The 72,089-nt window shown below is 45.9% G+C and overlaps 2 protein-coding genes across 2 annotated transcripts; both read left to right on the forward strand.

Annotated features, from left to right (window-relative positions):
* Positions 1 to 4,338: 4,338 nt before the first annotated feature.
* On the forward strand, positions 4,339 to 15,314 carry LOC140126117 (E3 ubiquitin-protein ligase TRIM39-like). The gene is made up of 3 exons (XM_072145231.1): positions 4,339 to 4,797; position 5,240; positions 13,479 to 15,314. The coding sequence occupies exons 1-3, from the start codon at positions 4,355 to 4,357 to the stop codon at positions 14,640 to 14,642; spliced, it is 1,608 nt and encodes a 535-aa protein (XP_072001332.1). The 5' UTR covers positions 4,339 to 4,354; the 3' UTR covers positions 14,643 to 15,314.
* Positions 15,315 to 30,201: 14,887 nt separating this feature from the next.
* Positions 30,202 to 31,892, forward strand: LOC140126118 (E3 ubiquitin/ISG15 ligase TRIM25-like). The gene has a single exon (XM_072145232.1). It carries the CDS (start codon positions 30,204 to 30,206, stop codon positions 31,815 to 31,817), a length of 1,614 nt encoding a protein of 537 aa, XP_072001333.1. The 5' UTR covers positions 30,202 to 30,203; the 3' UTR covers positions 31,818 to 31,892.
* The last annotated feature ends 40,197 nt before the right edge of the window (positions 31,893 to 72,089 follow it).

A 72,089-nucleotide genomic window follows, 5' to 3' on the forward strand; every position in this document is an offset into this window, starting at 1 on the left:
TCAAACCCCTAATAAATTTTCCCACTTTGGTGTTTGAGGTGGATATGTGTGTCACTAAGCGCTAAACACAACGGTAGCAAGTCCCCCTGCAAATTCCTCACAATATGGTACTAGCTGCACTATTAGTGCCAGCAAGCCCAGCCACAAGCAAACAAAAAAAAAAAAGTATAACGTTATTGTAGCCCTAAGAAGGGCTGTTGGGTTCTTGTTGAATCACTCCTGCCTAACAGTAATCTACTAGCACCCTAACGCTGTCCCTGACCAGCAGCAGCTCTCTCCCTAGCGGCATCCAGACACAGAATGATCCGAGCAGCGCGGGCAGCGGCTAGTCTATCCCAGGGTCACCTGATCTGGCCAGCCAACCACTGCTATCGACGTGTAAGGGTACCACGTCATGCTGGGTGGAGTGCAGAGTCTCCTGGCTTGTGATTGGCTCTGTTTCTGGCCGCCAAAAAGCAAAACGGCGGGAGCTGCCATTTTCTCGAGCGGGCGAAGTATTCGTCCGAGCAACGAGCAGTTTCGAGTACGCTAATGCTCGAATGAGCATCAAGCTCGGACGAGTATGTTCGCTCATCTCTACCTAACACACAATACTGAGTCGCTGCGTAGTGCTCGGCTTTCATGCCTTCTGAGCTTTTCCCCTAGCAGCGACTTCGATTCCCCTCTCTGATTCCTTCTAACAGTGCCGCATGCCGCAGTTTGTCTGGAAGCGAGGCACTTGAACAGGGTAGTACTAGTATAAAAATTATCCAGGTAGAGGTGGTAGACCTGGTCCAATAATGGGTGCACCAAATCCCAAATTATCTTTCCAGCTATTCCCAGGAAGGGGGGGGGGCATTCAGGGGGCACTATTTTGGAATCCTTCCCTTCATATATCCTGAACTTATAAGTGTACCCTGAGGCACTCTCACACAGATTATACATCTTCACGCCATACCTTGCCCTCTTATTGGGCAGGTACTGGTGGAACTGAAGTCTCCCATTGAAATGTACCAGGGAATCATCCACTGATATGTGCCTCTCTGGAGTATACACTTCCATAAATTGGGCACTCAGATAATCTAATATGGGCTGGATCTTCTACAACCTATCCTAACTGGGGTCATCTCTGGTTGGGCACTGTGCATTGTCGGCAAAATGCAGAAACTTATGGATGGCTTCAAAGCGCATCCTACTTATTGCCATGCGGAACATCGGGGTGTGGTACAGTATGTCTGTGCTCCAATAATCCCGGATTGATGGCTTCTTTACTAGTCCCATAAGAAGCGCTATGCCCCAAAACATCTCCACCTCTGCTGCACTAACAGGGGTCCACCTGTGGGGTTATGCATAAAAAGAAGTGTGGTTTTGGGCCATATATTGTGCAGCATAGAGATTGGTCTGGGACACCCCCGCCGTGTCTCTGCATATCCCAGGACTGGCCAGAAAATCAGGGACCTGACGGGCATAACTACTCGGGGTCATCCATGTGGGGTCCGAAGTCCCAGGCAGTTACTACGTAAGCGCCTTCTCAGCGGTTCCTCAGAGTCGCTTTGTGAGGACGAGGTAGACAAATAAAACGGACACTTGTCCCAACTAGCTGACTCCGTATCGGAGGCCATATAATTATAGACCTCTAAATCAGTATATGATTTTTGTGACATGATGGGGGGGATAGTATAGAACCTACACTACACTACACCTACTCCACTACATCACTACACTACTCCACACCACTATACCACTACACTACACAGCGCCTTCTCCTCCTCACAACGCCTTCTCCTACTCGCTACTCTTCACAGATCGCACTGAAAAGTGCAGTTGTGGGTGATAGGGAAAATGTACGGGGGGGGGGGTAATTGAGTGTTTTGGTGTACAGTACAGGGACAGTTCTCTAGCACAATTCTCTCTAACAACTCCAACACCAAAATGGCGCTGTTAGAGAGGGCTGTGCTAGCTAGATCAGCCCCCCCAGCATGAGAGATAGCTGTCATTGACCAATCTGAATCGGATGGCCAATGGCGGCGATCAACGTCAAAGGACCAATCACATTGGTCCTGTGATGTCATTGGTGGGGTGTCGGCAAGCGATGCCGACACCTCCCACCGACGTGTCACCCGGCCAGCGCCACGGATCGCTGTCATTGGCCAATCGCGATCGAATGGCCAATGGCGGCGATCGACGTCAAAGGACCAATCAAATAAGTCTTGTGATTTCATTGGTTGGGTGTCGGCAAGCAATGCCGACACCTTCCATCGACGCGTCGCGAGACAGGGTGAAATGGAGTAGCGCTCGCGTCCGATATATCGGACACTGAGCGTCAACAGGTTAAAAAGTTTTCTGCTGTGTGTGACTCTTACTCCCCTTTAATGTACTTTTTTTGGAAAGTCTTTTTTGATAGAATCTAAATCTTCTCGAACTTTCATACATTTATAGTTTTAATGGGAACCTGTCATCAGCTTTTACCTATGAAGCCAGAGATTACACTGAAATAAATCAATTTTGGCCAATCAACAGTTGTTGGGTTTTGTAGAAAGATAAATTTGAAAATCTATTTCTCCGTATGTAAATCCCGATGCTGGAGTGACTCATCTAATCCAGGATCCGAGTGCGGTCATCCTACCTTACCTTCTATTCATCTTTACAAAGTCATCACCTGCTTGTCTCAGATTCTGCGCATGTACACGATGTTACACTGCTTCTGTCTACTGGTATTTACTGTGGTCTGTGGAATTTACACCTCGGCTCCCCTGACTGTGCGCATGTGCCGTATCACAATGTGCATGCGCACAGATAAGCCAAGGTGTATACTACAATAGTCACTGTGCGTGTCAGAAGATGGAAGCAGAGATGTATCCTGGGCACAAGATCAAGATGGGGAGGGGGAGTTTATTTTTTACACAACCCAGTAGCTGCCTATAAAAAGATAATCACAGGTTTTTTTGTGAGCAGGTCCCTCCCCCTATTGTTCCATATGACTGTTTGTACTGTGTAATGTAATATTATATTTGCATATGTCCCCTATGGTTTGTAAAGCTACGGCATATGATGGTGCCATATAAATAAAGATTATTATTGTATTCAATTTGCATCATGAAAAGTCAAGAACTTTTGTCACTTCTAGTCTTCAGACTCATCCCAAAAACATCACAATTAGTTAAACATTAGGGCGGGGCAGGTCCTGAGAATAAGTAGAAAAACACGACCTATGGCCTCCTGAGAGTCTCTCCCAATGGACCGACAAATCTCTGTGCTACATGTTCAAGAAATAAACATCTAAGGGTAAATCACCGAGGACATTTCTGTCAAATCAAAAACTTGTTTGCCAAAAATATCATAAAGTCTGTTTATCCCACACCAGCTGCTAAATTGGCAGTTTCTAAATTGGCAGTGAAAAAGACATTGGGACTTATTTACTAAGGGTCCGCGGACGCACTTTCGTCGGACTTCCCAACGTTTTCGGGTTTTGTGCTGCTGTGACAGGTATTAAACAGGGGATTGTGTCACAAGAGATCAGTTTGTGGCGCAGCGCCGCTGGCTTTCTTGCGACAGAAATCGGGGGGCGGGCCGTCGGATGATCCGACTGATCCGAACTGAGCGCTGGATTTAACTTTCAAATTGTGTCGCAAGATCAAGCACTTACATGTATCGGGAAGAAGAAGGTGAACTCCAGCGGAGCTGAGCGGGGAAGTGACACATGTAGGATATCGGGCACATGAGTTTAGTGAATCGCGGCAGAGTGCATGATCGTCGGACAATGCACTTTCTGTGAACTCCTCCGGAAGGGTAAGTAAATGTGCCCCATTATAGCCAGGACCGGCTCCAGGTTTAAGTAGGCCCCTGGGCGACAGAGCCTTAGTCGGCCTCCCCCTAGGAGCAAGACTGTCCCTCTCCCCCTGCAGTAAGCAGACTGTCCCGCCCCTCATGGCCACGAGGGACATCATCATGTACTCCAGCTTCAGAGCCACCGAGTACAGCGCGAAGCACTGCTCGGGGGAACAAGGAAAGGTGGGTTTTGGATTCTTCTTCCCAAAGAGTGCAGCATATAAGCAGTAAACTACACAAGGGACACTAGTACAATTGATCCGGGGGCTTAAAAATTTTTTCACTGCCCGAGTGGGCCCCTCCAGCACCCATGGGCCCCGGCACTTGCCCAGGTCAACCAGGTGCTGGCGCCGGCCCTGATTATAGCACATATGGAGAACAGAAAATATATACATATAAATATCCAATCAAAATCTGTGTCACAGTGAGGACTGAATAGTCATCACAGTTCAGATGCTTCCTGAGTAGAAATAGTTAAACCTGCCCTCTGCTTTCTAAGCGTCATTAATAAAAATAGTTTCGTTTCTCTCTTCCTCCTCTGTCAGTCATGGCGTCTGCCGACCTGAGAGAGGAGCTGGACTGCTCCATCTGTCTGACCACTTATACAGATCCTGTAATGCTGAGATGTGGACACAACTTCTGCCGGGTCTGTATTGATCGTGTGCTGGATACACAGGACGGGTCTGGAGGTTATTCCTGTCCTGAATGTAGAGAAGAGTTTCAGGAGAGGCCGGCACTGATGAGGAACTTAGCTCTGCGGAAGATAATGGAGAATTTACTGACTACTCAACCAACACCGAGAGAAACCGGGATCTTCTGCACTTACTGTGTGGACTCTCCTGTACCTGCTGTGATGTCCTGTCTACATTGTGAGGCTTCTCTGTGTGATAAACACCTGAACGTCCACAGCAAGTCACCAGAACACGTCTTATCTGACCCCAGCACTTCCCTGGAGAACAGGAAATGTTCTGTCCATAAGGAAGTGTTAAAGTGCAGTGACCTGGACATGCCCAGTATACGTCTGGCAGTCTGTCACTATATGTTTGGTCACCTGCATAGCTTAAACCCCTGTTTTCTCATATATGTATTCCCTTACCTAGTCTTTCATGCATCTTCTGTAAGCACATGTGAAGGTATAGGCCCAAGCCTAGTGTGGGAGTAGTTCATTCTCCATTTTAGATTTCCATGTGGTTTGTATAATTGTATTATATCACTTAGCCCTATCTTGTGGTAAAAATTGCTAATTGCATCTGCCATTGACACTAATGTTAGTGCCCTCCCTTCTATATTACGCAATATTACTGTAATATTACATCATCTGCACATGGTCAAGCTGTGGGAGTGGATCTTCTGAATCACCTGACCTCCAGGGCCAGTCAAGGCTTTGATTGCTCTGGAAGGAGGAGTCCCAGGAGCAGCCCTCTGGATAGAGGGTCTGTAACCCTGTAGTTTTAGAGGAGACACACTTCGGTGTGTGCCGTGTGCAGACACACGTCAGTGTGTGGTCAAGTAGGTCTGTGAGGAGAAAGAGCCATAGGCCATATCCTTTGCAAGCCTGTTCATCACCTGTTTACCCAAGTTAGCAGGGATTACTACGTGCATCCTCTTTAACCGTCTGTGGGACAATACATAATATATATACAGAGCCCATAGCAAGCTGTCTTGGAAGTTTGAGGGTCATCCCGCCAGCAGCGCCAAAGTTTGTTCGTATTTAAGCACGTACCCTGTCTAATAGGAAGTAAAGTCATTGGGAGCAGGTATTCTACTCAGCTCAAGCAAGCATAGTTATTGCTAGTCCAAGCCTCTGTGAAAAGACTCCGCTCATCTGCTTCAGAAGACCACTTACCATCAGCTACACCATCCAAAACGACTGTGATCTGGATTTCTCGCGTCCTGCCAATAAAGAGCAACGGTTACCCCCGAGACTGGGCGTCTGAAGTCTTCATTGCTACAGGTACCTACGTGGGGGCGGGTAATCGGGACACACAAGGAGTGTGAGTGCCACCTGGGATTGGGGCCCATATATTCCCTCGGATATAGACTACCACCGTGTGACACCTTAAAGGCCCAGCACCCCAAATACAGTCCCGGGTCACCACATGTTCTTTTTGGCGTCCCCGAACAGGATCAGCCCAGTGCGCCTAAGAGCCACAATGAAGACTTCCGATTAATCGGTGGCGTCACGAAAAATTGTTAAAGAGACATTACAAGTCATCTAAAATCATTACTGTGCTTGTGAAAAAGTGAGGGTGCCGTCCCTTTGAGATTGAGACTGCATCACTTTAAATCTGTGTGGTGTGAATTGCAAGCATCTCCTATTGTGGATTCCAGTTGCCATTGTGGTGGATTCCAGTTGCCATTGTTGTGGATTACAGTTATTGCTGCCGCTGTGCATCTTCTATTGTGGACTGCAAAAATTACCTATATTTGTGTGAAGCAAAGGATTGTGCTGCTGTGTTACTGTGTGACTATCTACTGCCATTGTTCATTGTGCTGCTGCCAGAAGAGCATACAAGAGGTTAATTGTCTCCCCCAGCAGCTCTGCACTGTAGCTCCGCCCACCTGCATCGTGTTCAGGTCCTCCTCTCTTCATTCCTGCAAAGTGGAACTATTCTGTGTTGTTCCTGTACTAAAGGGGAAGGATTTCTTAGCTGCACCATATACAGATGCCAGGCACTGCCATCTTGCACAGAGTACCAGACCCTCAGCTCTGTCACCACTGCTGCATTGCTCCATTCTACTGTTCTCCTATCATTCAGTCTGCAGCTCCAGTTGTTTTCTTCAGCCTGTTTGTGCCTGCATTTTCTAGTGATTGCTGCTGTGAGCGCAGCACCTGTCATTACAGCTATACAGATAAGTGCAACTCTTCGTTTTTCAGCAGTGTTATATAAAGGAAAGGAAGTTATATATTTAGAGACTGTGTTTTGCATAAGATAATTTTTCTTAAAGCGACAGCAGCCATATTTTCCTTAAAGAGACAGTACATTAATTTTTGCAAAAATGTCTACATCTTCTCAAAAGGATCAGGCTCGCCCTAGCAGCCCTGCATCTTCATCTGCTACTGCTCCTACACCACAGGTTACAGCTGCTGCACCTGTTCCAGCCCCTGTTATAGCAACAGGAATGCCTTTCTTCATAGGAACCTCTAATCTCCCAAGTTACAGAGGGGATCCTCATACCATTGATGCATTTAAAGAAAAGATATTGCGTACCATTGAACTTGTGTCACTTTCTCCCAAACAGCAGGTACAGCTTCTAATAGGACAACTTGATGGTCCTGCTGCAGAGGAAGTCCGTTCCTGGCCATCTACAGAAAAGACCAGTGTTGACCAGATTCTCAATCTTCTCAAGAAGGAATTTGAGGTCCAATCACCAACTGAGGTTCGTCTTAAATTTTATGACCGACGTCAGAAACCTGGAGAAACGCTCAGAGAATATGCCCTCGCCCTCCAGGCTGCATACAGATCTTTGTGCCAAGTAGATACCATTGACCCTGTTGCTGCTCAAAGCATGATCACTGATAGATTTATAGAAGGCGTTGATTCCAGGCTAATACAGAGCCAACTCCGCATGCTGGCAGCCCAGAACCCAACCATGTCCTTTCTAGACTTTAAGACTTTAGCCTTACGAGTAGTAGGAACTGACTCACCCTGTGCTAGTTATACTTCTGCCACTAATTCTCCAGACCTGGCTGGTGGAATTTCTACTGCATCCCTACTACCTCCTGTTTTACCTATGCAGGCCACTCAGACTGTCCAGTCAACCCCTGTTACTACACCTAATACCACTGATGTACTTGCCCAAGTTGTTGACTCTCTGTGTCAAGCCTTAAAGGAGATAAAGGTTCAGCCCTCATCCCGTGAGTCATCTTTAGCCAGGACATTGTCTCCAGAACCACGTCCTAATCACCCGAGACCTGATAGGCCCCCTCCTGAAAGGTCTCCACGACATGAACCTCCTTATTGTACTTACTGTGAACGTCCTGGGCATTACAAATACCAATGTTACCAGTTAAACGGGCCACTCCCGAGGCCAAGGGCCGCCCCTCGGGTAGTGAATCCAAGGGCCCAGAGGGACGATCGCAATGGATTTCAAAGTTCATCTCGAAATGCCCGTACATAACTGTTTGTATAGATGGTGTACCCTTAGAAGCCTTAGTGGACACTGGTTCACAAGTCACTACCATTGAGCGACAGACATTTGAAAAGTATTGGGACTCTGACATTCTAAATCCTGTGGGTAAAGCCAAGTTACGTTTAATAGCAAGTAATGGTCAACCTATTTCCCAGCTAGGCTACTGGGAACCCACCATTCGTATTGGTGATCGTCAGTTACCAGGTCAAGGTGTAATTGTTACTGAGGCTCAGGGAGATACAACAGCAGTAGTGTTAGGCATGAATGTGATTCGCCATGTTTTTACTGAATTGCTAGCTGCTTTGCACGCTTCCCTCCCTTCTGCATCTTCCCATTACAGACAAGCAGTTCAGCGGACCATTAAAGTGCTCTGTGCCCAGCAGAAGTTCGCCAATCGCAAAGGTGAAATTTGCCGTGTCCGTATCCAGGATGTGAGACCAGTAACCCTAACTCCAAACAGCGAAACACTAGTCTGGTGTCGAGCTCGTCCAGGGATAGATAATGCAGATTATGAAGCTCTTCTTGATCCCATCCAAATTGAAGGACAGCCACTGGTAAAAGCTGCCAGAAGTATCGTCACGGTCTCAAACGGTAGAGTACCGGTACGGCTAGTGAACCTCAGCGATGCCCCTGTAGACTTGTACAAATTCAATTCAGTTGCTCAACTATATCACCTGGATCCAGAAGACATCCTGGATGAAGAAAATCTTGCACACCAAAAGTCAATTAAAACCACCCCCAAAGGTAACCACGAACCAACTACCTTTTGGTGGAACGAACTCAATGTTGGAGATGCGAACACTCCTATTGAAGATATTAATGGTGTCATCAAAGTCGCTAAGCGACATAGTGAAGCTTTCAGCAAGCATCCACTGGACTTTGGGAAGACTAATTTGATTCAACACAAGATCAATACAGGTGATCATCCTCCTATCAAAGAAAGGCACCGTCCCATACCTCCTGCCAACTACCAGCAAGTAAAGAAACTGATTAAGGAGATGAAAAACACCAAAGTCATTCAAGAAAGTCAAAGTCCTTGGGCTGCACCCATCGTCTTAGTGAAGAAGAAGGATGGCAACATCAGATTCTGCGTTGACTACAGAAAACTGAATAATGTCACCCACAAGGATGCCTATCCTCTTCCCAGGATTGAAGAATCCATCACTGCTCTTGGCTCAGCTGCATACTTCTCCACTCTGGACCTAACCAGCGGTTACTGGCAAGTACCCATGGCTCCTGAGGATAGGGAGAAGACAGCTTTCACTACTCCAATGGGACTCTATGAATTCAATGGCATGCCATTCGGATTGTGCAACGCCCCAGCAACATTCCAGAGACTTATGGAAAGATGTCTAGGCCACATTAATTTCCAGAGCGTCCTGCTGTATCTTGACGATGTCATTGTTTATTCTCGCACATATGAAGATCACTTAAATCATCTAACCGAAGTGTTCCAAGTGCTCATTGAACATGGTCTGAAAATCAAGCCATCTAAATGTCACCTTCTAAAACCAAAGGTCAGTTACTTGGGTCATGTCGTCAGTGCTGAAGGAATACAGCCTGATCCAGAAAAGATTTCTGCTGTGAAAAATTGGGACACCCCAAGAACTGTGAAGGAAGTCAGAAGTTTCCTAGGATTTGCGGGCTACTACCGCCGCTTTATACCTAACTTTGCCAAAGTAGCAGAACCACTCACCGAACTTCTACGTGGTTGTCCTAGAGAAAATTATAACCGAAAATTTCCTATTGATTGGTCTGAGAGACAAGAAGCTGCATTCCAGACTTTGAAAGCCCTGCTGACCTCTCCTCCAATTCTAGCGTACCCTGACTACAGCCATCCTTTCCGTCTCTACACGGATGCCAGCTATCAAGGCTTAGGAGCTGTATTGTCACAAGTCCAAGACGACAAAGAGAGAGTCATCGCTTATGCCAGCCGAAGCTTGAGAGGTGCCGAGAAGAACGATAACAACTACAGTTCGTTCAAGTTAGAGCTACTAGCTCTTGTGTGGGCCGTTACCGAGAAGTTCAAAGATTACCTCGCAGCCACACCATTCACCGTTTACACGGACAACAACCCTCTCGCTCACCTTAATACTGCACGGTTAGGTGCACTTGAACAAAGATGGGCTTCCAGATTAGCAAATTATTGCTTTGATATCAAATACCGCAGTGGTAAAACCAACATCAATGCAGATGTATTATCCCGTTTGCCCATAGGAGAAGGACCTCCTGATGAAGAAGACATGTGGGAAGACGTTGAGATGCCTCCCTTCTATCAAAGGTTTGCTATGCAGAATGTTATTGCTGCTACCCAGACTGATAAAGGTCCTCAACAGAAACATGATTCACTTCAAGATCCATCTAGATGGCAAACTCTCCAGAATGAATCTCGAGTTTTAGGTGAGATCTATGATTTCTTAACTACCGGAAGAACACCTGTCAGACTCAGAAGACAGTATCCAGATACTGAACTCAAGCGTCTATGGAGACAGCGAAAAAGGCTCTTCATTCAAAAGGGCCTCATCATACGTAATACCTTGGATCCTGTCTCAGGAGAGAGAATACACCAAATTCTCATTCCCAGAAGAGATGCAAAAATTGTGCTTGACGCTTATCATGACCAATCAGGACATTTTGGCGTACACAAAACGGAAGCTACCATACGCCAGCGCTTCTACTGGATTGGAATGCGAGCAGATATTGAAAACTGGTGCAGCGAATGCCCAGCTTGCAACCTGACTAAAGCCGCAAAGAAGGAGGCTAGAGCGCCATTGCATCCAATCAATTCTCACCGACCAAATGAGCTAGTTGCTCTGGATCATGTGAAACTGGCACCTACACGTTCAGGATATACTTATGCTCTCACTATGGTGGACCACTACTCTAAGTGGGTCGCAGTTGTTCCAGTGAAAGATATTACTGCTCGCACTACAGCTGCCGTCTTTTATCGTGAGTACGTGAGACATTATGGTTGCCCTGAAGCAGTCCTAACAGATCGTGGACCTGCCTTCGAATCACAACTCTTCCAAGAGCTTTGCCAATTCCATGAGTGTAAGAAGCTACGTACAACAGCTTATCATCCACAAGGGAATGGACTTTGTGAAAAAATAAACCAAGTGTTCATCAACATGCTGAGAACTGCATCAGTAACCAAACAAGCAGAATGGCCACAACTCCTAGATGAACTAGTGGAGATTTACAATAACACCATTCATTGTTCAACAGGCTACTCGCCATATTACCTTATGTTTGGTCGCCAAGGTCAACTCCCTAAGGATCGAGCTTTAGGAATTCAAGTACCTGATGTGATTAATCCCTTACCTAGGACCAACTGGGTCTCTGAACATCAACGTCGCATCCATGAAGCAAAAGAAATAGTTGATCACAGGATGAATGAAGCTCATCGTAGGCAAGAAGAGTGTTATAACCTAAGAGCCAATGCCACACCACTACAAGTGGGAGATAAAGTATGGTTACGAAAATACCATCGCTCAGACAAACTTGACTCACTCTGGGAACAAGAACCCTACACTGTCACAAGTATCCCATACCCTGATTCAGATGTCTACGAGGTCAAGAAGCCGGGAATGGCTCCTCAAACAGTTCACAGGAATCGCATGAAACTCTGCACTAAAGAAGACCTTATGGTTATGTCTTCTCCTCCACAACCAGTCATGCCGGTCTACACACCAACTCCTGTAACTGAGACACCACCAAGACAGCCCACTGTGGAAGAATCAATCAATAACTCTCCATTCATAATTCCAGGCTGTTATCAATGGGTACCAGTTCCTTTTCAAGCTCCTGTACAAGTTCCAGTTCAAGTTCCTGCTTCAATTGCTTCTCCTGTTCCTGTACCAGCATCAGAAGAACTACCTCATCACCAAATTCCAGATTCTGAGGAAAGTCAAGTGCTGAGGCGTTCAGAGCGAAGTACTAAAGGAACTCCTCCTGTCCGTTACAGAGAATAAAGAACTATATCCTTGACATGTATATATAATGTTTTGCTTGTATACATATATTACTGTTTATTTAACTAGATAGTTAGCTAGTTTGCAACGGTTTAAGCCTCGAGTACCTGGTTAACTACCATGCATATTGTTTCTGGTTAACTTGCATATTAATACAGTCTATGGACTACTAAGGACTGTGTCTGTTCTCAAAAGTGCCTTTTACCAGAGCCTTCCCATGGACAATGCCTAATTGCTAAAAGAGACTCTACCTAAAGTGCACTATATCTACTGTTCATATTGTTTTGCGCATTTTCATTGTTATTTTCATGTGTTATTGCATTGCTCTATGATATATTTTCCAGATCATTCTAACTTTACATTGTCATTGTATTTCAGGTGCTACCCCACCTAAACATGTGCATTTCCTCCTCATATAGACGCCGAGGACGGCTTATTTTCAGTGAGGGTGTTTGCAGTGACCTGGACATGCCCAGTATACGTCTGGCAGTCTGTCACTATATGTTTGGTCACCTGCATAGCTTAAACCCTTGTTTTCTCATATATGTATTCCCTTACCTAGTCTTTCATGCATCTTCTGTAAGCACATGTGAAGGTATAGGCCCAAGCCTAGTGTGGGAGTAGTTCATTCTCCATTTTAGATTTCCATGTGGTTTGTATAATTGTATTATATCACTTAGCCCTATCTTGTGGTAAAAATTGCTAATTGCATCTGCCATTGACACTAATGTTAGTGCCCTCCCTTCTATATTACGCAATATTACTGTAATATTACATCATCTGCACATGGTCAAGCTGTGGGAGTGGATCTTCTGAATCACCTGACCTCCAGGGCCAGTCAAGGCTTTGATTGCTCTGGAAGGAGGAGTCCCAGGAGCAGCCCTCTGGATAGAGGGTCTGTAACCCTGTAGTTTTAGAGGAGACACACTTCGGTGTGTGCCGTGTGCAGACACACGTCAGTGTGTGGTCAAGTAGGTCTGTGAGGAGAAAGAGCCATAGGCCATATCCTTTGCAAGCCTGTTCATCACCTGTTTACCCAAGTTAGCAGGGATTACTACGTGCATCCTCTTTAACCGTCTGTGGGACAATACATAATATATATACAGAGCCCATAGCAAGCTGTCTTGGAAGTTTGAGGGTCATCCCGCCAGCAGCGCCAAAGTTTGTTCGTATTTAAGCACGTACCCTGTCTAATAGGAAGTAAAGTCATTGGGAGCAGGTATTCTACTCAGCTCAAGCAAGCATAGTTATTGCTAGTCCAAGCCTCTGTGAAAAGACTCCGCTCATCTGCTTCAGAAGACCACTTACCATCAGCTACACCATCCAAAACGACTGTGATCTGGATTTCTCGCGTCCTGCCAATAAAGAGCAACGGTTACCCCCGAGACTGGGCGTCTGAAGTCTTCATTGCTACAGGTACCTACGTGGGGGCGGGTAATCGGGACACACAAGGAGTGTGAGTGCCACCTGGGATTGGGGCCCATATATTCCCTCGGATATAGACTACCACCGTGTGACACCTTAAAGGCCCAGCACCCCAAATACAGTCCCGGGTCACCACAAAAGTATTACTGTACTAAGGAAAACATCTGTATCTGTGTGTCCTGCAGTTTGGCCGGAGAACATCGGGGACACCAGGTGGAGATGCTGGAGGAGGCTTCTAAAAAGAAGAAGAAGAAACTGAGAAATGTTCTCCAGAAACTGATCACAAAGAGAGAGGAGACTGAGGAGGGAGTCCAGAGTCTGGAGGAGCGCAGGAGAAAAGCTCAAGAAAAAGCATCTGGAGAAGCTGAGAGAGTCACTGCCCTGTTTATAGACATCAGGAGACAACTGGACGACCTGGAGAAGAGGGTCCTGAGTGACATCTCCAGGCAGGAGAAGGAAAAGTCCCTCTCACTGTCTGCTCTGATCCAGAAGCTGGAGATACAGAAGGACGAGCTGTCCAGGAAGATGAGGCACATTGAGGAGCTGTGTAACATGACTGATCCACTGACTGTGTTACAGGAACCAGACACAGGTGACTTGTGTGATCCTGAGGAGGGGGGAGGTGATGAGGACACAGGGGGACATGATAACCAGCGCCATGATGTAGATGGTCTGGATGTGACTGTGATCTCAGACACATTACACACATTATGTGACATAATATCAGGTATAAGGAGCGGGATCTATGTGGAGGGTCCTGGAGACATATTACTGGATGTAAACACGGCTGCTAATAATAATCTCCATGTATCAGACGACCTGAAAACTGCAACCTGGACACCAGAGAAGAAGAATCGTCCAGAAACAGCAGAGAGATTCCAGGATTATCCTCAGGTGATGAGCAGCCGGAGATTTACCTCAGGACGACATTACTGGGATGTGGAGAGCAGTAGATCAAGGTGGTGGAGGGTCGGGATGTGTTATCCCAGTATAGACAGGAGGGGGTGGGAGTCATGTATTGGATATAATAACAAGTCCTGGAGTTTGAGGAGATATAATAATGAGTATTATGTGATACATGACAGTGATGACATCCGGTTACGTGACAATATCTCCAGTGATAGAGTCCGGATCTGTCTGGATTATGAGGCGGGGGAGTTGTCCTTCTATGAGCTGTGTGACCCCATCAGACACTTACACACCTTCACCACCACCTTCACCGAGCCCCTTCATGCTGCATTATGTGTAGGGGGAGGTTCTATAAAGATATTAGGGGGAGACAGGAACTGGGAGAAACCATCATAAAGTCAGTCATTCAGATTTTTCCCTACTTTTGATATGTCCCTTACCTAAAAAATGGCCAGTTCTGCATCGACGCCTCAGAAAAAAAATACTTCTCAGAGAAATTTAGTGTACAGAATTTTTTAAAATGAAGTACATAAAACCAGGGGTGAATCTGTCCACTATACTGCTGTAGGTGATAGATAGGTGCTCCCCTCCACCCCATCCTGCAAGAGAAGCTAGTGAATACCAGGCAGGATAATATCTGAGAAAACCTTGTGAATGGTTTCTGCTTTGATCAATAGTCGCTGTAAGGTCTCATGAACACGACCCTCATAGAAGTCTGTGGCACCCGGCCATAGTGCGGTGAGCACATATTGTCACAACGCACCATGACCTAGCTGTGAGGCCGCGCCGCTTAACCCCTTTTACCTTTGTGACCAGACCCTATTTTTAGAATCAAACATGTGTCATGATAATTGGTTAGAACTTCAGAACGCTTTAACATAGGGTCAGCTCCAGGTATCAGTAGGCCCCTTGGCGACAGCTCCTCAGTGAGCCCATTTTCAGTGAACTCACGTGGCAGCATTTCAAATTTAGAAACTAAAACAGTCTCCTGTTCTAAAATATTCCCTAGTTTATCATTACCAAACAGCCCCCTCATGGTTATTTTATATATAAGCCCCCTCACACCCTGTGAATTCATTAGATGTTGCCCCCCCTTATGTGGGCCCCTCTAGAAGCTATGGGCCCCGGCAGGGCCGCATCTGCCATGAGGCGAGATAAAAATCTCGCCTCAGGCAGCAGAATGCGGGTCCCTGTAAAGGGCGGCGAAATTCGCCGCTCTAAAGTGGGCGATTCGGGCGTCAATTATGCCCGAATCGCCCACCAGCTAAATAAATCGCGCCTTTCTCTTTAAGACACAGGCGCGATTTATATGCGGAGCGACGCAGCGCCTTTCCGGCAGCTGCGTCGCTCTATTCTAAGCAGTGACACAGGCGTCATGACGTCACGCCGCCTGTGTCACTGTGGAGCCGCGGCTCACAGGAGAGCCGCGTGAAGACCGGGGCCGCGCGCCGAGGGAGCAGCTGCCTGCAGGTGAGTGTGATTTTATTATTTTTCATGTACTGTCATTTTTTTATGTGGGGCAGTGGGGAGGTGTCGCTATCGTGGGAGGGGGGGGGAGTACTGTAAACATTATATGTGGCCATAATTGATGTATACTGGGGGCGGGGGGGGGGTTGGTTACTGTATATATTGTATGGGTCCAGCATTATTTTATACTGGGGGGGGGTTTGGTTACTGTATATATTGTATTATGGGGCCAGAATTGTTTTATACTGGGGGGGGGGGGGGTACTGTATATAATTTGGGGGGCCAGAATTGTTTTATACTGGGGGGATGCAGTATATATTATATGGGGCCAGATTCATTTAAACTGGGGCGGGGGGGGGGGGGTATTGTGTATATTATATGGGGCCAGATACATTTAAACTGGGGCGGGGGGGGGGGTGCTCTATATATTATATTACAGCTGGGGGGCTGTATATGGGATACAGTATATTACTAAGCTGGGGGGGCTGTATATGGGATACAGTATATTACTAAGCTGGGGGGGCTGTATATGGGATACAGTATATTACTAAGCTGGGGGGCTGTATATGGGATACAGTATATTACTAAGCTGGGAGGCTGTATATGGGATACAGTATATTACTAAGCTGGGGGGCTGTATATGGGATACAGTATATTACTAAGCTGGGGGGCTGTATATGGGATACAGTATATTACTAAGCTGGGGGGATGTATATGGGATACAGTATATTACTAAGCTGGGGGGCTGTATATGGGATACAGTATATTACTAAGCAGGGGGACTGTATATGGGATACAGTATATTACTAAGCTGGGGGAATGTATATGGGATACAGTATATTACTAAGCTGGGGGGGATGTATATGGGGTACAGTATATTACTAAGCTGGGGGGATGTATATGGGATACAGTATATTACTAAGCTGGGGGGGATGTATATGGGGTACAGTATATTACTAAGCTGGGGGGCTGTATATGGGATACAGTATATTACTAAGCTGGGGCTGTATATGGGATACAGTATATTCCTAAGCTGGGGGGGATGTATATGGGGTACAGTATATTACTAAGCTGGGGGGCTGTATATGGGATACAGTATATTACTAAGCTGGGGCTGTATATGGGATACAGTATATTCCTAAGCTGGGAGGGGGCTGTATAGGATACAGTATATAAATAAGCTGGGGGGGCTGTATATTAGGGGGTGCTATATATTCACATTGGTCAGGGTTGCACTGTATGTAAAATCATGTAACATAATAACAGGGTGGGATATATTAGTTATAGGATACCATAGATTACTTTTCATCATTTAAACTAAATGTTAGGGGTCTGTATTAATAAATTGGGGGTGTTGTATATTGATTGCTGCTGTGTATGCTATAATTCCAGTAGAAATATATATAATGAAGGGATGTTTTATATGTGTGGAGAGTGCGGTCAGTTGTGTTGTGAGGGGTATATATTATTTAGGAGCACAGTGTTGTTATCCAGGAGACTTCATACTGGAAGTGACTGTGGTATTTTTAGGGACGCCGGGTGGAGATGCTGCACGGAGCTGAAGATATCCGGCCGTGAACTCAGCAGTGATACTTCATGGATTGGAGAACCCGGAATAAAGTCCTCCTGATGGAAGAGATTGTCATCTATAAGGTACTAGATGCCACTAATGACTCTCAGATCCTGTAGTCAGTCACACAGTGTCAGGGAGCTGTCTGTAAGGTTGTTAATTGTTAGTAAAGTTTTCAGCATTTACTTAACAGGGAGCGGGGGGGGGGGGGGCAGCATTTTAATATTCGCCTCAGGCAGCAAATATGCTAGAATCGGCCCTGACAACAGAGATAGCGTATATGGTACAGAGTCCAAGAGGGATGGCTGGAGGTACAATAGCCAAGATCAATAAATCAGAATAAATGGTAGAATAGCCAAAGCAAGCACGAGCACAATACAGAGCTGAGATATAAAACTGTAACCACAAGGGCTGATGGGACTGGGCAGGTATATAAAGAAGTCCCTGGACACACCTCCAGCAGCAGACTGGATCAGCTGACCATTACACCAGTAACCCTTTGCTGGACAGGGCTAAGCTAGAGCCGGGTGTGGCTAAATAAACAGCAACCTAAACCACAGTTCACACACGGGAAACACAAACAGACATTAACACCTTCTAGGTGATGCCGGCGCGGATATTACAATTTCTCTCCTCATAGGACATTTACGGGACAGGAACCCGTTTCCATAAGAGCAATTTCTCTTGGCTCTGACGAGTTCTACTTTCGGAATATTGTACATTGTGTGCCTGGGGTGACATGATTTCGTGTGTGACATAGTATTGGAAGATATTGGTTTCCAATATGTACATGTACTGATCTTATTACAGTCATATTCAACTCCAAAAAAAATTATACTTTCACCATCAACATGAGAGATGAATTTAAGGTTAAAGGGGTTTTCCCATGAAAGAAAATTCTCAAATTTCCATCCACTATTGATGTTTACACAATACAGATAATTCTTAACCTCTTACTTTACAATTTTACTCAGCTTATTGTTATTTTAGCTCCTATCACTCAGTGATGGTCAGTGTAAGATTCCAGTGTGTGGGTGGGGACTCTCTAAGCAGACACTTCATGATTCCTCTAGTGCTATGAGATGCTGTGGGCTGACAATGTGCTTAGATTATCAGGGTACAGGGTTTATCTACACATTATTTAGCTTATGAACATTGTACTAATATCTGATACATAGATAAAGAGATGAGACACATCAGAGATGAGATGATGTGATGCATGAGATCCATATAACACACAATTACATTCTCAGCTCTGCTAATCTCAGCCACAACATACTGTTAGATCGTAGGAATACAAATCAGAGTATACACTGAGGGCACTACTGAACACATGTTGTGTTGCAGTGTCAGAGTTGTGTTGGTTGTGTACAAAGCCTTGCGGGAGTTGGTGGTGCTCTAATTCTGTGAAAAAGTAGTAGCAGGTAAATATGAAAAAACAGTAGAACGGCACTCACCACGGATTCCCCTTTAGTCCAGTTTATTGAAACATACTCACAAAAACACGGTGAAGGATAAGATCTTCAATAGGGAGGGAAGACGCCAAAACTCACACAAGGGTAAAATGCATGACAGCTGTTTCGCGCGTGGTGCGCTTCATCTGACTTGCCCCTGTTACTGTTAGATCTGCTGTGCCCCCCTCCCCCTTCCCTAAAGACCTTATCGGCCTATAGCTTTATTGTCCTCACGCTGCTTGCCGGCAGGAAGTCTGTGTGTGTGTGAGCTCGTCCTGGAATGGGTGGGAGCTCCTGCATAGAGGAGCTCAGTGCAGCGTCAAACAGAAAAACAATGGGGCTTATTTACTAAGGGTCCCGCGGCCGCACTTTCCTCGGATATACCAACGTTTTCAGGGAATGTGCTGCTGGGACAGGTATTTAGAAGGGGATTGTGTCGCACGCCCACTTTCATGAGAAATCGGAGGGCGGGCCGTCGGATGATCCGACGGATTTGGACTGAGCGCGGGATTTAACTTTAAAATTGTGTCACAAGTCATGCACTTACATGCACCAGGAAGAAGAAGGTGAACTCCGGCGGACTTGATCGGGAAAGCGACACATGCAGGATATCGGGCGCACGATCTTAGTGAATCGCAGCACAGCGCATTACACACGGACAATGCACTTTCAGGATGTCCTCTGGACCGGTTAAGTAAATGTGCCCCAATATGTCTTCCCGACCCTAAAGTCAGAAAAATACTGTCAGATCCCGGGGCAACCAAAACTGTGTACACCAGGACTGATAGAGACAGGTTGTTATAATATCCTCTATTTTTGTAAATAACATTGAATTAGAGAATGTGTTATTCTGTTATCCTGAGTATATTTAAGAAACTTGTCTTCATTGGATTACCCCTTTAAGCAAATTACTATTCAGATAATCTACAAATTCAGGGAGGTCACACCGACACCCCCCCCCCACCCCCCCCCCAACTGAAGAGGAGGTCCTCGATGTAACGGCCATACGCCTGCACATACACTAACTTCTTCTTGGCTGTATACGAAGACCAATATATTCATTCCCTAAATAATAAATACAGTAAATATATAAAAATGTGGCGGCGCTTTGTCACTTTGTTGACGACATATTCATTATATGGTCAGGTACAGCGGAGGAGATTACAGAGACGTTAGACTCCCTGAATGCAATAAGTGATATGAATACGAGCTCCACGTCATCCACGATAGGCGTCTGGAATTTCTTAATGTTTTAGTGAAAATAGAGGAAAAAAAATGAAAAAACTGTCAGTGCATAGGAAACAATGTGGAAGCTGGAATGTTAGCACGAAGCCGGCTGCAAGGATAGGTGCAGTGCGGCCATGACAGGCAGGGATGAGAGGAGAGAAAATGATGGGTGGAGTGGTCTTGGGGGGCGGAGATTTTAGTCCAAGTGGATAGGTGGGTTTGAACTGGGGGGAGGAGATAGTGAGGGGTTTATATAGGAGGATTAGGAAGGGTAGCCATCTTTTGGCTTTAGAAAATTGTCAGGGTAGGTTGTCAGCACCAGTGTGGGGAGTTTTGGGCCTAGCAAGGGGGTTTAGTCGGGGCGAGTGGGGGATAGGGTCGGGGGATTGTGAAGGGTTGTACTAGGTAGTGGGGTTTCAGAGGTCAGGGAATTTTTGGAATATGGCGGATGTGGAGGCTTTCTTAGAGCTAATGAGGGAGCAGGCCAGGACAAAGGGCCCGGAGTGGGTGAAGAGCCAGATGCAGGCCATGAACAATGGTGACTTACCCGGGCGTCCGGCCAGTTCCAGGCCCTCTCGGCCCCCGGAGCGCTTGAGCCCATCCAGTTCTCCTGTGCGGGGGCAGCGATGTTCGAGTGGGGTAGCCGGTGGTGCGGGAGGCGGCAGGCAGAGGAGGTCCAGCGGTGCTGCAGGAGAAGAAATACAGCGGATGCCGGTCAGCGGGGATGTCGGTGGAGGAGCCCGGGGAGCGGTGAGGCCTACCAAGATGGCGTCACCACGTGGCGGCGGCCTGAAGAGATGGAGCGGAGGCGGACCTGGGAAGAAGGGCGGAGCGAGAGCGACACCGTGCGCCACAGACGAAGAGGAAGAGGAGGAGCCTGGAACCGGAAGTCGGAGGCGGAGCAGTGGCGTCACCAGGTCAGCGGTGAGTGCCAGGGGCCCTTCCAGAGCAGTAGGAGGCAGCGGTGCTGCAAAACGGCGGCGGCAGGGGGAAGCAGCAGGCACCAGGCGAATAGGAGGTACGAGGAGCCGGCTGGGAGCTGCGGCTGGGCGCAGGCATCAGGCCGTTGCGGTGGGAGAGCACGGGGATAGCTCTCCCATCAGGGGACATGGGACTGGCAGCAGGTCTCGGACCTCCAGTCCGGAGATATATAGAGCGGGTGCTAGGCAGGCGGCCCCGTTGGAGATTGCAGGGGAGGCTGCGGGGGGGGGGGGTGCACCCCCTCTAGGAAGAGCAGTGGCGACAGGCGTAGTTAGCGAGGGCGGGCATAGGGCTGCTGGGGGGTGTCAGCCGAGTTCGGCGGCGCTCAGCAGCAGTATGGGGGGTCAGGTGGAGGATCAGTCTGTTGTGCGTGGTGTCTCCTCTGTGCTTTTTCCATTACAGGCTCGCGGCGGCGCTGAGACGGCTATTCTGGAGACGTTGCCACAGGCTTTAGGCACGGCCCAGCCAGGACAAGCTCCAGTGTTGGCGGTCTCTGCGGGGGTTCCGGTGGTTTCCAGCACGGCAGGAGTCGTGCCAGTGCCATTGCCGGTGGCGGCGGGCGCATCGGCCCCGCCAGGAGTTGCGGCAGTGGGACAACCTTCCTTGCCAGGATCCGGGACGGTCGCAGGAGCATCTAATTCCACAGCGGCAGCAGGCGTCCACAGCGCTGCCCAATCAGGTGGGTCTACAGGCACACATACACTGATTCAAGGTTTTACACAAACACCAGTAGGACAAGGTAGCGAGCTTGTGCTGGGGGGGGGGGGCAGAGATGGCCTCGGGAGGGGCGCTGCAGGAAATATTGCAGGGAGTGCAGCGATTGGTTAAAGTGGTCGAGCAAGTTCAGGGGTCACAGCGTGCTGGGCCGTTAGCAGTTTGGACTGGGGGTGTTAGCTCAGGTATGAGTACGGGGAGTGGTTGCAAGGCAGGAGCAGGGAGCGTCAACTAGCTCAGCAGAAACGGGGGTACAGACAGAAAAGGAAGATGCGGCGGCTAAGCCGCTGCCGGTATCAGACGGGGCAAAAGCTAGTCTGTACATTTGTATGAGGGGGCCGTTGGGGGCTCATTTGAAACCAGAGTTAAAAGAGAAAATATGGAAGAAAGAGAATCTTGACATTTTCACGTTGTTGCCTTTGGAGCGCTTTAGTGTTGAAAGGTGGGAGAAGGGAAAAGAGCATAGGAAGGAGGAGGATGAGGAGAGGAGAAGGTTTAGGTTGATTCCTCGTACATTTGGGAACTGGTTAAATGCGTTTGCTATATTAGCAAGTGTGGTGGGTGAAAAGCGCCCGGAATGCTGTTCAGCATTGTGGTGTTACTTTGTGACGGTGTGGGATGCGTACAAGAACTATGGGGGTACGGCATGGTTACAGTATGATGAGCAGTTTCGGCAGCGTATGTTGGTGCAACCGTCACTGGAATGGGATCACAGGGATATAGATCTGTGGATGCGATTGATGGCGTTGCCTAAAGCACCGGGGAAGGGGTCCTATTTTGGGGGAGTACAGGTGGCAGGATCGTCCTTTCAGCCAGGGCCAGATGGGGGGAAGCTTGGGATCTCGTCGGGCGGGGTTAAAAAGGGTGTGTGCTGGCGTTTTAACGAAGGCTCATGTACATGGGGAGTCTCATGTATCTTCCGGCATGAGTGCTCAGGGTGTGGGGGAAGTAATCACCCTTTCGCCAGATGTTTTAAGAGAAGGGGGGCACAGTTGCAGCGGGGACAGTGCTCAAAAAGGGGACAACTCCAGTGCGCCTCGCCGCAATGATGCCGTGGCTAGAGAAATACCCAAATAAAGAAAAAGCATTGTTGTTAAAGGAGGGTTTTAGCGTGGGTTTTCGGATTCCATTTAGAGAGGGGTTGGGGGGTTGTTTTGCAAAGAATTTGAAGTCAGTAGCGGAGTTTCCAGCGGTGGTGAGAGACAAGTTGGAGAAGGAAGTGGCGTTGGGGAGGATGTTAGGCCCGTTTTCTTCACCGCCGGTGGCAGAGTTGAGGGTGTCCCCGCTGGGTTTGGTCCCGAAGACATAGGTCGGGAAGTTTAGGCTTATACATCATTTATCCTACCCAAGAGGGGCATCAGTTAACGATGACATCAAGGCTTCATTAACGTCTGTGTCATACACGTCTTTTGATGCGGCAGTAGCTTTAGTGAGGGAGACAGGGCGGGGGGCCCTTATGGCAAAGGCGGACATTGAGGCTGCGTTTCGATTACTGCCGGTTCACCCGGAATCTATGCATTTGTTGGGGTGTTGCTTTGAGGATTGCTATTATGTGGATGCTTGCCTCCCGATGGGCTGCTCCATTTCATGTGCATATTTTGAGGCGTTTAGTACGTTTTTGGAGTGGGTCATCCGGGAGAGTGCCGGTTCAAAGTCAGTTATACACTACTTAGACGATTTTTTATGTGTAGGGCCCACCCGTGGTTATGGATGTAAAGTATTACTTGCTACGGTGGAAAAAGTGTTTGCCGAGTTTGGGGTTCCGTTGGCAACAGAAAAAACTGAGGGTCCGGTGACAACATTGTGTTTTTGGGCATTGAAATAGATTCGGAGAGGATGGAATGCCGCCTGCCGGCTGCGAAGTTAGAGGACCTTCGTTTGGGGGTACAGGAAGCTTTAGTGAAGAAGAAACTCACATTGCGCCAGCTTCAATCATTGCTGGGGAAACTGAACTTTGCTTGTCGAATTATGCCAATGGGGAGGGTGTTTTGTCGACGGTTAGCACAGGCGACACCGGGGGTGCGTAGACCAGACCATTTCATCAGACTACTAAGTGAGCACAGAGCGGACTTGATGGTGTGGGACAGTTTTTTGGCTAAGTATAATGGCCGGACATTGTGGATGGCCGTCCCGGTGTCCAATTTGGAGTTGCATTTGTATACGGACGCAGCTGGAGCAGTAGGTTATGGGGCGTTCTTTGACGGTGAATGGTGTGCTGGACTGTGGCCTAGGCATTGGGTGGAAAGGGGACTGACGGCTAATCTGTGCTTGTTGGAGCTGTTTCCGATCGTGATGTCGGTGGAGCTGTGGGGGAGCCTGCTAGCGGGAAAATGTGTGGTGTTTCATTGTGATAACATGTCAGTGGTGCAGGTGATCAATCAACAGACGGCATCTTCTCCGGAGGTGATCGTGTTGTTGCGACATTTGGTGTTGCGCTGCCTGGAGTGGAATGTTATGTTTCGGGCAGTTCATGTTCCAGGAGTGGATAACACTATAGCGGACGCTCTATCTCGTCTACAGCTGGAAAAATTCAGGGAACTGGTGCCAGGGGCGGCGAAGGAGCTGAAGTTATGCCCGGACGCGGTTTGGGAGTTGGTAACTTAAGTATCTTGTATTGGATTCAGAGATCCTTGGCGCCATCCACGTGGTTGGCATATCAGAAGGTATGGAAGTCGTGGTTTGCATTTCAGGATGACTGGTGTGCGGGAGGGTTGCCTTGGGTTAGAGGGGAGGCGGTCCTTTGTTATGTATCTGAGTTGTTGGATAAGGGCGTTTCTAGGGCTTGGGTCCAGAGGGAGTTGGCTGCATTGTCATTCTTGTTTAAACTTTGTGGAGGGGTGGATGATACACAGGCGTTTATTGTCAGGCAGGCGGTTAAGGGATATGTTAGGCGCGGGGGTCCCTCTGATGGTAGGAGGCCAGTGTCATTTAACTTATTGCATGAATTGTTAGAGATTTTGCCTGCGGTGTGTGCGTCAGGATACGAGCAGGTGTTGTTTAGTGTGGTTTTTTCCTAGGCGTTTTTTGGGGCGTTCCGGGTGGGCGAGTTGGTTAGTCCCAGAAAAAGCAGCCCTGGGGGTATACAAGTGCACCAGGTGGTAATGGGGGAGGACGAGTTGCGGATTACATTGGTGGGGTCAAAAACGGAAAGGGTTTTTTGGTTTCATTGCACAGATTGGGAGGTCAGGTGGTTTGCCCGGTAGCAAAGTATGAGGCTTTTGTGGAAGTGCGCGGGGCAACTGCTGGCTCCTTGTTTATTCATGCCGATGGGTCTCCGTTGACTAGATATCAGTTTGTGGCGGTATTTCGTGCAGGCATAAAGAGATTGGGGTTAAAGGAAGGGGAATATTGTTCACATTCCTTCCGTATAGGTGCGGCTACGGAGGCGGCTAGATGGGTTATGTCCGAAAACGAGGTGAAGCGCATTGGTAGATGGGAGTCGCGGCGCTTCCGGTCATACGTTCGTATGCATAGAGTGGAGCGCTAGGTGGGTAAGCGCTGGCAGGAGAGTGGTAGGCAGGTGTGTCTATCTGGAGGGGTGTTGGTTATTGTGTTTATTTGTTTATTCATTATGGATAGGTTCACGTAAGTGCGTGGTTTGGATGTTTGGCCATTCCTTCATCTATTGGGCGGAGAAGAGAGCGCAGCTGCGCTTAGGTGGTAGGTCATTGGGGCTGGAGGAGGATATGGTAAGTGTTCGATGGTTTGGCTTTAGGGGATTGTGCTGGGACAAGGTAAGGTTTCGATTGGAGGGGGCTTTTAAGAAGTGGGGAGTGCCCGATGTGTTGGTGTTGCATGTGGGTGGAAACGATGTTGGAAGTTTCCCGATGCGGCCATTGATTAAGACAATAAAAAGGGATTTGTTATGGATGTTGGTTGAGCATGCGGAGTGTCTGTTGGTTTGGTCTGAAATGGTCCGCAGATCCAGGTGGAGAGATGCCGTGTCGGTGCCAGCGCTGAATCGTACACGGAAGAAGATTAATAAAAGTGTTTCGAAGTTTGTGCGCTTGAATGGAGGTTTGGTGGTTCGCCATGATTTGCTTGAGGAGGAAGTGAGTTATACAGGCCCGGATGGAGTACACCTGACGGATTTGGGATTGGATGTGTTCAATTACGGTTTGGCTGAAGCGGCTGGCTTTGCTGTGCGGGTGTGGAGGGGCATGCCGGCTTAAGGGGTCAAGCCGCCATGTGGTGGCGGGGTTCTTGGCAACAGCTAATTCAATTGGTAAAGTGGATAACAGGTTGAGAAAAATATGGTGTGGTTATTTTAAGTCCGGAAGTTAAGAGGATTTTTGCCAGGATCCTGCATGGGGGTGGCCTCCCCTTTTAGGACCTGGTTGGTTTTATTAAGTTTGATGGTTAGTCACCTCTGCTCGCGCCACTGGCTAGGAGGTTGGCGGCTAGTGGTTTTGGTAGTTGTGACATCGCACGCCGAGCGTGCTTTCTGAGCATATATATATATATATAATGGTATAAAAGGCACCGGACGAATATATCTATGGAAATATTGGTGGCAATTCGTGGAAGCTGTTGTCAAGGGCTCTGCTCACCCATCATTTTAATTTGTAAAAGAATTGTTATATGATTGTTATATTATTGTGTTTTAATAAAGTTTGTTTTTTATAGATTGTAAACATTTTCAATAAAGGCTGTGACCAATCACCTTCCAATTCAAAAAGTTGTATGTATTTTTATTTAGTGAGAAGGGGTTGGTCAGGCAGATTCTTTTACTTTCCTTTCATCTCTAATCTTACCGAGTCAGCAATTGCCTGGGTCATGCGGATTAGAACGTGTTAATGTCTGTTTGTGTTTCCCGTGTGTGAACTATAGTGTAGGTTTTTGTTTATTCAGCCCACACCCGGCTCCCTCTAGCTCGGTTCTGTCCAGCAAAGGGTTACTGGTGTAGTAACTCGATTTGTCTTCACTTTTAACTACACCCCGATGGCAGATATAGTTAAAAATGCCTTGAAGAAACTGGCCCGTAATAAAAAATGTTAAAAAAATGATAAAGATGTAATAAAATCTGCAGAAAAGGGTCCTATAGAGACATTCAGAAGAGCAAAAACTATTCAAAAGGAACTGGTAAGAAGCTCATTTTCCTCTAGAAATGACAATTGGTTGGAAGGAAATATTCCCATTGGAAACTTCAGATGTGGTCACTGTAGTATCTGCGAGACAAATATAAGAGAAAAGGTAAAAACTGTGAAAGTAAAACAATTCATACATTGCATAACCCCCCCATGTTGTATATGATTTGATGTGTCCATGTAGGGAAACCCATTAGAAGTTTACACCTGAGAGTGAAAGAACTGACGAGGTCTATAGAATCAGGAACAGGATCTCCGAGGCTTATTGAGAGAGCACATTAGGGAAAGCCACGGGGAGGATGCACCGTCTATAAGTTTTGCAGGAATAGAAGTGGTTCCTATCCCAAAATATAGACAACGGTTATTGTTGGAGGCAGAAAGGAAATGGATGATGAGATCCAATGCAACGGGTCCACTGGGCTTACATGACAAAATAGATTTAAAGGGGTTTTCCCATTTCAGCAAATTAATGTTATTGTTTGTATTATAAAAAGTTATACAATTTACCAATAACTTTCCGTACCCCACAGATCGCAAGAACGAGGGGTCCGTCAGACCTCTTGTCACTCCGTCAGACTAATGGATCAGACGGCCGCGCATGACCGTTCTGCTCCGTTAATCTCTATGGAGCCAGCGGAAATTACCGAGCGCCGCGTTTACCGATCTCCGTCAGCTCCATAGAGATTAATGGAACAGAACGGTCATGCGCGGCCGTCAGCTCCATTAGTCTGACAGAGCGACGAGGGGTCCAAATTAGTACGGAGACCCCCACTGATCAGAAAGTATCTTGTGGATAGGGTCTAACTTTAGTTCATGGAAAAACCCCTTTAATAAAATCTCATCAATTACCAATTGAATCCCCCTAAATGATGTACTTATGAAGCCGCTCTCATCCCGCAGAAAATAGTCCCCCATATGCCAAAATTACTAAAATATAAACGTTTTATAGCCTGTAAAATGTGCCAATGCAAACCTGCTGTGAATGGCCCAAACAGCAGTCACCACCACATATGGGGGGGTCCTCATACTCGGGAGAAATTGGGTATCAAACTTTTTTCGTTTTTCGTCATTTAATACATGTTGACTGTTTAATTCTTGACCAAAATTAATGTATTGTAAATAAATTACAGCTTATAACTTCCGCCTCCATTTTTGGGGTTAACAAAGGGTTAACAAACTTATTAAAGTTGATTTTTCATACATTGAGGGGTTTAGTTTCTATGATGCCATCATTTACCGAATGTTACTGTTATTTAGGCCTCTCAAAGTCACCTAAAGCTGAGCAGGTGCCTCTAGTTATGGGGTTTTGCGATTTTCATAAAAAATTTTAAAAAAGCACACAAAATTCTGAACAACCCAACCACTTAGAAAAAAAAAAGATGAATAAAAATCCCAGGCCGATATAAAGAAGACATTGGGGAAATGTTAGTTATGAAGTTGTTTGGGTGCTATGACTATGTGCCTGAAAAACAGAAAATTTTGAACTTTGAAAATGAAGAATTTTTAGATTTTATTGCAAAATATCCGATTTTTTCATAACTAAACACAAAAGATTTCATCCGAAATTTTAACCTACTTTGAAGTACGATGTGTGATGAGAAAACAGTCTCAAAATCCCCTGGATATGTTAAAGCGTTCCAAATTACTCTCATAATGACACAGGGCAGGGTTAAAAAATATCAGGCTTGGTCCTAAAGCCCTAAAAGGTCGTAATCCTGAAAGAGTTAAACTGTATTTGCGTTTACATTTACATAGCGTTTACATTGTATTTATATTGCACTTGCATTACATTAGCGCTTACATTGCATTTGCGTTTCCGTCGCGTTTGCATCCTGATCGCATCACAATTTGTAACATTGCATTTTTGTAAACACAGTGTAAACAAAATGTTAACTGAATATTAGCAGAATGTTAGCACAATGTATGAACACAGCATCTAGATGAGCCTCCAGCTCCTCCTCTCTGACAGTGGAGAGGATTATAATGGTTAGATACTGGGACTGATATCTCTGCAGAGGTTAGAAAAAAAATTCAAAGTGCCCCTGAAACTGTGCAGACTCCACTACAGAATGGTTTGTGAATCTCCACATGTGTGAGGTGGTGAAAGGACCTGAGTGAAGTTGGCCCCCCACCTTGTTCAAATCAAGCAAAATTGGTGTCAAACGTTTCTGCTACATTTGTACTGGTTTGTGCAGCAGCAATTTCCGTTTGTGCCGCTATCATTTTTAAGAAATTAATGAAAGTTTTCAGAGGTCATCAGAGGTCAACCAGCCCTCCCCCCCACATTGCCCAAACCAAACCAAACTGGTGCCGAACAATTCTGCTATGTTTATGCTGCTCAAATTTTTGTTTGTGCTGCTTTTGAATAAATGAACAAAAAATTAAAGGTCAAAAGTTCAACTAGCATTAACTGAATCAAACAAAACTGGTGTCAAACGTTAGTTCTACATTTGTGCTGGTTTGGGCAGAAAAAATTTTCATTTGTGCCGCTATTATTTTTAAGGTATGTTCAATTGTTTACATAGGGTAATGGTGCTTAGGATGAACTTGTAAAAAACAAACCTAGTGACACTTCCCTGGTTTGATCACCAGGGGGAGCTAGCAAACACATTGTACTTTGGAAGAGATGAACTCTGTTGAACTCTGGAAAAAAGTATGAATATATTAATATAAAAATTGAAAGCGGCACAAATGAAAATTTTTGCTGCACAAACATGGCACTAACGTTTGACACCAGTTTTGTTCGATTCGGTTAATGTGGGGGGGCTGCTTGAACTTTTGACCTTTAATTTTTGTGTTCATATATTCAAAACAAAAGCAGCACAAACAAAAATTTGGGCAGCGAAAAACCAGCACAAACGTAGCAGAATTGTTCGGCACCAGTTTTGTTTGGGCAATGTGGGGGGGGGGGGGTGGTTGACCTCTGATGACTTCTGGAAACTTTCATTAATATCTTAAAAACGATAGCGGCACAAACGAAAATTTTTGCTGCACAAGCCAGCACAAACGTAGCACAAACATTTGACACCAATTTTGTTTGATTTGAACAAGGTGGGGGGGGGGCAACTTCACTCAGGTAAAGAAAGGTCCTCTTTGAATTGCATCATATACCAGAGGTCATGTATACAAGTGACTTTGCATATGAACTTTATTCATTTTGGACTCATGTTCCCGGCAGGTCTGTTGTAGGTATAAGGTCCATGAGGATCAGGTTTCTAGTCAGGCTCTAGAACTTTTTGTTTTTGTTATTTCTTCTCTCATCTCCAAATTAGTTTTAAAATTCTAAATAAATAATTATCAAAAGAAAAAATAAATATCCAAACATGACATTCAGAGGACTAAAAACTTATTACTGCTCAGCCGCACCCTGAATACAAAGAGTTAATCCCGCCCTCTTATCTCTGCGCGTCATTCTCAAGAATTGTAGTTTCGTTTCTCTCTTCCTCCTCCGTCAGCCATGGCGTCTGCTGATCTGAGAGAGGAGCTGGACTGCTCCATCTGTCTGACCACTTATACAGATCCTGTAATGCTGAGATGTGGACACAACTTCTGCCGGGTCTGTATTGATCGTGTGCTGGATACACAGGACGGGTCTGGAGGTTATTCCTGTCCTGAATGTAGAGAAGAGTTTCAGGAGAGGCCGGCACTGATGAGGAACTTAGCTCTGCGGAAGATAATGGAGAATTTACTGACTACTCAACCAACACCGAGAGAAACCGGGATCTTCTGCTCTTACTGTGTGGACTCTCCTGTACCTGCTGTGAGGTCCTGTCTACATTGTGAGGCTTCTCTGTGTGATAAACACCTGAAAGTCCACAGCAAGTCACCAGAACACGTCTTATCTGACCCCAGCACTTCCCTGGAGAACCGGAAATGTTCTCTCCATAAGGAAGTGTTAAAGTATTACTGTACTAAGGAGAACATCTGTATCTGTGTGTCCTGCAGTATAATTGGGAAACATAATGGACATAACATGGAGTCACTGGAAGAGGCTTCTAAAAAGAAGAAGAAGAAACTGAGAAATGTTCTTCAGAAACTGATCATAAAGAGAGAGGAGACTGAGGAAAGAGTCCGGAGTCTGGAGGAGCTCAGGAGAAAAGCTCAAGAAAAAGCATCTGGAGAAGCTGAGAGAGTCACTGCCCTGTTTATAGACCTCAGGAGACGACTGGACGACCTGGAGAAGAGGGTCCTGAGTGACATCTCCAGGCAGGAGAAGGAAAAGTCCCTCTCACTGTCTGCTCTGATCCAGAAGCTGGAGATACAGAAGGACGAGCTGTCCAGGAAGATGAGGCACATTGAGGAGCTGTGTAACATGACTGATCCACTGACTGTGTTACAGGAACCAGACACAGGTGACTTGTGTGATCCTGAGGAGGGGGGAGGTGATGAGGACACAGGGGGACATGATAACCAGCGCCATGATGTAGATGATCTGGATGTGACTGTGATCTCAGACACATTACACACATTATGTGACATAATATCAGGTATAAGGAGCGGGATCTATGTGGAGGGTCCTGGAGACATATTACTGGATGTAAACACGGCTCATAATAATCTCCATATATCAGACGACCTGAAAACTGCAACCTGGACACAAGAGAAGCAGAATCGTCCAGAAACAGCAGAGAGATTCCAGGATTATCAGGTGATGAGCAGCCGGAGATTTACCTCAGGACGACATTACTGGGATGTGGAGGGCAGGAGATCAGGGAGGTGGAGGTGGAGGGTCGGGATGTGTTATCCCAGTATAGACAGGAGGGGAGGTCAGTCATGTATTGGAAATAATAACAAGTCCTGGTGTTTGGGGAGATATAATAATAATAATGAGTATTATGTGATACATGACAGTAATGAGATCCAGTTACGTGACAATATCTCCAGTGATAGATTCCGGATCTGTCTGGATTATGGGGCGGGGGAGTTGTCCTTCTATGAGCTGTGTGACCCCATCAGACACTTACACACCTTCACCACCACCTTCATCGAGCCCCTTCATGCTGCATTATGGGTAGTGGAAGGTTCTATAAAGATATTAGGGGGAGGCAGGAAGTGGGAGAAACCATCATAAAATGTGTCTCTGGTTCTACATTATTTCCTTATTTTCTTGTTGATCAATAAACGTCTATAAATTCTGTATAAAGATCGTCCAGTCCTTCATCACTTCCTCACAGCAAGTTCCTGAGAGAAAACTGGTGAAAATAGATCTCTGCTTGCTGTCATTCTATAGAAGCCTCATTGTTTATTTCCTGTGGGGATAAACCGGTTCCTGGTCATGTGATGTCACACAGGTGCACAGCTCGATAGAGTAATCAGAACTGTGTGTTATAACGAGCCGTGCACCTGTGTGACATCACATGACCAGGGATATAACAAGCAGTGCACCTGTGTGACATCACAGGACCAGAGATATAACAAGCAGTGCACCTGTGTGACATCACATGACCAGAGATATAACGAGCCCTGCACCTGTGTGACATCACATGACCAGAGATATAACAAGCTGTGCACCTGTGTGACATCACATGACCAGAGATATAACAAGCCGTGCACCTGTGTGACATCACATGACCAGAGATATTACAAGCAGTGCACCTGTGTGATGTCACATGACCAGGGATATAACAAGCCATGCACCTGTGTGATGTCACATGACCAGGGATATAACAAGCCATGCACCTGTGTGATGTCACATGACCAGAGATATAACAAGCTGTGCACCTGTGTGACATCACATGACCAGAGATATAACAAGCTGTGCACCTGTGTGACATCACATGACCAGAGATATAACAAGCCGTGCACCTGTGTGACATCACATGACCAGAGATATAACAAGCTGTGCACCTGTGTGACATCACATGACCAGAGATATAACAAGCCGTGCACCTGTGTGACATCACATGACCAGAGATATTACAAGGTGTGCACCTGTGTGACATCACATGACCAGAGATATACAAGCAGTGCACCTGTGTGATGTCACATGACCAGGGATATAACAAGCCATGCACCTGTGTGATGTCACATGACCAGGGATATAACAAGCTGTGCACCTGTGTGATGTCACATGACCAGGGATATAACAAGCTGTGCACCTGTGTGACATCACATGACCAGAGAGAAAACAAGCTGTGCACCTGTGTGACATCACATGACCAGAGATATAACAAGCTGTGCACCTGTATGACATCACATGACCAGAGATATAACAAGCTGTGCACCTGTGTGACATCACATGACCAGAGATATAACAAGCTGTGCACCTGTATGACATCACATGACCAGAGATATAACAAGCTGTGCACCTGTATGACATCACATGACCAGAGATATAACAAGCTGTGCACCTGTATGACATCACATGACCAGAGATATAACAAGCTGTGCACCTGTGTGACATCACATGACCAGAGATATAACAAGCTGTGCACCTGTATGACATCACATGACCAGGGATATATAACGAGAATACTGAATGACCATAAGCAGAGTTCTAGAAGACGATGAGGAAGTGATACAGATAGTATGAGAGGGACAGGAATTCCAGGATTTTTAATTGTCACTTTTTCTCCTTCTGTTTTGAAAATTTGTTGGGAAGCATTTCCTATAGCCTGCGGGGGAGGGTGGTCCTATCATACACCTGGGGGCGGAGCCTCTAGTATATCAGGCCTATCATGCATCTGGGGGCGGAGCCTCTAGTTTATCAGGCCTATCATGCATCTGGGGGCGGAGCCTCTAGTATATCAGGCCTATAATGCATCTGGGGGCGGAGCCTCTAGTATATCAGGCCTATCATGCATCTGGGGGCGGAGCCTCTAGTATATCAGGCCTATCATACACCTGGGGGCGTAGCCTCTAGTATATCAGGCCTATCATGCATCTGGGGGCGGAGCCTCTAGTTTATCAGGCCTATCATGCATCTGGGGGCGTATCCCCGAGTCTAGTATATCAGGCCCATCATGCATCTAGGGGCGGAGCCTCTAGTATATCAGGCTTATCACACACCTGGGGGAAGAGCTCAGCTCTATGTAATGACAGCTTATATACAGCAACTCAGCTCTATGTAATGGAAGCTTAGATACAGCAGCTCAGCTCTATGTAATGACAGCTTAGATACAGCAACTCAGCTCTATGTAATGGAAGCTTAGATACAGCAACTCAGTTCTATGTAATGGAAGCTTAGATACAGCAGCTCAGCTCTATGTAATGACAGCTTAGATACAGCAACTCAGCTCTATGTAATGGAAGCTTAGATACAGCAGCTCAGCTCTATGGAATGGTAGCTTAGATACAGCAGCTCAGCTCTATGTAATGGCAGCTGAGATACAGCAGCTCAGCTCTATGGAATGGCAGCTTAGATACAGCAGCTCAGCTCTATGTAATGGAAGCTTAGATACAGCAGCTCAGATCTATGTAATGGCAGCTTAGATACAGCAGCTCAGCTCTATGGAATGGTAGCTTAGATGCAGCAGCTCAGCTCTATGGAATAGCAGCTTAGATACAGCAGCTCTATGTAATGGCAGCTTAGATACAGCGACTCAGCTCTATGTAATGACAGTTTAGATACAGCAGCTCTTTGTAATGGAAGCTCACATACAGTTGCTGAGCTGTGTGTGATGGCAGCTTAGATACAGCAGTTCTATTTAATGGCAGCTTAGATACAGCAACTCTATGTAATGGCAGCTTAGATACAGTGACACAGATCTTCTTAATGGAAGCTTAGATACAGCAGCTCAGATCTATACAATGGCAGCATAAATACAGCAGCTCGTAATGGCAGCTCAGATACAGCAGCTCTATGTAATGGCAGCATAGATACAGCAGCTCTATGTAATGGATGCTTAGATACAGCAGCTCAGTTCTATGTAATGGCAGCTTAGATACAACAGGTCAGCTCTATGTAATGGCAGTTTAGATGCAGCAGCTCTTTGTAATGGAAGCTCAGGTACAGTGACACAGCTCTATTTAATGGAAGCTTAGATACAGCAGCTCAGTTCTATGTAATGGCAGCTTAGATACAGAAGCTCTATGTAAGGATAGCTTAGATACAGCAGCTCTTTGTAATGGCAGCTTAGATACAGCAGCTCTTTGTAATGGCAGCTTAGATACAGCAGCTCTTTGTAATGGCAGCTTAGATACAGCAGCTCAGCTCTATGTAATGGCAGCTTAGATACAGCAGCTCTTTGTAATTGAGGCTTAGATACAGAGGCTATATGTGATGACAGCTTAGATACAGCGACACAGCTTTATGTAATGGCAGCTTTGATGCAGCAGCTCTGCTCTATGTTATGGCAGCTTAGATACAGCAGCTCTATGTAATGGCAGCTTTGATACAGTAGTTCTATGTAACGGCAGCTTAGATACAGCGACACAGCTTTATGTAATTGCAGCTTAGATACAGCAGCTCTATTTAATTGCAGCTTAGATACAGCAGCTCTATGTAATTGCAGCTTAGATACAACATCTCTTTGTAATGGCAGCTTAGATACAGCTACTCAGCTCTATGTAATGGCAGCTTCAATACAGCTGTTCAGCTTTATATTATGGCAGCTTAGATACAGCATTTCTAAGTAATGGCAGCTTAGATACAGCAGCTCTGTGTAATGGAAACTCAGATACAGCAGCTCTATATAATGGTAGATTAGATAGAGCAACTCAGCTCTATGTAATGACAGCTTAGATACAGCAACTCAGCTCTATGTAATGGCAGCTTAGATACAGCAGCTCAGCTCTATGTAATGACAGCTTAGATACAGCAACTCAGCTCTATGTAATGACAGCTTAGATACAGCAACTCAGCTCTATGTAATGGAAGCTCAGATACAGCAGTGCTATTTAATGGCAGCTTAGATACAGCAGCGCTATGTTTTGGCAGCTTAGATACAGAAGCTCTATGTAATGGCAGATTAGATACAGCAGCTCAGCTCTATGTAATGGCAGCTTAGATACAGCAGCTCAGCTGTATGTAATGGCAGCTCAGATACAGCGGCTCTATGTAATGGCAGATTAGATACAGCAGCTCAGCTCTATGTAATGGCAGCTTAGATACAGCAGCTCTATGTAATGGCAGCTTAGATACAGCAGCTCAGCTGTATGTAATGGCAGTTTAGATACAGCAGCTCAGCTCTATGCAATGACAGCTTAGATACAGCAGCTCTATGTAATGGCAGCTTAGATACAGCAGCTCTATGTAATGGCAGCTTAGATACAGCAGCTCTATGTAATGGCAGCTTAGATACAGCAGCTCTATGTAATGGCAGCTTAGATACAGCAGCTCTATGTAATGGCAGCTTAGATACAGCAGCTCTATGTAATGGCAGCTTAGATACAGCAGCTCTATGTAATGGCAGCTTAGATACAGCAGCTCTATGTAATGGCAGCTTAGATACAGCAGCTCAGCTCTATGTAATGGCAGCTTAGATATAGTGACTCAGCTCTATGTAATGGCAGCTTAGATACAGCAGCTCTATGTAATGGCAGCTTAGTTATAGTGACTCAGCTCTATGTAATGGCAGCTTAGATACAGCTGCTCTATGTTATGGCAGCTTAGATACAGCAGCTCTCTGTAATGGCAGCTTAGATACAGCAGCTCTAGGTAATGGCAGCTCAGATACAGCAGCTCTATGTAATGTCTGCTCAGATACAGCAGCTCTATGTAATGGCAGCTCAGATACAGCGGCTTAGCTCTATGTAATGGCAGCTTAGATACAGCAGCTAAGCTGTATGTAATGGCAATTTAGATACAGCAACTCTATGTAATGGCAGCTTAGATATAGCGACTCAGCTCTATGAAATGGCAGCTTAGATACAGCAGCTCTATGTAATGGCAGCTTAGATACAGCAGCTCTATGTAATGGCAGCTTAGATACAGCAGCTCGTTGTAATGGCAGCTTAGATACAGCAGCTCTATGTAATGACAGCTTAGATACAGCAGCTCTATGTAATGTCAGCTTAGATACAGCTGCTCTATGTAATGGCAGCTTAGATACAGCAACTCAGCTCTATGTAATGGAAGCTCAGATACAGCAGTGCTATTTAATGGCAGCTTAGATACAGCAGCGCTATGTTTTGGCGGCTTAGATAAAGAACCTCTATGTAATGGCAGATTAGATACAGCAGCTCAGCTCTATGCAATGACAGCTTAGATACAGCAGATCTATGTAATGGCAGCTTAGATACAGCAGCTCTATGTAATGGCAGCTTAGATACAGCAGCTCTATGTAATGGCAGCTTAGATACAGCAGCTCTATGTAATGGCAGCTTAGATACAGCAACTCAGCTCTATGTAATGGAAGCTCAGATACAGCAGTGCTATTGAATGGCAGCTTAGATACAGCAGCGCTATGTTTTGGCGGCTTAGATAAAGAACCTCTATGTAATGGCAGATTAGATACAGCAGCTCAGCTCTATGCAATGACAGCTTAGATACAGCAGATCTATGTAATGGCAGCTTAGATACAGCAGCTCTATGTAATGGCAGCTTAGATACAGCAGCTCTATGTAATGGCAGCTTAGATACAGCAGCTCTATGTAATGACAGCTTAGATACAGCAGCTCTATGTAATGACAGCTTAGATACAGCAGCTCAGCTCTATGTAATGACAGCTTAGACACAGCAGCTCTATGTAATGGCAGCTTAGATACAGCAGCTCAGTTCTATGTAATGGCAGCTTAGATATAGTGACTCAGCTCTATGTAATGGCAGCTTAGATACAGCTGCTCTATGTAATGGCAGATTAGATACAGCAACTAAGCTCTATGTTATGGCAGCTTAGATACAGCAGCTCTCTGTAATGGCAGCTTAGATACAGCAGCTCTAGGTAATGGCAGCTTAGATACAGCAGCTCTAGGTAATGGCAGCTTAGATACAGCAGCTCTATGTAATGTCTGCTCAGATACAGCAGCTCTATGTAATGGCAGCTCAGATACAGCGGCTTAGCTCTATGTAATGGCAATTTAGATACAGCAACTCTATGTAATGGCAGCTTAGATATAGCGACTCAGCTCTATGTAATGGCAGCTTGGATACAGCAGCTAAGCTGTATGTAATGGCAGTTTAGATACAGCAACTCTATGTAATGGCAGCTTGGATATAGCGACTCAGCTCTATGTAATGGCAGCTTAGATACAGCAGCTCTATGTAATGGCAGCTTAGATACAGCAGCTCTATGTAATGGCAGCTTAGATACAGCTGCTCTATGTAATGTCTGCTTAGATACAGCAGCTCTATGTAATGGCAGCTCAGATACAGCGGCTTAGCTCTATGTAATGGCAGCTTAGATACAGCGGCTTAGCTCTATGTAATGGCAGCTTAGATACGGAAGCTCTTCTGTAGTTACACTACTGCTTCCATCTAAGGACCTGTGTGAGGACTTGATATTTTTTCCTGTAGTTTTTTAGTAGTGGCAAAATGTACTTTTCAATCACTTTTGGGAGAAGAAATCTTGGCATGGGGAGGAGAAGTCCTTGCAGGCATGCTGTGATTTCATGTGATCAGATATATACATTGGGGGAGATTTAGCAGTGATTCCAGTTCTGGTGTAGAAGCGCTGAAATAATCACAATTTCTTGCGCACTGCGATTACTTTTGTGATTACACCCCCTTCATGCCAGACGGTGAGGAGGGGGCGTGGCTGGCAGCAGGGTAGGCGGGCACAGGGTGATCCCGCCCCGATCCTGTGTACTTTCTAAAAACCTGCAAACCTTCTTTTTTCACAAAATTAAGCCAGGTCAGACTTTGCATAGTTTTGCCGGGTGGAGCACGGTCGCTCCGGCAGATACATCAGGGGTCTCAGCCTATTGATGTATCCGGCAGGACGGGGGGGAGCTTGGTCTTTATTATACACCGACATATGATAATTTCCCCCCATGGAGTAGATTTTGTGGATGTTAGGGTAAAGGACCTTAGATGACATCACCCTGGTCACATGACATGATGTGCTGAGTGGTAGGGGACATATGTATGGGGAGGAGTATATGGGAGGGGCCGGATGAGCAGGACACACCCCCTCTGATAACATACAGTTGCTTTTATGGGGATGTGAGGGAAACAATTTATAGCTAGAAGAAAGGTTGCATTTAGGTAATATGGCTCTATGGGAACCTGTCACTAGCTCTACTTGTGAAAAATGTGCTGACAGGTTCCCTTTAAAGCCCCTTTATTACCATAGACATATATTGTTCCCTGATGTTCCCTAATAACATGGGATTTCTGTGTAAAGGGTTTTTGGAGATAATATGATAACATAAAGGAGCCTTTTCTGCATTGCTTTGCCTTTAAGATCTACTTTATTCTGTGAGGTGTTTTCTACGAGTTCTTCTTGGTGATTCAACAAATGTATGAAATGACTTAGAGATAAGAAATTGTAAGTTATTCTGTTCTCTATTCTCTGGTGATATAAGGCAGAGATTGCTGGGAAAGATAAATTGGAAAATCTACCTCTCAGTATGTAAATTCGGGTGTTGGAGACACTCGTCTCATCCAGTGGTCCGAGACACGGAGTCACCACTGAAAACCTCCCCATCCTCCCTGACCTTCTCTTCCCCTCTGCCCTACTCCGTCATCCCCTGCTCGTCCCAATCCTGCGCATGCGCTCGCTGCTCCTCTGATTCTCCTACTGACAAGCACAAGGATCCATGGAGTTTACACCTCGGCTCCAGAGACTGTGCGCATGCGCCAGAACATGTCGTGCATGCGCAGAGATAAGCCAAGGTGTATATGACAATGGTCACCGTGTGTGTCAGTAGATGGAAGCAGAGATGTATCCTGGGCGCATGTGCATCACCTGAGACAATTAGGCGAGGATATTGTAGGAAGTGGACACATAAAGATAAAGAGGACGGGAATGTTCTGTATTGTGAATCTGTGACTTACACCACCGGACGCCATAATAACTCCAGCCCCCGACTTACACACTGAGGGGGAGACGGTCAGAGGTTATTTTCTACAAAACCCGGTCGCTGCCTATAAAAATACGATCACAGCTTCTCTATGATTTTTGTCTCCTCTATTTGCCCATCTGATGCAGATCATGTGAAAAAAAATAAAAATTTAGGAAGGGTCAGATTTTTTTTCACTTCTCGACTTCGTACTCATTCCACAAACATCAGATTTAGTGAAACATTACAGAGCGGGGCAGGTCCTGAGAATAAGTAGTAACGAGACCTATGACCTCCTGAGAGTCTTCTCTACTGGTCTTATGAGACCTCAGATGTATAAACTATATGGCCGGGAATATGTGGCCATGTTTCTGCTTTAAAGGGGTTTTCCCACGAAAAAAAAATTCTCACATTTCAATCCCCTAGTGATGTTCACACAATAAAGTTCATTGTTACCCCTTACTTTACAATTTTATTGCTGTTTTAGCTCCCATCACTCCCTTGGCTGCTCAGTGCAAAATCCCAGGGTGTGGGCGGGGCCTCTCTAAGCAGACACATTATAATCCATCTAGTTCTGTGAGGTGACAATGTGGTTAGATTTTCAGGGTACAGGTGTATAAAGACGTTCCCCTACTTAAGAACACCCAACTTACAGGCGACCCCTAGTTACAAACAAACCTCTGTTAATTGGTAATGTACTGTACTTTAGCCCCAGGCTACAATAAACAGCTATAACAGTTATAAAAAGTGTCTGCAATTAAGTTGTATTGTTAATCCTGGTTCTTATGACAACGCAACATTTTTAAAATCCAATTCTCACAGAGACCAAAAAAAATTTGTCTGGAGTGACAATTCTAAAATATACAGTTTCAACTTACATACAAATTCAACTTAAGAACACATCTACAGAACCTGCCTGTATACACTTTAATCTGGCTTCTGACTTTGTATTAAAACACTGACATATAGAGAGAGAGATGATACAGTGAGTGTCTCTGAGCTCCGTGCAGGGGGCGGGGCTACATGCTCACAACAGAGAGAGACAGAAATCTTATCTGCACCATCTCACTCAGAGATCCAAGATGGCGGCCCGACCCCAAGTCCGAAGTTACAGGGTCGTGTCTAGGGGCAACTGATATTGTGTACAGCAGGACTGATAGAGACAGGTTGTTCTTATATCTGTGAAATGCTGCATTTTTGTTTATAACAGTGAATTAGAGAATGTGTTATTTTGTTATCCTGAGTAGATATAAGAAACTTGTCATTGTGGGAGGAATCCCCCTTTAAGGGCTGTGAGTAACTCCCTCATAGCCTAGTGGGCTTATACTCGCTATATAACACTTTGATTTCCCACACACTTTCTCCTCCTACCTGGCTGTTTGCTATCACCTCCCTCCACTTCTGTGATGGTTTTGGTGGTTATACATCACATTTGGTGGCTCTTTCCTATCCTGCACTTTGAGCAGAACACAACAAATCTAAATGTACATGAGATTTATAGGGGCACAGATTGAAACAACAACCCCTTCACAATAAGTGACACTGACACTTGTTAAGTGGGAAATATTTTGGCCACGGCCTTTATTTACTTCCTTCCATAAACTTGCAAAACCAACTTAGATAAAACTTTATTCACCATAACTTTGTATCAAACTTTATTTACAAACATCAGATTCGCCATAAGCCAAACTGAATTCAACTTAACAGGGAATTTTTCCCGGTACAAAGGCTGTGCCCGGCGGGCGGGCAACACGGTCACATGTCCGGGGTTCACTACCGAAAAAGTGAGCATTAGCACTAAATTGTCACTATATAAAGAAAAAACCCGGACATGTGACCTGCTTACTAATAGCCAATGAATCCCTGTCACCAAGGGGCAGAAGAAAACATCCCCCAGTGACAGCGACCCATTGGCCTCTGACATCAACAAATCAAGTACTTGTTACCGGGCAGACTTCAGCCCAGGTGGCAACAACAAAGAGTGGGAAAATTCTTCCCGCCAAATTACCTCATACAGTTCAGCACATACATGCCCATAATCCCATGAGGAACCCTCCTTATTGTCTGGGTACCCCACATATTTTAGTATTCAAGGGAAATGTTTATGATATGTTAAATTATTTTACTAAAAGCTGTGGCCAGCTCTGCTGTATCCCATCCTGGAAAAGTGGGGCGCTATAGAGGCGCTAATACCAAATCAGGGCAAGGGAGGATCAACATCAGAGAAATTATTTCCCCTCCCAATGATTTGAGAAATGACTCGGCGCAAACAAAATACAAATTTATTGGTAAGAAGAAGCTACAGAATAATAAAAAGTAAATTAGTTTAAAAAGTCCTTAACGCGTTTCGGTCCAAGACCCTTTTCCAAACACTGGACAGGTGAAGCGTCATTAGTATCACAACGATGTCATGTGGAAATGACACTTCACTTGTCCAGGGTTTGAAAAAGGGTCTTGGCCCGAAACGCGATGTAAGGATTTTTTAATCTGATTTATGTTTTATTATTCTATAGCTTTTTTATTACCAATTAATTAGTTTTTTGTTTGCACCGAGTCATTTCTCATATTATTGGGGTTGGAAATAATTTCTCTGATGTTGATCCTCCCTTCCCCTGATTTGGTATTAGCGCCCCTATAGCGCCCCACTTTTCCATTCTCTTAGATCCTGCCCACCAGCCCGGAGAGGTGACGGGTTCTTTGGAGCCCGGGAGCAGCAGATACACCTATTTTTTCTGAGGTCAGTCCATCCGACCATCTTTCCATTGATACCTTTACGGGGTGAGACGCATGGACCAAGTGGTCATCAGGTGAGCGTCCACTTGTCTTACAAGACATTATTCCCCGAGGCGCCGTCCTCTGCCTCGCCCCGTCCTGGTCTGTTGTTTTTGTTGGACTTTGCGTCTCTCGCTTTGCGGTAAATTGACCGTAACCATAAATATATCTATAAGAAATGTCCGTGTATTTGTAGTCCGGCAAATCTCTGCACTACAAGGATTTCTAGAAGTAAAGATTTGGGGTAAGTCCACGTTCTTTCACGTCTTACACCTTTATATTGATGTTACTTCTCTCAATACATTTTACTTTCTAGTTTCAGCCATTTCTGCTGTGATCTGTATAAAGCGTGTTCCCCTAGTGATATCATTTACACTGAGGACTAAATGTCTCTACAGCTCAGCCGCTCCCAAGGGAGGAAGGTATTTATTTCTTTACAGCTCAAAAAGTTACCTGTGTCATATGTGAAGTTTGAAGACTTTGACTTGTAATTTAGTTTTTTCTTCCTCCTCCTCCATCAGCCATGGACTTTGTTGTATAATAATCAGTATTCAGTGATACATGACAGTGACTGGACCCGGCCACCTAACAATATCTCCAGTGATAGAGTCCGGATCTGTCTGGATTATGAGGCGGAGAAGTTGTCCTTCTATGAGCTGTGTGACCCCATCAGACACTTACACACCTTCACCACCACCTTCACCGAGCCCCTTCATGCTGCATTATGGGTAATGGAAGTGCAGCACCCCTGCCAATGCGCATGGCAGAGGAGTGTTTGCGAATGAGCCCCCTGTATCATTCGGTACATCTAGAGGTAATTAGCAGCGGTAGTTTCTGCCTGGACAGGCAGGGGTTAAAACTGTTTGATGTTATTATCGAATGATGTTCGACCTTTGTAACTGGAGTGTGATTGGAGAGTGAGACCACAACAAAACCCCTGGACAGGAAGTGACAAAGTCTCTTAGTGAGGAGCTATCACCTCATGAGCAGCTCTTTTGCAGCAAGGTCTCTGAGCAGCTCTTAAGGCCAAGCTCCTGACTGAGGAGCAGCTCTTGGAACCCAGCTCTCCTAGAGAGCACATCTTAGACAATACACACTGGGGCACAGTTATTTACCCGGTCCAGTCGCGATCCAGCGACGCGTTCTCCGATGAGGATTCAGGTCTGCTGGGATTCACTAACGTCCGTGCGGCCAATATCCACCAGATGTCGCTGCTGCGCCGAGGTCCACCAGAGTTCACCTTCTTTGTCCCGGTGCATGTAAGTGCTGATCTTGCAACACAAATTTTTTTTTTTTTAAATCCCGCGTTTTTTCCCGAACCCGTCGGGTTGTCTAACGGCCACGCCCCCGATTTTTGTCGCGTTAAAGCCAACGCCAATGTGGCAAAATCCCGGGGCAATTCGGCGCAAATCAGAAATCGGCGGGAAACCCGACGAAAGTGCGCGATTCGGACCCTTAGTAAATGAGCCCCATTGAGTGACCAGAGACAGGGTGAGATACAACTTCAGTGTCTCACACAGAGCTACCTCCTTCCTTACCTGGACACAGCTACCTCCCAGCCTGCACCTGCATCCAGGCTGGTGACCAAACTCCAGAGGTTCACTCTCCATGACCACTCTCCAGTAATCCGGACTATCCAATAATCCGATATCTGTACAAGATCGTTTGGCTCGTTGCCTGTTGTTGCTCAAATAAAGAGCTGTAAGTTATTTTTGCACAATGTTGCCTCCGTCTGGTCCCTAATACGGCTGTAACATCAAGGGCTCCCCTATTCACTACCCAGGGACTTATACTACAGACACTAAGTGTTGGGGTTGGCTAACACAGAAGACAGGGGAAAGTGTGCCCTGCGCTTGTCCCAACCTCTGTCCCTTCCTATAGCCCCCCCACGCTAAACCGTGGGGCGACTACTTAAAGACTCGAAATACACTGGATAAGTGTGGGAAGGGAAACACAAACAGACTTACAAACATAAAACACAAAAGAGTGGTAAACTAGCCGGAGTCACAACGAGAGGGAACGTCAAGAGCAAAATCAGTAAGCAAAGAGTCAATGTCAAAAACTAGCCGAGGTCACAACGATACAGATACAGAGCGAGTCAACCAAATGCAGAGAGCGAGCGATGAAGGGATTTCAAACACTGGCACAGATGACTAGTGAAGCTGCAATTTATGCAGCCAGAACCCCACCTCCAGAACCTGATAGGAGCTGGACAACTTCAGGGAATTAACCCCTCATGGTGCAGAATAACCAGGCACCATGCAGAGGTACCACATGTCCCAGCAGTTCCGAACAAAACTCCTAGACAGCGCGAGATATTAGCAGCCGCTGCCCGGGACGAGAGGTGGAGTTTGCGCGGATACGCGCCGGGGGTCGGAGAACGCTGCTAGCACCACCAGAAGAACTAGAAGTCCCAGCATTCTCCTTAGCGAACCTGACACTAAGGAGTTGCCCCAGGGAGAATCCGTACATCAGCGTCTCCCTCCATCATTTCTTGCACACAACACCTGCTGGAGACCTGCCAGGCTGTAGGACAGCCCTCCGGTCCCCATACCAAGCACCGTGACATCAGCGTGCCTAGGCCGCCAGCCACTCAGGTATTCCTGGTCCCGGCTGCCTCCAGGCCCCAAGAAAAGGCTAGGCCTCGGTGGGGGATGTTGCAGAAGGTTCTATAAAATTATTAGGGGGAGGCAGGAACTGGAAGAAACTGGGGACTTCACGGCGGGGAACACCTGACAATTTTGTGTTTCCTGTGAATACTCATACTTTATTTTCCAAATGAGCTGCAACACGAATAGAAAATATAGTCCAAACATTGACAAGGTTTGAAATAATTTTTTTTCATTTGAAATAAAAATTTTCTCCTTCTAACTTTGTGCAGCACCCCTGCCAACGCATAAGCAAGGTGGTTGGTGTTGAATAGCGCCCTCTATCCATGGAGAACTTTGTAATTGCAGCTGTAACCACTGCCTAGTTAGTCAAAAGTTAACAATGCCAAATGTTATTATCCAATGGTATTTCTTGTGATATTGTAAAGCAAGCTGAAAGCTGATTGGTGGGTGCTGCCACCTGACAAAGGGATTATATAAATCTCTGGTGGGAGGGAGCAGAGGAGAGAGCAGTCAGTCAGAGTGAGAGACTCCATCACGGAGCACATGTCATGTCAGCAAAGAGAGCAGAGGAGAGAGCAGTCAGTCAGAGTGAAAGACTCCATCACGGAGCACATGTCAGCAAAGAGAGCAGAGAGCAGAGCTGCACCAGCCAGTGTCATAATACCAGGAAGCAAAAGTGTCAGGCCGCTGCCTGACACATGAGGGCAAGTCATTAGACTTAAGCCCCAGAGCAGAGATCCACCATCTGGACTCAGCTCTACCTTTACCAGCTCAGCCTGAAGCTACTAGCAAGCTGTGAGTAACCTTCCTGTGGACCAGCTATCTCGTCAACCTTCCAGCTTGCTGAATCTGCTGCTACCGTTTGGTCATTGCCTGCTGTTTGAAGTCGAATAAAGTTGAATAAAGATGTGTAATCCCTGGATCAGGTTGTATCACCACCACGGCTCCCCAACCTCCATTATCCAGGGATTTCTTCATACACCTCAGGGGTTGCTCCAGGGAGAAACCTCTTCCATCAGCCTCTCCCTCTATATTTCTTGCACACAACACCTGCTGGAGACCTGCCAGGCTGTAGGAAAACCCTCCGGTCCCCATACCAAGCACCGTGACCATATTTTGCATACTATACTTACTATACATACTTATTGCATACTATACGGTCAAGCTGCTCCCACAACATCTCAGTAGGGTTGAGATCTGGTGATTGGGCGGCAGCTCCATTACAGGTAGATACCAGCTTCTTCCCTAAATATTTCTGCATAATTTGGAGCTTCTTTGGGTCATTGTCCTGTAGTAGAATGAAATTGAATCCAATCAAGTGCTGATCACAGGGTATGGCATGGAGTTGCAAAATGGAGTAATATCCTTCCTTATTCAAAATCCCTTTAAGCCTTGAATAAATCTTCCACTTTACTAGCACCAAAGCAACCTCAGTCCATCACTTGACCTCCACCATGTGGCAGATGGCGTCTTCCAGCATCTTTTCAGTTGTTCTGCGTCACACAAATGTTCTTCTGTGTGATCCAAACACCTCAAACTTAGATTTGTCTGTCCATAACACTATTTTCCAATCTTCCTCTGTCCAATGTCTGTGTTCGTTAGCCCATATTAATCTTTTCCTTCTATTAGCCAGGGAGACACTGGCGTATGGCATGTACTATTTAATGAAGGTGTCAGGGTTCAGAGGTAGTGGATCCTCTGTACCACCACAGATCATGCAAACTGACACCTGGGACTAGAGTCTAAGTGGTGCTCGGTTTTCACTAGAGCTCGCTGCAAAGCAGGTTGGACTTGTTCTGACGTGGTGCCACCAGGTCGTTCCACAGGCATGATTTTGTCCGTGGTGGTGGCCAAGGCAAAGTACAGAATCGTAAGGCAAACTTGTGGTCGGAGACATGCAGCACAGATCGGAATCGGGACGAAGCAGAACGTCAGGACAGGCAGCACGGAATCAGAGTCAATAACGGAGCCGGGGTCACAACAGGAAGTCAGAAATACAGCAAATCGCATGAAATAGCTTTCCTAGAGGCACTAGGCACAAAGTTCTGGCAGGGAATGCTATGAGAGGCCAGCTTTTATTCATATTCAGGAAATGACCAGCACCAATCAGCAGTGAACTGGCTCTTTTAAGGTACGAGCGCCTGCGCCCTAGGAGACGGGGGAGCGCGCGCTGGGCAGACGCATGTGAGGCTTCGGTTTCTCAAACTAGAGACTATAATGTACTTGTCTTGTTGCTTAGTTGTGCATCGGGGCCTCCCACTTCTCTCTCTACTCTGGTTAGAGCCTGTTCTCCTTTGAAGGAACTAGTACACACCATTGCAGTTTCTTGGGAATATGTCACACGGAATGGCCAGCTTTTCTATGAACAAGAATAGACTGTCGAGTTTCACATGAAAGATCTTCTTTTCTGGCCATTGTGAGAGTTTCATAGAACAAACAAATGTGAAGCTTCAGATTGTCAACCACCTCAAAAGAAGGTCAGTTTTAGGGTGGTGGCACACGTGGCGTTTTGAACCTGCTTTTGGGCTGCATTCACATGACCGCAAGGGGGACGTATATACGGCCGATATACGTCCCCCATAGACGGCAATGGGCGTGCGGCGCCCTACGGGAGCGGTACGGTGCCGCACACGTGCGGCACCGTACTGCTCCGTGCCCCGTGAAAAAATAGGACATGCCCTATTTTTTCAGGGCATACGGCACCGTGCGCCATATATCCCTATGGAGAGGGGCGGGGGTGAGCAGCGCTCTCCCCCTCCTCCTCTCCCCGCACGCTGCCGTGTGCCCGCCGTGCTACGGTACGGCGGGCACCAGTCGTGTGAATGCAGCCTTAGTCAGTTTTTAGTCATGCGTTTTCACTAAGGTAGTTCCCTCGATGGCCACTAGATGTCGCTGCTGCGTTGAAGTTCCTCGGAATGCACTGAAGTTCACCAAGCTGGGCCAGGTGCAGGTAAGCGCGTGTCAAGCGACAATTTTTTTTAAAAAATGCGGCGTTTTCGTACCGCCACGCCCCCCAATTTCCATTGCATGCACGCTGGCGCCCATGCGCCACAATCCGATCGCGTGCGCCAAAACCCCGGGGCAATTCTGGGAAAATCGGCGCAAAATGAAAAAATTTGCGTAACCCGCCAGAAAAACGCGATTCGGGCCCTTAATAAATGTCCCCCATTGTATCATTAAACCACTGCAGTGGTGGTTGTTGGATATGGGTCTATATACACCTATGTAGATATTGCATTAAAAACCACAGCTAGAAAAGTCATTTACCACATTAACAATGTATAGAGGGCATTTATGATTCAGTTAATGTTAGCTTCACTGAAAGAAAATGAGCTTTTTTTCTAAAATAAGGACATTTTTAAGTGACCCCAAACTTTTGAGTGGTAGTGTATCCTGGTGGACGCTTTCATGATATTGTTCTTCATGTTAGCCAAGCTTAATATATTTTTGCCAAATTTCCATTTTTTTTTCATGAATAAAAGCAAAGAATATCAGTTATGGATATGACTATATTTTCCGCTTGAAGTTATTCAAGAAGGAGTTAACTTTTGCTGTGGACATAACTCAGATCATATTGTGAAGATATGCAGGATGGCGTCTGTGTGGTGAAACCTTTAAGACAACGACATCTCCAAAGTGGCCTTGAAGACAGTAAATCACGTTCCTCCACCATACACTGTGAGGAAGACTGGAGCCTCATGTACATGATATCTTATTTATTCTATATGGGTAACTGCACATATCAGTAGAGATGAGCGAACACACTCGTCCGAGCTTGATGCTCGTTCGAGCATTAGCGTACTCGTAACTGCTCGTTGCTCGGACAAATACTTCGCCAGCTCAAGAAAATGGCATCTCCCGCCGTTGTGATTTTTGGCGGCCAGAAACAGAGCCAATCACAAGCCAGGAGCCTCTGCACTCCACCCAGCATGACGTGGTACCCTTACACGTAGATAGCAGTGGTTGGCTGGCCAGATCAGGTGACCCTGGAATAGACTAGCCCCTGCCCGCGCTGCTCGCGTTATTCTCTGTCTGGATGCCGCTAGGGAGAGAGCTGCTGCTGGTCAGGGAAAGCGTTAGGCTGTTCTATTAGAATAGTGTTAGGCAGGAGTGATTCTACAAGAACCCAACAGCCCTTGTTAGGGCTAGAATAGCGTTATATATATATATATATTTATTTAAATTTGCTTGTGGCTGGGCTTGCTGGCACTAGTAGTGCAGCTAGTACCATATTGTGAGGAATTTGCAGGGAGACTTGCGAACGTTCTATTTAGCTCTTAGTGACACACATATCCATCTCAAACACCTAAGTGGGACAATTTATTAGGGGTTTGATTGAATTAGGCACAGTCTGCCGATTTTTTTTTTACTTTAATTTTTTTTTCAAAACTAAAAGTCATCACAGGCAAAGCACAAAATCCAGTTGTGTGCTGTCAGTGTAGGTTACAAACTAGCCATAGCAATCATCATCATCTTCTGTGGTTGCTGTGTGATTTCTTCTGATCGTTTTGTTACAAATAAAAATACAAAAACATTAAAAAAAAACACACAAAAAAAACAACATTTTTTTACAGTTTACACTTTAATTTTGAAAATGTTGAACCCGAGGGCTAGGGGTCAGAGGCCGTGGTCCTGGGCGGGGTGAGACACCAACTGCTGATGAGGAGGCAGGGGAACGCCGCAGAGCTACACTCCCTAGGTTCATGTCTCAAGTTACTGGGACTGTTGAGGCCAGAACAGTGCGAACAGGTGATGTCGTGGATTGCGGACAATGCTTCTAGCCATTTGTCCACCAGTCAGTCTTCCACGCAGTCCACCCATGTCACCGAAATCAGCACTCCTCCAGCTCCTCCACCTCAGCCTCCTTCCCCCCAGTCTGCCCCTCCCAGGAAAATTTGGCATTTGAACCGGGATACTTTGAGGAACTGTTTTCTGGACCCTTCCCAGAGTAACAAACCACCTGTCCGGTTGCTGCTGAGCTCTTTCCCGATGCCCAGGTTTTCCACCGGTTGCAGTCTGCGGGTCATGATGACATTGTTGACGTAGTGGAAGAAGTATGTAAAGAGGTGTCGGACGATGAGGAGACACGGTTGTCAGACAGTGGTGAAGTTGTTGTCAGGGCAGGAAGTCCGAGGGGGGAGCAGACTGAGGGATCGGAGGATGATGAGGTGACAGACCCAAGCTGGGTTGATAGGCCGGGTGAACACAGTGCTTCTGAGACGGAGGCGAGTCCTCGACGAGAACAGGTTGGAAAAAGCAGTGGTGGGGCCAGACGGAGAGGCAGGGCCAGAGCTGGTGCATCCGCGCCAAATGTTTCACGTAGTGGAAGTCTGGAGGTTTTTTAAAGAAACACCGGATGACCGACGGACTGTGGTGTGCAACCTGTGTATTCTGCCACAGATATACGCTGGAGAAGACCCTGATAGGTTGTGAGTGCAGTCTCCGTATAAACTGGATGGTAGATAGTAGAACTCACTGACATTCATTCCACAGCGTTGCCATTTGCATGAAGGGAGGATGCAATGGATGTGCTTTAGGTTCAGTTTAATGCCTTTACCTTAGAAATGACATGCCATGCGGTCAAAACACATTGCTACTGCACAGTGAAGATGAACATGTCTGCTACAGTCACAAATGGAGGACAGCATGAAGAAGGAGGAAGTGATGTCACAGAAAGAGGAGGAGAAGCTGGGTAACAGTGCATGATGGGATAGCTAGCTTAAAGATACAGCAAGCAAATTATCCAACAATAAAAACTTTGACCACTGGGTGGCAGCATGCATAACATGAGTATGAACATATCATTGCAGACTGAATGTACAATATAAGACCAATAACAACATGGGCAATATGACAGGCTGTCACAGCATACTCCCCGTCTGAAATCCCTGGATTTCACTACATATAAAGATCAAACATTATGTAAATGTCCTTTGGTTTAGAATGATGATTCTGAACCCTGCAAACAAAATGCAAATAATCAAACAACAATAACTGGAAAACTGCTGATCAGGAACAGTTCAATGGTAGATAATCCAGCTCGCAGCAAGCCGCTGTCCCTGGCATAGTTCTGCGTTGAGCGACTGAGTCAATGTACTTGCATTGTCCCTTCTGCTTGACTTATTCCTGGTATCAAGAGGACAGTCTCAGATATAGGCCTAATGAATGTCTTGGGGACTCCTTGACGTATGGTGGTAACTTCCACCTTACGAACCTTACCATCCTCACTAGGAAAGATTTTAGAGATGAGCCCCATGGGCCAAGAATTCCTTTCCACTTTCTGGTCCTTCATCAGGACAAGATCTCCCACTTGCAAGTTTGGTTTGACCTGCTGCCACTTTCTTCGTCCTTGAAGAAGAGCCAAATACTCCTTTTTCCATCTGCTCCAGAAGCAATTGGCCAAATGCTGAACATGTTTCCACCGTTTCTGATAGATGTTACCAGATGAAAGCTCTTCAGGTGGACTAGGAACAGATCCGAGTTTCTGAGTGAGGAGAGTTGCTGGAGTGAGAAGAACAGGAGATTCAGGGTCTGTAGATAAAGGGACAAGAGGCCTGGAGTTGACAATAGCTGACACCTCAGCCAGGAAGGTGGTTAAGGTTTCATGGGTGAGTCTTGAGGAGTTTAAGTCTCTGAACATGGAGTCCAATATATTACGGGTGATGCCTATCATTCTTTCCCATGAACCACCCATATGAGAGGCGTGTGGAGGGTTAAAGACCCACGTACAACCGTTGTTGGCCAAGTAATTTTGAACTGGCTTAGAATCTATCTGCAATTCTCGGCAGGCACCGGTAAAGTTGGTCCCACAGTCAGATCTCAGTTGTTTTACTGGTCCTCTGATGGCAAGAAAACGTCTTAAAGCATTGATAAAACTGGAAGTGTCCATGGACTCTATAACTTCAATGTGTATAGCACGTACACTCATGCATGTAAACAACACTGCCCATCGTTTGCTCTCAGCATGACCACCTCTGGTTCGGCGTGCAGACACTGCCCATGGCCCAAAAACATCCAGACCAACATAGGTAAACGGTGGCTCAGTGCTCGTCCTGTCAACTGGCAAGTCCGACATTTGCTGTTGTTGCAATTTCCCTCTTGACTTGCGACATGGAACACAGTTGTGAATTATGTGAGCAATCCACCTTTTCGCTCCTAATATCCACAGGCCTGCGGCTCTTAAAGCACCCTCGGTAAAATGTCTGCCCTGGTGCTTGACCCTTTCGTGATGATGCCGTATGAGCAATGTAGTAACATGGTGATGGCCAGGAAGAATAAGAGGATTCTTTTCACACACTCCTAACTTGGCCTTGTTCAGGCGGCCACCAACCCTCAGCATACCATGATCATCAACCACTGGTTTCATGTTGATGAGTGGGCTGCTTTTTGGAATGTCCTGTCTGTCACGAAGACATTTCAGTTCATTATGAAAAGCACTCTCCTGTACATTACGTATCACTAACATCTCACTTAGTGTAATGTCTTCTGCAGAGAGAGGCTTGCGACACATGTGCCAACCACGACATTCAGTGCTATCGTTACTGGTATGAAAACACTGTGCAATGTGAACTAACCTTGCAATGGTGCGTACAAGTTTTAGCCATCTGGAAAAGCGCTCAAATCGGTGACAGTTCAAGCCGGACCTCCTTTCAGTCTTGGTGATGAGGGTACTCACTTCAGGACGTATCTCAGGATCGTTGTCAGGATCTTGGAGACTGAAGACGTCTTCGTCAGATGCTTTTTTATTCTCCTTCAGCAAGAACTCTGGACCTGTCAACCAAGAAGACTTGGCAAAGGCGCTAACAGACGATGGTCTGGTGGCACAATCTGCAGGGTTGAGGTTAGATGACACATAGTGCCATTGTTCAGTGTTGGAGGATTTTCTAATCCTTTCTATGCGGTTACTGACATAGACATAGAAGCGTTTAGTCTGATTGTTTATATAACCTAGGACAACTTTGCTGTCAGTGTAGAACTGAACGTCATCCACATGAATATCAAGCTCATGATGTATAAAGTCTGCAATTTCTGCAGCAAGTACTGCGCCACACAGTTCAAGTCTTGGGATGGTGTGCTCAGGTTTAGGGGCTAGTTTAGCTTTTCCGAACAGAAATCCAACATGAACGTTATTGGAATTGTCAATTACCTTCAGGTAGGCAACAGCTGCGATGGCCTCAGTCGATACATCTGAGAATATGTGGACTTCCCTTCTCTGGCTTGTGATGAGAGATGCTTTAGTGTAGCAACGTGGTATGTGAACCCTGTCTAAGGCATGAAGGGATTCTTTCCAGGACTCCCACTTTCTCTGCTTGTCATGGGGCAGTGGAGCATCCCAGTCCTTGGTAGTCTCTGAGAGCTGTCTTAGTAGGAATTTTCCCTGTACAGTCAAGGGTGCAACAAATCCCAGTGGATCATATAGGCTGTTCACCACTGAGAGGACTCCACGTTTAGTGAACGGTTTGTCTGTACAATTGACCTGGAAGCCAAGAGAATCATTTAACAAGTCCCATCTCAAACCCAGACTTCTCTGAACTGGAGGGATGTCTATGCCTAGGTTCAAGTCTCTGAAATCTGTTGCATGATCACTGGGCTGAAAGGCTTTCATGACAGCAGTACTGTTGGAGGCAATTTTGTGTAACCTCAAACAAGCTTTAGATAACATACCTTGTGTCCTTTTTAGCAGATCTACGGCCACTTCTGCTGTGGGCAAGGACTTGAGCGCGTCGTCCACGTAGAAGTCTCTCTCGACAAAGTCACGAGCGTCTTTGCCAAACTCTGACTCACCATCAGAAGCAGTCCTTCGTAGGCCATATGTAGCAACAGCAGGTGAAGGACTGTTACCGAACACGTGCACCTTCATACGGTATTCAATCATTTCTTTGCTAGTGTCATTGTCTCTGTGCCATAGAAACCTGAGGTAATTTCTGTGGTCTTCTCGTACAATGAAACAATGGAACATTTGCTCAATGTCAGCAGTAATGGCAACTGATTCCTTTCTGAATCGCATAAGCACTCCTACCAAGTTGTTGGTCAGGTTTGGACCCGTTAGGAGAACGTCATTCAGGGACATACCATGATGCTTGGCACTGGAGTCAAATACCACCCTGATCTGGTTCGGTTTTCGTGGGTGATATACTCCAAAAGAAGGAAGATACCAGCATTCTTCATGTTCTTGCAAAGGTGGAGCTGGCTCTGCGTGGTCCTTGCAAAATATCCTTTCCATAAAGGCAACAAAGTGACTTTTCATCTCAGGCTTGTTCCTTAACGTACGTTGCAAGGAGATGAATCTGGATAATGCTTGTTCCCGATTGTTAGGAAGCCTGGCTCTTTCAGCCCGAAAGGGTAAGGGTGCAACCCAATGGTTAGATTGATCCTTGAAGCATTCACTGTCCATTATTTTGATAAACTCTTTATCTTCTATGGACGAAGCTACTCTGTTGTCATCTTGTGTTGTGCGAAACACTGATCCTCCTAAGTCATCATAAGGTGTAAGAATGATGTCTGGTGCCTTATGAAAGTTAGAAAGATGCTCCTTTACCTCATAATGATGAGGACATGGCCTAAAGTGAGTTGTGCGACCATTATTGAGCACAAAGGTTTTGAAGGAGTTCACTTGAGATGGTCTAAGATTCTTATCCGAACACACATTGCCAATGATTACCCAGCCTAGATCAAGTCTTTGTGCATATGGGGCATCATCTGGGCCATTGCATTGTTGACGTACCTTATGAACTCTCAGAATGTCTCTCCCGAGCAAGAGAAGGATGTCAGCATTCAAGTCCATCGGATGGATCTCTTTAGCCAGGTGTCTCAAGTGGGAATGATGATAAGCAGCTTCAGGAGTAGGAATTTCCTCTCTGTCATCAGGTATCTGGTCACATTCAATTAACGTTGGTAGGGATATGTGGATATTCCTGTTAATTGGAGAAATAATGTATCCAGTGGCTCTTCTGCCGAGGGTCTCTACTTGTCCAGAACAAGTGTTAAGGGTGTATGGAATTGCTTCTCCCTTTATACCGAAGATTTCAAAGAACTTGGGTTTTGCTAGAGACCTGTTGCTTTGTTCGTCTATTATGGCATACATCCTGATGGCCCTTTCAGGTTGCCCTTCTGGGTAGACGCTCACCAGACACACTTTGGCACAGCACTTGGAACCATTTTCCTTGCCACATACTTCCATGCAGGAGGAGGAGACAGTGGTAGTAGCTGAAACTTGAGCTGGTGGCTCCCCGCCATGCACTGTGACGGCCTTAGATGCTGCTTGAATTTGTGGGATGTCAGGAGAAGGGGTAGGATGCATGGCTACAACATGTTTGTCGCTACCGCATTCAGTACACTTGATGACAGCCTTACAGTCTTTAGCGAAATGGTTTGAAGAAGCACAACACTTGTAACATACTCCTAGTTCCTTGAGCATGTCTCTGCGTTCTTGCAAAGTCTTTGCCCTAAGCCCACGACATTCTTTCAGTGGATGTGGTCTTTTGTGTATGGGGCACATACGGTTAGGGTCTTTGTCTTTATGGACAGGAGCGTCATGTCTAGTGTTGTAGGATGCAGTCAATGGTACGTCTGTCTTCCTAACAGACACTGTTCCTCTTAAGTCTCTACGTTTGCTTGTTTGGTTTTCATACCTTGAGCATGATGATGAAGCTGGTAGAGTAGATTCTGTGAAGTCAAAGCTGGGATCATTCTTCTTCCGAGCTTGGTCGCTGATGAATCTGGAAAAGTAGGAGAAGGGTGGAAAAGACACATTGTGTTCTCTTTTGTACCTGGAGCCCAGATCTGCCCATTTTTCTTGCATGCCATATGGTAGCTTGGACACTATTGGGTTAACACCGTGAGCCGTATCAAGGTAACTCAGTCCTGACAGACGTGGATCTGTTTTGGCTAACTCCAATTCCTTTAATAGGTCGCTTAGGTCTTGAAGCTTGCGGTTGTCCTTGTTGGTAATCTTTGGGAAGATATGAAGTCTCTTAAATAAGGCACTTTCTATGGCTTCAGAACTGCCATAAGTTTGCTCAAGTCTTTCCCATGCTGCAGCAAGACCTTCCTGCGAGTGGCCCACATGAACTGCTCTCAATGTCTTTACACGTTCTGCAGAATCTGGGCCTAGCCACTTAACTAGCAAGTCGAGCTCTTCCTTGGCAGTGAGGTTAAGATCATTGATAACTGCTTCAAAGGTGGATTTCCAGGCTCTATAGTTTTCAGCATGGTCGTCAAATTTTGAGAGACTAATGTTTATCAGTTCTCTGCGCATCATATATCTGGCAAAGTCCGACATATCTGATCTCCCACCTTGTGTCACCAGATTACCTTGCCATATCCCTGGGGCATGTAGATTCTCTGCCATATGGGGCTGAGATGAATCAGGATGAAATGAGGTAGCATAAGGGTTAAGCGGCACTTTAGTCTCAGGATGATCCGCTCGTGTGATGCTAGAAATTACCTTGTTCTGGGTAGCTGGCGTCATCTCATACTTTACAGGCATGGCCGTGTGGTAGGTTTGAAATTGTGCTGGAGATGATTGTTTTAGCACATAGTTTGCGGTGCGGTCATCTGGGTTTTCCACTTCTGCAGGGATGGAGCAGTCATGGTCATTAACGTGGACTAATGCTTGCTCAAGAACCTTTAGCTTGGCTAAGGCGGCTGCTTCCTCCTTTTCCATTTGGAGAATTTTCAGCTGGGCTTCTGCCTCCGCTTGTCTTTTCACCATTTCAGCTTCTTTCTTGGCAAATGAACTTCTGACACTAGCTTCCTCTGCATCAGCACGGATTTCTATAAGCTTGTCGTGTAATGCAGACCTACTGGAGTGGGAGGTTCTGGAAGATGATAGGGTATGTTTGGTTGAAGTGGACCGTTGAGATCTTACTTCTTGCAAGTGTGCAATGCGAACCTCTGCCTTATTTTTGGCATCTTTCACTATGGTATCCTGTGTATGAAGTAAAGTCTCTCTCTTGGCTAGCTCTGCTGTGGCATCATCAAATTCGGTGTTACTCAGGAATGTGATGTACTTTGCAGACAGTCGCTGGTAGCGATCATAGGTGGTAGATAAGCGATTTAATGTTGTGCCTAATTTGGCTGCGTCACTGTCATAGCGTGAGATGGCTGCTACACAGTGTTCAATTCTTTGCCATAAATCATCAAGATTATCACAGAACTCTTCCTTAATTACTTCAAAGTTCTCTCTGATCTTTTGTGTGGGTTTGGTAACACGCTTAGATCGTACAATTTGTTCTTCCTGGAACACAAACTCTGTATCTTGCACATCTGTGGGTCTGGTAACAGGGTGCACTTTGCTAGGTGCAGTGACAGAGGATTTTATAGAGCCTTTTGTAGACATGTTAATGCTTGTCAATGTGGTACTGTCTCTTTAAGATGGGGTTGCAGCTTGTTCACAATGGTGAGGAAGCCACGTGCTGCTAAGATGGCGGCAGCTCTATTTGCTTGCTTGCAGACTATGTGTGGATCTTGCAGGAACTGCAGATTCAGTTGTGTTTTGACTATTCTGCCACAGATATACGCTGGAGAAGACCCTGATAGGTTGTGAGTGCAGTCTCCGTATAAACTGGATGGTAGATAGTAGAACTCACTGACATTCATTCCACAGCGTTGCCATTTGCATGAAGGGAGGATGCAATGGATGTGCTTTAGGTTCAGTTTAATGCCTTTACCTTAGAAATGACATGCCATGCGGTCAAAACACATTGCTACTGCACAGTGAAGATGAACATGTCTGCTACAGTCACAAATGGAGGACAGCATGAAGAAGGAGGAAGTGATGTCACAGAAAGAGGAGGAGAAGCTGGGTAACAGTGCATGATGGGATAGCTAGCTTAAAGATACAGCAAGCAAATTATCCAACAATAAAAACTTTGACCACTGGGTGGCAGCATGCATAACATGAGTATGAACATATCATTGCAGACTGAATGTACAATATAAGACCAATAACAACATGGGCAATATGACAGGCTGTCACAGCATACTGTGCCACACCAGGATCAGCAGGGGTTCCACCACTACCAGCTTAACCACCACCAGTATGCGCAGGCATATGAATGCTAAACACCCCACTCAATGGAACCAAGGCCATTCACCTCCGGCCAGGCACACCACTGCTCCTTCCCCTGTGTCATCTGCTGCCTCTGCTAGTCAGTGCCCTGCCCAGGACCCCGGCCCAAACACCTCCCGTGTGAAAACCACACCTTCGCCTCCACAATCCTCCACAGCATCCACCAATGTCTCCATGCGCAGTGTCCAGCTCTCTATACCCCAGACGCTGGAGCGCAAGAGGAAATACAGTGCAACTCACTCACACACCCAAGCCCTCAACGTCCACATCTCCAAATTACTCAGCCTGGAGACTCAGCGGTGCTCAAACTGCTGAGCCTAGGCGATAAAAGGCACACCGCCCAAGAGCTATTACAGGGCATCACGGCGCAGACCGATCTGTGGCTGGCACCGCTGAACCTGAAGCCAGGCATGGTTGTGTGTGACAACGGCCGTAACCTGGTGGCGGCTCTGCAACTCGACAGACTGACACATGTGCCATGCCTGGCCCATGTGTTAAATCTCATAGTTCAGCGGTTCCTCAAGACACACCCCAATCTGTCTGATTTGCTCACGAAGGTGCGCCGCATCTGTGCGCATTTCAGGAAGTCCAGCACAGATGCTGCCACTCTCAGGGCAGCGCAGCGCCGCCTCCAACTGCCCGATCATCGACTGTTGTGTGACGTGCCCACGAGGTGGAATTCAACATTAACCATGTTATCCAGAGTTTACCAGCAGCGCAGAGCGATTGTAGACTGCCAGATGTCAACTTCCACCAGATCTGGTAGTCAGGTCAGTCAGCTTCCTCAAGTCTACAATGAGGAGTGGACGTGGATGTCTGATATCTGTCAGGTGCTGAGTAACTTTGAGGAGTCAACACAGATGGTCAGTGGCGATGCCGCCATCATCAGCCTCACCATCCCGCTGCTTGGCCTGTTGAAAAACTCTCTGGTCAGCAAGAAGTCGGAAGCTTTGCGCTCGTCACAAGAGACGGGGGAAGAAGATTCCCTTGTTGATAGCCAAAGCACCCTCAGGTCTGTTTCTCAGCGCATATCGGAGGAGGTGGAGGTGGAGGAGGATGAGGAGGAAGAGGAGGAGAATGTTGGCGAGACACAAGAGGGGACCATTGCTCAGTCCTTCACTGTTCGGCGTGTATGGGCAGAAGAAGAGGAGTTGGAGGAGGAGGAAATGGAGAGTCAGGCCAGTGAGCTGAGTGAATTCTTGCGAGTTGGGACTCTGGCGCATATGGCAGATTTCATGCTAGGCTGCCTATCCCGTGACCCTCGCGTTCAAAGAATTTATTCCAGCACCGATTACTGGGTATTCACTCTCCTGGACCCATGATACAAGCAAAATCTTTCCACTCTCATCCCTGGAGAGGAAAGGAGTGTGAGAATGCATGAATACCAGCAGGCCCTGGTGCACAAGCTGAAACAGTATTTCCCTTCTGACAGCGCTAGCGGCAGAGGGCGTACTTCTGCGGGACAAGTAGCGAGGGAGAGTAGGCGAGCAGGCAGCTTGTCCAGCACTGGCAGGTGTATGCTTTACAAGGCCTTTGCCAGTTTTATGTCACCCCAGCAAGACACTGTCACCTGTCCCCAGTCTCGGCAGAGTAGGGCTGATCTTTACAGAAAGATGGTGATGAAGTACGTAGCTGACCATACCATCATCCTAAATGATCACACAGCTCCCTACAACTACTGGGTTTCAAAGCTGGACATGTGGCACGAACTGGCGCTGTACGCCGTGGAGGTTCTTGCCTGCCCTACCGCTAGCGTGTTGTCTGAGCGGGTTTTCAGTGCAGCTGGTGGCATCATCACCGATAAGCGTACACTGACAGCGCTGGCAGGCTGACGCTTATCAAGATGAATAAACCCTGGATTTCTTAGGATTTCCATTCTCCACCAGGTGAAGGAAGCTCAACCTGAATAATGTATGCACTCCTCCTCCTCATTGTCCTCCTTCTCCTCCTCTGTGTACACTAAAGCAGAGGAAACTGGCTATTTTTTGCCAGGTCCAACTGGCTCTAGCTATAGTACTCTATGTATTTAATTATTCTGGAGGGCCACCCACCCGGTCCTCTGGGTTGAAAACTTTTTTGGACTGCCACATACAGGCACTATCCAAATTTAATTGTCTCCATAGCAGCCTCCACACGTCGTCTTTATAGCTGCCTCCACACGTTGTCTCCATTGCTACCTCCACACATCATCTCCATAGCTGCCTCCCAAAGTCATCCATATAGCTGCCTCCATACATCGTCCCCTTAGCAAACGAGCTGTGTCAGGCAGAATTTTGGGTTGTTTTCATGGCTTCCACATCAAACTTTGTCGCCACCCTGCTGTGTTATCCACAAAATATACTGGCCAACTTTTATCATTTACCGATATTATTTCAGCGCTTCTTGCGCATCTGTTTACATTCCCCTCACCCACCATAACCAAGCCAATTACTTATAAGAACAGTGCTACACTTGATCTTATACAAAAGGTTCTTAGAAGTGCTGTTAGTAGCCCCCGCCTGCTTTGAAAATTATACTTTTTTCAAAGTAAACGCTTCTGGCCCCCAGGCCCATTTTGGGTGGGGAGGAGCCGAGAGACAGGGGCTTGGACAGGAGAAAGCTCGCCAGGCAGCGGACCGCCAGCTCCATCCCAAGATTAGGCAGCCTCAGAGGCATCCATGCATGCTGCCCCTGCTGTTTCCTGTCCGTTTCGCCTCCACGATCCTCCACAGCGTCCACCAATGTCTCCATGCGCAACTTTCAACTGTCTATACCCCAGACGCTGGAGCGCGAGAGGATATACAGCACATCATCCCCTTATCAAACGAGCTGTGTCAGGCAGAATTTTCAGGTGTTTCACCAGATACATAATGGAACTCGGCGCATCTGTCGCCGCCATGCTGGAGACCTGAAGTTGCAAGCATAGCAGCGCAATATCGATGCCCCATACTGTCGTTCTTAATCATGGAAGTCGTCTCCATGGCTGCCTCCACATGTCGTTCCCTTATGAAACGAGCTGTGTCAGGCTAATTTTTTGGGTGTTTCACCAGATACGTTATGGAACTTGGTCACTATGTCGCCACCATGCTGTGTTATCGACTAAATATACCGTCAACCTTTTGTTCACATAGGAAATCATTTCAGCGCTTCTTGCTCACCTCCTTTGGTTCCTCTCTGCCGCCTTAACCAGGCAAAATACTCATATATACAGTGCTACACGTTACTCTCGCCAAAAGGAATTTTTAAAATTGGTTTGAAACCTGAGTCCATTTAGGGTATGTCGCCATGCCACTCTCTAGCCTGCCGCTGCTGCCGCTGCCTCTGCATGCCGTCCCCTATAGTGTCAGGGTCAATTATTGGATGTTTTAGATGCTATCTAGCTTCATTCGGTCACTCTGTCATGGCCATGCTGTTGCCCATAATTTTGGCATAATGGTGCATTTAAGCAGCCTCAGAGGCATCCATGCATGCTGCCCCTGCTGTTTCCTGTCCATTTCCGTGGTGTTTCCATCCTTTTCTGAGGTTCCCAGGTGTTTGGCCAAGCTTCCCTGTGCAGACCCTTGGTCCCCTTAAAAAATGCTCGAGTCTCCCATTGACTTCAATGGGGCTCGTTATTCGAGACGAGCACTCGAGCATCGGGAAAAGTTTGTCTCGAATAACGAGCACCCGAGCATTTTAGTGCTCGCTCATCTCTAGTAGCTATATAGATTTTTTATTATTGGTGGATGCATTCCACATGAAAACACATAAATGAGAGCCCCATTGAAGCCAAAAACATTTTTAAGCATAATGTCTATTAGGGACGCTACTCTTGGTTAACAGTAAAAATCATCTAGATGTGCAAAATTTACTATTCTTTGCCTTAATATAAAATGTGTTTATGCTTCAAATATTAAAAATATATGCACGCAACATACATCTATATATGCTGCATAACGCTATTCAATAGTTTAGAATATACTATGCAAAATTGGCTTAAAGGCTAATTTGAAAACGCCTACTTTCGATTTTAATATGGCCGACCTACAAGAGTTTGTAAAATTGTGCACACAATTTTATTACAAAAACGGTAAACAGAAGAAATTGAATTAACCAAAGTAAAAGCCTCCAATCCAACAGAATACTTTTGTCGAACATATTCTAGTTCAAATTAGCCCTCACACAAATTCTAAACTAAAGTCAGTATAAATCACAGAAGAATGAAATTAGTTTACTCAACTGGTGACCAAATTGTCCGACACTTAATAACTAAACTTTTTTTTTTTTTTAAATTTAAATTTTTAATAATATTTCATTTCTGAGTAATATAGTTCAACTTCTAAAAATCGATTCAGTTTTGAAACAATTTAAAAGTTCTATTGAGTAACATACTTGTGCAACTGTAAATACAGCTTTGCGAACTGTGCATGAATGTCATTTTCCATTAGAATTGCGTGGATCCATAGACGTTTGGACTGTCCACCTGTATTATTTTTATCCTGTAAATAGTTTTGAAAAGAAGATACATGTACTATATTACATTTTTATTTGCAGATTTCATTTTTAAAAAAGTTGCTATACTCTTTAACATTGCAAAATTTTGAACATTTAATTTGGTAAATCAATTTATACATACTTTTTAAAAAAAAAAAACATTTACAAAATAACAAAAATGCCATTAAACATTGAATGTTTACAATCTTTTGCAAAAGCAATTTAAAAACAAAAATTTTTAAATTATTAGTTAAATATTTATTTTAAAAAAGTGTAGCCTCATGCCCCAGAAACAAAAGAATCCAGATAGTTATTACTCACAGCAATTGGTGGAAAAAGGCACAAAACAACAACTGGTACTTGAGTCTAATGCTGGAAAGTACTTCTTAAAGGGCACCTACCACCCCGATTCTACCTATAAAGGTAGAAGGGGTGGTAGGTGGATGGATAAATTATCGGCTACTCCACGCCCCAGTAGCTACGTTACTCCGCCTACCAGGAAATCTTCGGCACGCAGCTCCTGGTAGCTGGGCACCCTCGTCCGGGTCCCCTGCGTTCTGCGCATGCGCAGAACGCAGGCCTTCGGCTGCGCGGCCGCGGCTCCGGGGCCGGAACTACTGCGCATGCGCAGTAGCCGGGGGACTCGGACGAGGGCGCGCAGCTACCAGGAGCTGCGTGCTGAAGATTTCCTGGTAGGCGGAGTAACGCGGCTACTGGGGCGTGGGGTAGCCGCGACTAGTAGCCTCATGTCCGGCTACTCCACGCCCCAGTAGCCGCATAAAAAAATTAGCATATACCTGAAATAAAGTTTTCTAAAAGACACCTGGGACATGAGGATTAGCCCAAAAAAGGGCTATCCTCACGTCCCATCCATCCACCTACCACCCCTTCTACCTTTATAGGTAGAATCGGGGTGGTAGGTTCCCTTTAATGCGTTGTGCTTCTACAATGCTGCTCCACATGCATAACTTTGCAACCGTGGCAAACAAGGCCCAGGTACGTGATCCGCAGACATTTGGGTAATCGTGGACAGACAGGGGATCAGGATGGTCCGCACGTTATCAGGGTTGGTGACAAAGCAACAGGCCAAGGCAGGCAGAGGAGGAGCATAGACCGAAAATGAAGGTGGGTCAAAAACACAAAACTGAATGGCAGGGCAGGGCAACATAAAATTTGTTTTGAAAAGAAAAAAAGAAAAAAAATGTAATGGTGTGCATGAAGAGGCTGGCGCATATACTCTTTAAGAAATGTGCACAGGCACTTAATAGCACCATAGCCATTTAATTCGAGCAAAGCCAGCAACTAACATTCGGTAGCAGCTGCAAAGGCCAGAGCATGTTGAGACAGGAGCGGGGTGGGTGAGGCACAGCACTGCACATAACAGCAGTGGAAGATGGCCAGGGTTAATCCCCTTTTTGGAGTTAATCCTCACATCCTCGCTAACTTTTAATAAACTTTATTCCCTTAATATGTAAATTTCGTTATGCGGCTACTGGGGCGTGGAGTAGCCGGGCACGAGGTTACTCCTCCTTCCCTGTTGTGTGTGGCACGCAGCTCCTTGTAGCTACGCGCCCTCGCCCGACATGCTGGCATTCTGCGCATGCGCAGAACGCAGGCCTGCGGCTGAGCAGCCACAGCTCCTGGGCCAGAGCTACTGCATATGCGCAGAACTCTGGCTTGTCGGACGCCACGTGTGTATGCACCCTTAGAGACCGAGTGCCCAAACTACAACCAAAGAAACACTGATTTATCCCAAAGTGCCAACACAAATTTAACTTATGATTTACGCTCCCTTCTCTGTCACATCTTTCATTCATTTCAGCACCCTGAGGACACAAATATAGCCATTTATTGTAACTTCCCTCCAGGGTCCCCTAAACAGGAAGAGTTGTCAGGGCCAGAGCAGGAGCTACAATGATGATCCAAATCTGTCCACACCTTCCCACTCCTCCAGTAGTCCCAGGTAGCACTGTCACTTTAAAATAGCTCTGTGCACAGCAAGTCCTGGGCTGTCTGGTAGTACAGGAACATACCTGGAGTCCTCTCTGGTGATGGCCTGGGTGCCAAAAGAGAGGGCTCTGAGTGCTGCATATAAGAACAGTGCTGCATTCACATGAACGTATGAAAACGGCCGTATATACGGGTAGCATACAGCTCCATTCATTTCAATAGGCAATACGGCCATCCATTTACATTACCTATACCTTACTGTAAGCCGTTTAAAAATATAGATCATGTCCGATTTCTCATGTATTACCGTTCCAATAAAAGTCTATGTGAACGTATATAATACGGGTTGCATACCTGTGTTGCATATGGTTGTGCGCCATACGCTGCCGTATATAACTGCAGTATCCAGAACCAGTGGGAGGTTCACTCTGTCAGCCAGCCAATAGTCATTTGCCAGCCCGCCGTATTTTATACGGAAACGGTGACATATGTGCACATGTGGATGAAAATTGTCATGTATATACGTATTCATACAGCACGGAAATACAGGACTGGAGAAATCACATCTTTGTGTGAATGCAGCCTTAGACTGCGGTGCATAGTGCACTCCGGTATAATTAATTCTGGGGTCCACCATGCTGCTACCAAATTTCTTACAGTGGGGTAATACGTTTTTCATACACCGCCTATTTTGCTAATTCTCCCATCTACAAAGAATTGACAGGTCTATAATTTGTATTGTAAATACATTTCAACTGTGAGGGACTGAATCTGAAAAAGGTAGAAAATCACATTTTATTGCAGTAAATACGTCTTTTAAACTATTGAAAAACCTGATATTTGGTACAGAAACGTTTGCTTGGAGTTACAGAGGTCGGATGTTTCCGTAGTTCTTGACCAGATTTGCACTGCAACAGGGATTTTGGCCAACTTCTCAATACAGATCTTTCAGGTGTCAGGGCTGTCGATGGGCAACATTGGGTTTTAGCTGCCTCCAGATGTTCGATTGAGTTTAGGTCTGGAGACTCGCTATGCCACTCCAGGACCTTGTAATGTTTCTTCTTCTCCTTAGTTTTACTGTTGTGTGTTTCAGGTCATTGTCATTCTTGAAGATCTAGCCTTGATCTATCTTCAGGACTTATCGGCGCCAGGATGCATGCAACGGAAATCGGGGGCGGGGGGGAGCGTGGCCGTATGAAAACCCGATGAATTCGGAAAACCCGCCGCATTTAAAAAAAAAAGTGTCGCTGGACACGCGCTTACCTGCACCCGGCCTGGCAGCAGCGACACCTGGTGGATGTCGGAGGAGCTACTTTAGTGAATCGCCGGAAGACCCGAATCCTCCGCACAGAACGCGCCGCTGGATCGCAAATGGACCGGGTAAGTAAATGTGCCCCATTGTGTAACTGCACACAAACCACAAAGGGGAACAATATATACAACAAATGCTCCAAATGGGCACATGAAACATTAATACAATAAATCAGAAAGAACCATGTGCTATGCCAAGAATACAAATTTTATTAAATAATAATTATAATTAATAAAATTTGTATTCTTGGCATAGCACATGGTTCTTTCTGATTTATTCCATTGTGTAACTGCAGCTGTAGGTACTGCCTGGCCAGGCAACAGTTAACTGGTATATGTAATTAGCCAATGATGTGTCTGTTATGTCAACTGGAATGTGATTGGAGAGGTGCTACCACCTGACCAGGGGGAGTATAAAAACCTCTGCTGGGTGAGAGCAGAGAGTCTTCAGGTTCAGTCAGAGCAGTCAGTCTTTTCTTCAGTGAGAGTGAGGAGCACACCTTCAGTGCTGCCTCAGCCATCAATCTGAGGAACTACTAGTGTATCAGGCCTACTGCCTGGCACACAGGGCAAGTCTGGAGACTAAGCCCAGAACTGCAGCTTCCATCACTTGGACTCAGTTCCACCTGAACCAGCCCAGCTTGTACCTACTATCAGGCTGCGTGCACCTTTCTGCGGACCAACTCTCCAAGATCATCACAGCATAAAGAATCTGCTGTTAACCATTTTGGGCCTTTGCCTGCTGTTCTATAAGGAACCGTACGTTGATTTGCACATCGTTGTGGGGGCATCAGCATATTAACCAATCAATTGGGGTGGGGGCATCAGCATATTAACCAATCAATGGGGGGGGGGGGGGCACCAACATATTAACCAATCAATTGGAGGGGGGGCAGCAACACATTAATTAATGAATTAAGGGGGCAGCAGCACATTAATATATAATTCTGGGAGGGACAGAATATTAAATAATTAATTGTGTGTGGGGGGTTAGAATATTAACTATTAACTCCTTCACACTCTTCAGCGTACGTGTACGGCGCAACGGTGCGGGGGCTGTATGAAGAGGGCTCACGGGCTTAGCCCTCTTCAAACAGAGGTATGGTTTTCTACATACTGCAGCAAAGACCCATCGCTAATAACCGCGATTGGTGCTAGCACCGACCGCGGGTATTAACCCGTCTGATGCCGCCGCCAACATTTAAAGGATGGTGGGACGCTGGTGCAATCATCTTTGTTCCGATCGTCGCTCGCTCCGTACGACGTTATAGGGGGCAGCGATTGGTTGCCATGACAGCCTTGGGTCTTTGTCAGACCCAAGGCTGCATGGTTTCTGCAGATTCGTTACAATGTGCCAGTGGCTCATTGTAATGAATACTGTGTATAAATGACATGTAATGCAATACAGTAGTATTGCAGTATATGGTAGAAACGGGTCTAAAAAATAGTAAAAAAAAAAGTTTAAAAAATAAACCCCCCCCCCCCTCTCCCTAGAACTGATATTAAATTTATTAAACAGTAAAAATCACGTTAGGTTTCGGCGTGTCTCAAAATGTCTGATCTATCAAAATATAAAAACGGTTATTGCTGGTGTTGAACCACATTACTGAAAATAGCACCCAAATGTCCGAGATGTGACTTTTACACCATTTTACATAACATAAATAATGTAATAAAAACTGATAAAAAGGTCTCACAGTTCTCAAAATGGTAGCAATGAAAACGTCAGCTCATCCCGCAAAAAAATGACTCCTCACACATCTCAGTACCTTATATACTCAAGTATAAGCCAACCCTTATATAGCCAGCACCTGCCCCTGATATAGCTCTCCTCCTGCGCCTGTATATAGCCTCCCTCCAGCCCCTATATAGCCAGCCAGTCCCCATATATACCCAGCGCATGCCTCTGATGTAGCCTGCCCCCCTATATAGCCAGCTCCTGCTGTGCTATATAGCTGGCACCTGCCCCTGATATAGCTCTCCTCCTGTCCCGTATATAGCCAGCCAGTCCCCATATATACACAACACCTGCTCCTGATATAGTCTGCCCCTGCCCTGGTATATAGCTTGTACCTGCCCCTGATATAGCCAGCTCCTGCCCCTGTATATAACCAGCTCCTGCCCTGGTATATAGCTTGCACCTGCCCCCGATATAGCCAGCTCCTGCCCCCGTATATAGCCAGCTCCTGCCCTGGTTTATAGCCTGCACCTGACCCCATATATAGCCAGCTCCTGCCCTGGTAGCACTTAAAAAAAGAAAGTAAAAACTCACCTTTCCGACGCCACCTTTCCATCGGCAGCGGCAGGTCCGTATACGCTGCCGACGGAACAAGAGAAGACCTGCGGGGGGCGTCGGAAAGGTGAGTTTTGACTTTCTTTTTTTTTTCTTGACTCGAGTATAAGACGAAAAGCTTGGCTTATACTAAGTATATATGGATGAAAAAGTTATTAGCATGATGAAAAAACCCCCTTTTTTTCGTGATGAGGTTTTAATTTAACTCAATAAAACCTGCATAAATTTAGTATCCGTCTGGTCTTACTGACCCAAAGACTGAAGTGTACAAAATTCATTTTTGTGCCCAGTATATTACATAATTAATGGAGGGAGCAGAATATAAAATAATTTACAGAGGAGCCCAGTGTATGAAATGTATTGGGGGTGAGGCCCAGTATGTAAAATAGTTCAAAGGGTGGGGTGGGGGGCAGTATATTAAATAACTAAATGGGGGGGCAGTATATTAAATAACTAAATGCAGGGGCAGTATATAAAATAACTAAAAGCAGGGGCAGTATATTAAATAATTACTTGAGGGGGCCAGCCTCTAAAATTCATGTGGCACCCCAGTATATTAGAAAGGGCCTTAAATAGGGAAATTAATTCATTAAAGGGGTCAATGTATAAATTAAGTCATGGGGGAACCATTTATTGTGTAATTGGGAGGTGACATATAATTAGGGGTGCAGTATAATAATATATGCAGGGAACACAGGTTTTATTATGGGGTATATTTGGGGGGGCATATTTCTGCTATCCAGGTGACATTATACTGTGAGTAACTGTGGTATTTTTAGGTGCACAGTGTGGGGCATGTGCTGTCGGGAGCTGAAGACATCTGGTGGAAGATTCTTCAGCCATAAGTTACGTCGATTCTGGCCCTGAAGGAGAAGACGCGTCACCTGTGAGGTACTAGAGCGCACTTCTGCCTGTGTCAGATCAGTATTGTATTCACTGACTAATCTTCTAGTGTAAGACAGCTCTCAGCTTGTACTGTACATGTCCTGTTATATTCCTAGTGTCCATAGTGAGCCAGCATTGGGGTGTGGGGTTATTGTCATCATTTATTGTTATGGTTTTATCTTATTGATAATGTGACTTCACTGTAATACCCCCTGTTGTGTGACATCTGTGTGTTTATATTAACCGCCTGTGCTGTGACATCACTATGTGTGTATTAACACTGGTCAGGGGTACAGTGTGGGGGTATATGTGTGGGTACAGTGTGGTCAGTTGTGGTGTGAGGGGTATATATGATATATATTGGGGTACAGTGTGAACAATTGTTGTGTGAGTGTATATATATATATATATATATGGGAGGGACAGTGTGGTCAGTTGTGGGGTGAGGGGTATATATGATATATGTGGGGTACAGTGTGGTCAGTTGTGGGGTGAGGGGTATATATGATATATGTGGAGGCACAGTGTTGTTGTTGTGTATGTGAGCGTCAGGTGTGAGGAGTATATAGGATGATGCAGACCCTGTCTGTTTTATAAACCGGCAGAGATGAATTATAGATGGAAGAAATCTCCTGGAAGATCAGACAGAAGGGAAGAGACAACATGAGGGACGTCACCTGTAAGTGATTGGATGACACTGCGGCCTCTGTGCAGGACTGGTATATCCTACTATATGGTCACTATATGCTGGTACATACTGGTCTGGTTATTATATAGTATTGCAGTATTATCCAGTTATTATGTAGTGGTGATAATCCTGATGTAATGTTATTATTTGGGCCTTGTACAGAGGTGTCATTAGTGATATTGCCCTTTGCTGGGGGGTGTTTGTATAATAACAATATGGCGGTAAAGATCATCAGTAAATGGAGTTTATAGTTGGTAAATTATTGGTAATTCCGGTCATGTTGTGGTAATCCTGTGGGTCATTTGCAAATTGTAGCGCTATTGTTTGGAATATTGGAATTATGTTAGTTCTTTTGGTAACAGTATTGTGGTATAATTATTCAGTAATAATATGGCGGGAGTATTTTTTAGTTTGTCATGGTCCAAAATTGGAAATGGTTTAGTAAAAGTAGGAATTTATCTAAAACTAAAGATACCATTGTTTCTAATATCTCTAGAGCTTTGAAACTGTGTAACTATGTGATATCTTTTTACATATCTTGTTGTGGGAGGGGGCCCCTTATTGGCTGCCGAGCTGGGGGGGCCCCATCCTAAATGAGGTGCTCCATACCGCTGGGACCCTTAATCTGGCCCTGCTGATGACACAAGTTGTATCTGTGTGTCCTGCAGTGTTGCTGGAGAACATCGGGGACACTGGGTGGAGTCACTGGATGAGGCTTCTAAAAAGAAAAAGAAGAAACTGAGAAATGTTCTCCAGAAACTGATCATTAAGAGAGAGGAGACTGAGGGAAGAGTCCAGAGTCTGGAGGAGCGCAGGAGAAAAGCTCAAGAAAAAGCATCTGGAGAAGCTGAGAGAGTCACTGCCCTGTTTATAGACATCAGGAGACGACTGGACGACCTGGAGAAGAGGGTCCTGAGTGACATCTCCAGGCAGGAGAAGGAAAAGTCCCTCTCACTGTCTGCTCTGATCCAGAAGCTGGAGATACAGAAGGACGAGCTGTCCAGGAAGATGAGGCACATTGAGGGCTTGTGCCCCGGATCTTTTGACCGGAGCCCCGGATCTCCTCGGATCAGCAGGTCACTGGTCCCACTGTCCGGGGAGCTTTTTACACTTTCATCCCTATCTGTGTCATCAGTACACAGATAGAGATGGGTAATGTAATGATGCACACACGGAGCCGCCAGCTCCACGCGGCACTACACGGAACAGGAGACGTCATTATGTAACTGCATCGCGTCTCCTGCTTCATGCAGCTCAATACAGCAGCCGGGAGCAGGAGACGCGGTGTGCTGACGTCACCACCGATCGGACTCCACAGAACACAGCATAAGCAGGGAAGACAGAGGTGAGTATTAGGGATTTTTTTTTTGTTTATTAGTAAACTGTATGGGCATTTCTTTATAAAGAGCATTACTGTGAACAGCAGGCATTATGTGGACTGGGGGCTTTTATTTATATGGGGACATTCCTGTGAACAGGTGGCATTATGTGGACTGGGGGCTTTTATTTATATGGGGACATTCCTGTGAGCAGGTGGCATTATGTGGACTGGGGGCTTTTATTTATATGGGGACATTCCTGTGAGCAGGTGGCATTATGTGGACTGGGGGCTTTTATTTATATGGGGACATTCCTGTGAGCAGGTGGCATTATGTGGACTGGGGGCTTTTATTTATATGGGGACATTCCTGTGAACAGGTGGCATTATGTGGACTGGGGGCTTTTATTTATATGGGGACATTCCTGTGAACAGGTGGCATTATGTGGACTGGGGGCTGGCATAACTTTATATAGGGACATTACTGTAGACTAGGTGCATTACTGTGAACAGGTGGCATTATGTGGACTGGGGGCATTACTTTATAAGGGGCATTATTATGGTAATTCTATATAGAGGGAGCATAACTATGGACCAGAAACATTACTTTATAAAGGGAGAATTTCTATATACAGGGGGTATTACCGTGGACTGGGGAAATTTCTATGTACATGGGACATTACTGTGGACTAGGAGTATTTTGCTATAAAGGGGATATTATTGTGGACTGGGGGCATTACTTTATTAGTGGGGCATTGCTGTGGACTAGTGGTATTTCTATATAGAGGGGGCATTATTGGACTGGGGGGCATTAATGTAGACTGTGGGTAATAATACATTTTATGATGACTGTGGGCAATAATCCGGACATCACTGGGGAGTTTGGGGGCATCACTGATCAATGTGGTCTTATTTAGAGGGAAGACACTTTTAGGTAGGGGTTTCTTTTGGATGTGTTGCAATGTTAGGACAGGAGCCACAATCTAAGAAGGGGAATTATTAGGAAGGAGAAACCAATTGAGTAGGGGAGGGGCATTATTAGGAAGGGGGCCACAATTATGGGGAGTAATTCTTTAGTGTTAGGGGTCAGTGAGAGGGAATGAGTGGG

The sequence above is a fragment of the Engystomops pustulosus genome, chromosome 4 (genome assembly GCF_040894005.1).
Source record: "Engystomops pustulosus chromosome 4, aEngPut4.maternal, whole genome shotgun sequence".
NCBI lineage: Eukaryota > Metazoa > Chordata > Amphibia > Anura > Leptodactylidae > Engystomops > Engystomops pustulosus.

Excerpts from the sequence above, each read along its gene's own strand:
- LOC140126117 (XM_072145231.1), top strand. The coding sequence starts at position 4,355 with ATGGCGTCTGCCGACCTGAGAGAGGAGCTGGACTGCTCCATCTGTCTG.
- LOC140126118 (XM_072145232.1), top strand. The coding sequence starts at position 30,204 with ATGGCGTCTGCTGATCTGAGAGAGGAGCTGGACTGCTCCATCTGTCTG.